Here is a 72,089-nt window from a genome sequence, read left to right as displayed (position 1 = left end):
TGACCAAGTTCGCAGATGACTGCAAACTGTGCGCCATAATCGACTCTCCAGCCGACACAAGCATCCTCCAAAAGGGCCTCATAGAAACAGACAACTGGTGCCAGAGCCATGGCCTCAAGCTAAATGCCAAAAAGTGTATAGTCATCCCCTTTGGCAAAAACAAAGTGCCCACAAATTACCACATAGGTGGTAATCCATTAAGTACAGAAGAAGTAATTAGGGACCTGGGGACCCAAGTTGATAGCAATCTCTCATTTGACAACCACGTGGCCAAAGTGGTTAGAAAAACATTTTATATAGCCCACCTAATCATGAAGGGATTCACATCTAGATCAGTGGACGTCATTGTGCCTCTTTACTCATCCGTCATCAGGCTCATAATTGAGTACAATGCCCCTTTTGGGATGTACCTTACCAGACACCTGCAGCAACTGGAAAGACCCCAAAAGTACCTCACCAAGAAGATCAAAGGGCTCAAACAGATGCCATATGCTGCCCGGTTAAAGAAACTCCAGCTCTACTCAGTGGCATACCGCCTGTTCAGAGGCGATCTGTGCCTGACGTATAAAGCCATGTCCAACCCGGAATTAATGGACATGCTGCACCTCAGAAAATCCAAATCCCATCGAGCTACGTGCTCGAGAGACTTGAACCACAGCACTGAAATAAATAGGACATGCTGGAGGGACAGATTCATAACCCAGAGGCTCCCTTCACTCTGGAATAAAATCCCAGTCCAGGTTAGGCAGAGTCCCTCATTGACTCTCTTCAAGAGGAATCTTGATGTATGGATGGGAGATCGTAGTTTTACCTTGAGTATCACTTCTGTGTCACTGTTAGACAGAGGCACAGTATACTAACCTCGAAAAAGGGCATAGCAAAATAAATTTAAAATGGGTGGTGAAAGCCAAACAAATTCTGGCTAGGCTTATACATGCCCTAGGGCAGATAGCCTAGTATGAACCTATGAACCTATGAACTTACTCAGTATGTCTCACTAGCCATTTGTTGTTTTATTCCAATGTCTGGCTTCTTCTTCTTCCTACTCACACACTCACTGACCTTCAGTGTCAGCCTAGGCTTCCTGATCCCTCCCCATAATATCCTGTATAAGTGATAACTGTGCCGTATCCCTGTATTCTATACTTGGAGTCAGGGATGCAAAAGCTAAGTCTGATGCTCAGGTGCATAGCTAACTTGGTACTTAGTATATGTGCGTTTGTGTTGTTGAACTGGTCATTGTACCTTTGACTTATATTGGCATGTGAAAGTTAGACAGTTGGTAGCATCAGACTTTCACAATGTTATATTGAATGCCTTTGTAAGAGTGTTGATGTCAGAAACTGCAATGTATATTATTATTTTCTAACTTTTCTTTTTAATGATATTCCAGGACAAATGTATGGTGCACATCATAAATCGTGCCATCATATTCACATCTTAGGATTGTGTGACAGTACTGTAGTCAAGTCTCATCAGATCAGTAATATAACATAATGCTGTCTTTTGTATGTACCTCTACAGACACATGCAGTAGCTGGAGAGACTACAGGGATTTTGTAGGAAGATAACACAGGGCCTACAAATCATGCCATGATGTATGTGGATAGATTAAAAGCCATGTCACTGTCATTCTTCTGGTATAGGATGAAGTGACATCTGACTGGCCTCCATGGTAGTATCAGACCATGACCTGGTGGGATGACTGCATATCCCACCAGCATATCCCACCTGCATATCCCGACATCTGATATAGCTGAAAACATCAGCAGTGTCTAGTGAGAATATGGTTCCACATGCTGCAGTAAAAGGATCTCTGTCATGTCAAGTACAAGTGTATGCACACGCACACACACACACACACACACACACACACACACACACACACACACACGCACACACACACACACACACACACACACACACACACACACACACACACACACACACTTGACTGCAGTAACAATAGAACCCCTACCTAACAGAACACAGTACTTTTTGCAAGTGCCACAGCACAAATCTGATTTTTGCAAGACTGCAGCTGAACTTATAATTTATTACATTAGCAGCCCTTGTGTGTGACAAGATGTTGGCAGGCCTGCATAAGTTCATAGCTTCATAGGTTCATGCGAGGCTACTACCATAATGGCCCTAGGTTCATAGGCGGTTACTACACTAATGGCCCTAAGACCTTGTCTAGCCTACCCATGTTGTAACATTGTTCCCTTACAGACCACAATATGTAGTCCATGTTTGTGAAGCCATGATCAGCACTGGTTGACCATGTCTTAGAGTGACATAAATTTACCCTGGGGTACATTTACAATTTCCCATGCAGTTGTCCCAGTTACCCATAAATAAGGTCATTGAAAAGCTCAATTCCACATGAATTAGGAGCTTGTTCCATAGGAGTGGTAATCAGTGGCAGGAATATCTATCTGTCTCTCCAGCATGTCCTGCTGATGTCGCAGGCTAGGTTAAGGTCTCTAGAGTGATTGACTCTTGTCTCATTTGATTTGTGGAGGTGCTATATTTCCTTAAAGGTGGGGTTTGAGACAGCTCTGTAGGCCAGCCACAAGTTGGCTGTCAGCAGCCCGTAGGATACAGAGTACATTCACAGGGTTTCAGTCTTTCCATGTTGGTCATGTTTTGAAGGCCCTGGATTTTCTTGGTGAGAAATCTCTGAGGTCTCTCCAGCTGCTGTAGATGTCTGGTGATCAAGGGCGACCCATGTTATTGGACTGCCGGACTGCAGCCCCCCCCAGCTGTAAAAAAAGAAAGAAAGTAATAGAAAGTAAAATAAAATAAAGAAAATAAAAAAAAACGATTGCAAGTAGCGGACCTTCGCGCATGTGTGCTAGCCACAGTCCGGATTAAGAAGCATTCAAGTGCAGAGATTCCAGAAGTCTGTGCTGTTGTAACTGCATAGACTGTCACTGGAAAGGGATCAGACTCCAACGTCAGCAGGCTAGGAGTCTCATCGGGCAAGGACATCTCACGGGGCTTTCCAGTGCTCCAGCGAATGGACCTGTCCCAGGTTGAGTGTGTGTGTGTGTGTAATGCCCCAGGTGCTACATGGTGGTGGGTAGAGAATAAGGCTTGAATCCTGTACCTTGGGCCCAGGTGGCAAGAAACTGAATTTCCTACCCACCACCATTTGTAAAAATGTTGCAGATTTTTCCCTCATACTTGTTCTGTTCCTCACAAAATCTGTGGTTTCTGTCTTTTTGTGTCCTTGCAACGCCAATAGTGCATTGGTGCAGTGGTAGCATTGTTGCCTGACAGCTACATGCTCTCTGGTTTGATTCTTGGCTGAGGTGCCTTACCTTCTGTGTGGAGTCTGTATGCCCTCCCTGTTTTTGTTTCCTCTAGCGTCCTCCCATCTTACAAAGACATGTGTCTGTCTGGAGTGTTTCTCCCTGGGCCTCTGCTAAAAATTAGCTTTTGTTCCAAGTCAGACATTCCTGGTTAACAAATGTTAAAAATTACATGCATTTGAATATCAGACTTCATATTCTTCAGAAAGTGCATGGTAACACAAAAGCCTTTATTCTAGCAATTTTCTAAGTGTATAAGATGGATATTTGACATTTGTCCCTATTTTTGGGACCATTATTGGCTTCATCCAGGTTTTGTGCTAAGGTTGAGAGCTATGGTAAGAACTGAATTCACTGAATATGTTTGGGGGCTATATTCCCCCATTACTGGTTTTGTCCGGGTGTTTTTTGCTAAGAGGTTGAGAGCTATTGTGAGAACTGAATTCACTGAATGTTTGGGAGCTGTATTCACCCATTATTGGCTTTGTTCAGGTGTTTTGTGCTAAGAGGTTGACAGCTGTGCTATGGTGAGAGCTGAATTCACTAAATGGTAGCCATTTAAGTTTCCGTCTTCCTCCTTCACAAAACAGCTCATTTGGCATAGAGGTATGTTGCTCTGACTGTTTTGCACAGGGTCCTGGGTTTAAGGCTTGACAGTGAAATGTATGGTGGTAACACAGCATTTTATTCTAGCAACTTTCCAACATTATACAAGCAATGTTTAAAATGTATCCCTGGTTTTTGGGCTTTTGGCCCCCCCCCCCCCCCCACAATAAACTTTGGCTTTTTCCAGATTTCTTTGTGCCGCAAAGTTCAGAGATACAACTGAGTGAGTAGATTTTACAAGGAGTTGAGAGCTGCAGGGGAGCAAAAGTTTAGTGCTGCTTATGCTAAGTCTGCTTACATTGTTAATAGCACAACAGGTAGTATACTTGCTTTTGATGCAGAAGGCTGTGGGTTCTACTCCCACAGTAGATAGATGCATTGCTGATACTGTACTGTGTTGCAAAATGGGTGGATGTGAAGATACCTAGTAACTATGAACCTGTTATCAGTTTGCCATCCATTCCCTATTGCAATATTGCTAGCTTATATTTTTTTAGTGTAATATAGGCAATTTATTCCTCAAAGGTAACGGGCACTTTATTTGTAGATGAAACAATGAAATACAAAGTTGTTTGCTAGCAGCAACCTCTTCATTAGTTACAGATCTCTTTAACGTGGAATTATTTAGATGACTTTTACTTCAGAGATTGTGCATATGTACTGATACTGGTGGACTGTAGAAGTTTGAGTAGACTTTTATGATGGAAATGTTCCGAATTGGGCAGTTTTGTCATTACTGGTGCATGCATTTTGTTTCATTGTTTACTGGAAAATTTTCAAAACAATAAATTTAAAACACCCTCTAAAACTGTACTGTATTGTACAAGGAATATAATTTAATACAATCAGGAAGGTGTATGAAAGAGCATGTGCATGTTTCATGTGCAAGGGGCCTGTGATTTGAAAATAGCCCAAACCCAAAGTTAATCTGCCACTGGCAAAATGTATTTTCTTTGAATGTGGGTTTCAATGCTGTTTCAGTGATTGTGAGTTTTCATGGGCAGAGAAGTTTTAATGCTAAGTCTGTTCTCATTGTGAGACTGCATTGCTTTGTTTAGCATATATGATATCTATTAGTGTTTGCGCTGTAAAATGCAAAATAAAACTTTTAAATGAAGTCCAAATCATCGCAGAAGTAAAGCAGTATGCACATTAGTGTTTATGGTAAATGACGTGAAATAGCCAAGTAATGGTTCATTGGAATGGCTGTAGGGGGGAAAGCTCCATTCGACCATGATTTTGTGAGGCGGGGGGAAGGGCAGCAAACTCAAAGACAGCCCCGGCTGAACTATACCTCTCAACTGTCCAGATTTTTGCAGAATGAATAGATTTTTGCTTCTTATTTTTCGTTTGTTCCTCATAAAATTTGTGGTTTTCTGTCAAATCATTTAGGAATGAAGTCACTAAATAATGACAGACACTGAGTTTCAGACTTCATAACCTTCAGAAAAATGCATGCTAAAGCAAGACCTGTTATTCGATCAACTGTCTCAGTTTATACAAGAGCAATTTTTAGTACTGTTTATATGTTCCCCCCATATATTTGGCCTTGTCCAGATTTCCTGCATTAACAGGTTGAGAGGTACATACAAATAAATTGCTTTATAGAATTAGGCATATCCAAACCTCACAACTGTCCCCGATTTTGGCTCAAAATGTTGCTCTTCCCCTAATAATCCTTCTGCAAAATGGCAATTTTAGAAGAAAACATGGAGGGTTTACAATTAATAAATAACTGTAATAATCAGTTATAGATAACTTTTATTTCAGAAATCATGTAGATTCTTTTATTTTGTCAGCTGCTCAAGTTAGCAGTACTAATATTAAAAATTGTCCCTTCTTTGATAGGTTCCCAGCTGTATTGTGTGGCTATTTTATATTTTTGAATCACATTTTTGGTCCATTTTTCATAAAATTGTGGGTTTTTTTTGACAAATTAGTGGCAAATCATTAAAGACTGAAGTTAGAAAATAATGACAGACATTTCAGTTTCAGATTTCATACCCTTCAGAAAATTCATACTAATGCAAGACCTACTATTCTATTATCTTTCTAAGTTTATAAGAGCAATGTTTAAAAATTGCCCTTATTTTTGGGCCTTTGTCCCACTTCTATGTATGGCTTTGTCCAGATTTCTTGCTCTGAGGTTGAGAGGTATGACAAATGTGTCAGGGCCATCACAGTCAGCCAGAGACATTTCAAATTGTGACATACTTGTTGCACCTCACTCCCTATGTAGTGACTCTGGATGTGTCCAAGCAAGGCAAGGAGCAGTTATGCAGGGTAAATGTGCAGACTGTCCCCCCATCCAAGGTAGGCACAAGTAGTATAATGGCTTTTCATCTGTCCTTGACTTTGCAGAATGGTTTCTGTCATATTTTTATACTGTTGATTTATGCTTATTATTATTCAGAAAGTGCCTGTTGCTCTGTGTTTGAGTAGCAGTGCTATAATGACCATCTGGTAAGCTTGCTGAGATTGTAAGATGCAAGTAAGTTTTAATAAGCATACTGTTAAAGAATTGCCAACATTGAAAGCCTTTCTGTTGTTGCCATGCAGAGAATACTTACATAACTAGATAACATATAAGCCTTGGGTATTGAAATGCATATGACAGTATTTGTAATAAAGGACAGGATTACATTATTTTAAGAGCTCATTACAGGCTTTACCTGCAAACTAAACAGAATACCAATCTATCATGTGTGGTCCATATCCTGTGCAGTAATCCTTTAAGTAATGTGTGTTGAGCTTGTTTCCTGTTTGCTTTTCATTTTTTACTTTGATCCTGTTTCCCCATGAAACAAGTAGATAGTTGTCAGGCAGCAGGTCTTTTTTGGATAAGAAACATTTTTACAAGTGGGGGTATCACAGAGATTGCTACTTTCAGCATGTTACTTGGTACTTTAATAAAGCTGAATATAAATTATAAGTAGAACTGGAGTACAAGGAAAAGTGGTTTGAGTTCAGTGCTGTTTGTTTTTCTTATACTTGATTTTGACTAACATTCCAGTAATGTATTTAAAAAGAAATTTATTTTTTCATGCCTCACAACCTTTTTGTTTCCATCTAGATATTAAGTAAGCTGTCATGCAGCCAATGGATTGAAATATGTTTTTCTTCTACACTTCATTTTGTCTTGATTGAACTCTCATAATGATGGTTTGGCACCCAGGGCAGAGTATTTAATTAAAGTTACAGTTTTTGTGGTTTTGAGCATAGCTCTTCCCCCTTTCTAGTTGGCCACACCCATTCCCATTGACCCCCACCCATTCAGCTATCTCCTGCAGCCCCCCTTTGATTTGAAGTCACCAGCCGCCACTGCTGGTGATGTACATACAAAAGGGAGCATTGCACACAATTATTGATCTGATAAGGGGCGAGTACAGTGAAGTGATAATATCCTTAGTTATGTTCTCTCTTATGAGGTGTGCAATGTAAAGGGCATTCATTACCACTGTGGACACTTGATGATCAAAGGTGAGGTTGCCAACAACCTGCATTCCCAAATCTCTCAACAATGGGTTAGAACATGAGGAGGTATTATTAATAGTGTAACTAGCACAGACATCTCCTTTGCCGAAAGGGATAACAGTGCATTAATTTGGGTGAACTTTAAGTCTGTGGCTTTGGCATCAATCATTTATGTATGTAAGCACATTTTGTATTATGTTGACATTGTTTGGGCATTCAGTGATTGCCCCCAGTTTGTCATCATCAGCAAACTTAATGAACCAGGAATCCAGGAATCCAGGACGCCAAAAAGGACCACCAGTATTAGCAAAATAACACCAGTATTAGCCAAAAGTATATGAAACCATTTATTGTGAACAAGAGGTTTTAGCGCTTTCATCTCCTGATAGAGACTTCTTCAGAAACAATGAATAGATTTTAATTACACTTTTAAATAGTACTTAATACATGATGTCACACCTTTAATTGAAGTCTGTTTAAAGAAACATACACTTGTTAATAACACCTTAAATCATAAAATTTGTGTCAATACAAAAAATGTTGTTAGTTCCAAAAATACACAAATAATAATATAAAATAAAATGAATGTTTGAGAAAAAAATGGTACAAAGGATATGAATAGATTTAAAAACTCATAAAAGAACTCATGTGTATACCATAAAATTAATTCCATTAAATGTTTTATAAATTTGGTTGTAAAAATGTATGTTGGTATTAAATATATATGTATGTATGTATTGTATGTTTTAACTGTTAAATAACAATTAAGTATTACCTTTTTTAAAACTTTTATCAATGTTATGAATAATTGTCCCAAATCCGGACTTTGCATATTTCAAATATTGTTTGCCCTTTCAATTAATAGAGGTATCAATGACACTGTTTCATTTAATCCTGGGGGAAACATAGAAGCCAATCTATATTGCCATTGACTCTCCTTCTTTTTTAACAAGTTTTTCCAGTCACCACCTCTGTTGTTTATTTTGACTGTGTCCAAGATACCAAATGTGAATTGCCTAAATTCTGAGCAGGATATACTGTGTTTATATAAAGAATTAGTGTTCTTTTTATTCCTAATATCATTCAGATGTTCGTATATCCTGCTTTTGAATGATCTTTCAGTCTTGCCTACATAGAATTGTTGGCAAGTGCGGCATGTAGCAAGATATACCACTCCCTTTGTGTTACAGTTACCATTCTGTAAATAAACTTTACTTTTCATGACATTATTTAACATGATGGTGGGTTCAACACAAATATAGAACAATAATTACACATTCCACATTTTTTGGTACCCCGTTTGTTTTGGGGTGTATTAGATTTCTTATATTCTAAGAGTTGTTTCATGTTGGACCCTACTCTGTTGACAAAGTTGGGTTGATTTCCCAACTTGTTGTGCACACCGTCATTAGATCTAATAATATTCCAATTCCTTTGGAAAATGTTCTGGATAGCCGGGGTTCTTGTATTGTATGTTAACACACAGGTGGTTTGATAATCTTTACTGTTTGTCCTATCCAACGTGTTGCTATCATCAAAACCTAGTAGTGGAATATATTTATTACCCCATTGTTCATATATGTTGTTAAGAGTAGTGTTAATCAAATCCAAGGGATACCCTCTCTAAAACATTTTTCTTAACACGTCAAATTCCAATTCCAAATCCGCTAACTGTGAGGTCATCCTGGCAATTCTAATAGCTTGCCCTTTTATGATACTAACTTTGTGACATGGGATGACAACTGTCAAAGTGTAAGTAAGCGTTGCAGAATGTTTTTTCTAAATATTTTGGATTTGAACTGCCTTTTAGATGTGTCTTTATATATACAAGTGTCAAGGTAGTTGATGTTCATTCTATTGTACTGGAAAGTGAAGGAGAGAAAAGTGGTGCTGTTATTGATGAAATTAATGAAATGGTCAATGTCCTCTTCACACCCCCCCCATAAAATGAAAATGTCATCCAGGTATCGGAGATATAATTTGATGTGGGGCCAATGTGGCCCTTTAAATACAAACTGTGTTTCCCAACCTAGTAACACTAAATTAGAATATACCGGTGAACAGTTTGCACCCATAGGGACACCAGTAATTTGTTGGTAAAATTCACCCTCAAAGCTTAAAAAGTTATTTTCGAGAACTAAATTCATTAATTCACAAATAAGTAAAATTTTATCATTTTCCAAGTCAGAATGTTGGAAGAGTACTTCTTCAAATAAGTTCATTCCTTCAGTTTTAGGAATACATGTAAAAAGATCTCTTACATCTATGATTAAAAATATCACATCCTCATCAAATAAATCTTGCTTAATATTTTTCAAAAATTCCCAGGAGTCTTTTAACAAATGCGGGGTCTTTTCAACCACATGTTGTATATGAAAATCAATATATACAGAAAGTGAATGTATTTTTGATCCCTTTGCTGCTACAATAGGTCTAAAAGGAGGCCTGCAGATGTCCTTGTGTATCTTTGGGATCCCAAAAAATACAGGAATTTTAGGGAATTTTGTGAAAAGGAAATCATGTTCACTGGGACTAATTCTATCCTCTAATAGATATTCTTCCAAATAACTATTAATTCTCATATATGAAATATTTATTTGGTTAATGGAAGCTTGACAGTATGTGTTTTCATCTGCCAAGAGTATTTTCATTGCATTGGAGTAGTCCTCACTTTTAAAAATGGCAATGCCCCCACCTTTGTCAGGAACCATAATATGAATACTGTTGTCATTTCTGAGGTTCCCTAGAAGAGTGAATTCATTTTTAGTAAGATTGTAATACTCAAACTTTTTGTTCTGTTTGAATTCATCATATAAATCTTCCAGAACCAGTTTTTCGTAAGTTTCTAATAAAGGATGTAGGGGTGGGTTGTAAATACTCCTCTTTTTAATTTTGTCATTATTTTCAACAAAGTTTGTATCGTTGTCTTGTGAAGATTCAAACAGTAGCTTCAGATTTAATTTTCTTACATATAGTTTAAGGGATTCTATGCTTTCAACAAGATCACCTGCATGATTAGGAATAAACTTGATTCCTTTAGAAAAGAGATTAAAATAGTCCTCTGAAATAACTAGATCTGAGTAGTTGTATATGGTATAACCATCTTTTTAAAAATAATGTTCTCTTCAGGTGTAATGTAATTATTGTCATGGTTAGACATTAATATGCATGCATTTGATATGGATGTTGGTTCCTTTTGTGGGGATAATATGTTCTGTTGTATTCCCCCTTGTTGTTGTAATGCTGTGCCAGTCTCTCTGAGCGCCTGAGAGTGGGAAAATCCCTTTCATCTAAATTGTGATTGTCCCTACCCTCTTCCACCCAGTCTTCCATTGGTTCTGTGTAATGAACCCTGGAAGTGGGTGAATATCTGGGTGAGTGTCCCACACTATCATGCCTTTGTTGTTGTTTGTTTATAAATTTATTTCTGTTAGGCAGGAATAAGAAGATTTATGATTCCTGTTTATGTATGCAACATTGTCTTGATAGCTTTTCTGATCCCTGATAATTTTTCTTTTTTCTTTTGAAAATATTAAAACATCTGTTTTCCACCCTATCCAACATTTTGAAATACATGTTACTAAAGTGGGAAAATAAAGGTCATTTCTAATAATGTTGTCCAAACTTTGTACATGTTTTAAAACATTCTCTTTTTGTAGGTCATAATAATGTACTGTTTTGTTAAGAAGACCTAAACCAATCTCATTAAAATAGTCACAGAAATCGTTTGTGATATCCTCTGTATAATCTATCCCAAAGGGAACTTAAATAATCTAAGCCCTTGTGGCACAATCTTTAAATCAATACATTGCTTTAAGTAGCGATATCAATTTCCAAACTTTTTAATTTAAATAGTCTCTTCTCCAACGAAAAAATTAAATCTTTCAAAGAAGCGGTGTCATAATCCTTGTCTACATGTGGAACATTTTGTACATTTAAGCTGGAATTGTCATTGGCAATAAAACAAAATTTCCTAGAAAACACTTTATCAAATCTATGAGTAGCTTCTTGTTGCGAAATTGTAACTGAACGGGAGCCAGTAGTGACAACCCCATTCCTATCATTGCTATCCACCGTATTGTTATTCGGAAGTCTCTCTGTGCTGCCTAAAGGCAAAAAAACAGTACCTGTTTTTGGTCGAACAGAATTGTTCGTGTGAGAGTTGTTTCCCGAATCTATAAGGATCGGTGAAGGACCCAAATCACAGTGACATCCGTTAGTAGCTTCCTTTGTACCAAAAAGACGATTAGAATCCAATTTACTGCCAACAGTCTCTTGAAAACCCTGTTTCTCTTTCATAAATACTGTGAGTCATCCTAGCCTGGTTTCCCAGGTTAGGTTGAAGAAACGGAAGTCCCACACCGTTGGTGTGCTGTATACCGTATCCTGGAGGCACAAACACATTGCGCTCACCAATAAAGGAAGAATTGTTAACTTCGACGTTGTTTGTAGGGGTTAATAAGTCTAAAAGTTTTGTAAGTTCACCTTTGAGTTGGGATATTTCTCCCCGTAGTTCCTTTATTTCAGCCCCATGATCCTCGGCAAGCGTGGTGTTTGAGAGATTAAATTCCCCAGACACGTCCATGGTTCAAAGACACAGTGAACACCAGTAACCAAAGACAAAAGTAAACAGCCAAACTGTTAAAATAAAACAAAATGAACCAGGAATCCAGGAATCCAGGACGCCAAAAAGGACCACCAGTATTAGCAAAATAACACCAGTATTAGCCAAAAGTATATGAAACCATTTATTGTGAACAAGAGGTTTTAGCGCTTTCATCTCCTGATAGAGACTTCTTCAGAAACAATGAATAGATTTTAATTACACTTTTAAATAGTACTTAATACATGATGTCACACCTTTAATTGAAGTCTGTTTAAAGAAACATACACTTGTTAATAACACCTTAAATCATAAAATTTGTGTCAATACAAAAAATGTTGTTAGTTCCAAAAATACACAAATAATAATATAAAATAAAATGAATGTTTGAGAAAAAAATGGTACAAAGGATATGAATAGATTTAAAAACTCATAAAAGAACTCATGTGTATACCATAAAATTAATTCCATTAAATGTTTTATAAATTTGGTTGTAAAAATGTATGTTGGTATTAAATATATATGTATGTATGTATTGTATGTTTTAACTGTTAAATAACAATTAAGTATTACCTTTTTTAAAACTTTTATCAATGTTATGAATAATTGTCCCAAATCCGGACTTTGCATATTTCAAATATTGTTTGCCCTTTCAATTAATAGAGGTATCAATGACACTGTTTCATTTAATCCTGGGGGAAACATAGAAGCCAATCTATATTGCCATTGACTCTCCTTCTTTTTTAACAAGTTTTTCCAGTCACCACCTCTGTTGTTTATTTTGACTGTGTCCAAGATACCAAATGTGAATTGCCTAAATTCTGAGCAGGATATACTGTGTTTATATAAAGAATTAGTGTTCTTTTATTCCTAATATCATTCAGATGTTCGTATATCCTGCTTTTGAATGATCTTTCAGTCTTGCCTACATAGAATTGTTGGCAAGTGCGGCATGTAGCAAGATATACCACTCCCTTTGTGTTACAGTTACCATTCTGTAATAAACTTTACTTTTCATGACATTATTTAACATGATGGTGGGTTCAACACAAATATAGGAGCAATAATTACACATTCCACATTTTTGGTACCCGTTTGTTTTGGGGTGTATTAGATTTCTTATATTCTAAGAGTTGTTTCATGTTGGACCCTACTCTGTTGACAAAGTTGGGTTGATTTCCCAACTTGTTGTGCACACCGTCATTAGATCTAATAATATTCCAATTCCTTTGGAAAATGTTCTGGATAGCCGGGGTTCTTGTATTGTATGTTAACACACAGGTGGTTTGATAATCTTTACTGTTTGTCCTATCCAACGTGTTGCTATCATCAAAACCTAGTAGTGGAATATATTTATTACCCCATTGTTCATATATGTTGTTAAGAGTAGTGTTAATCAAATCCAAGGGATAGGTCCCTTGGATTTGATTAACACTACTCTTAACAACATATATGAACAATGGGGTAATAAATATATTCCACTACTAGGTTTTGATGATAGCAACACGTTGGATAGGACAAACAGTAAAGATTATCAAACCACCTGTGTGTTAACATACAATACAAGAACCCCGGCTATCCAGAACATTTTCCAAAGGAATTGGAATATTATTAGATCTAATGACGGTGTGCACAACAAGTTGGGAAATCAACCCAACTTTGTCAACAGAGTAGGGTCCAACATGAAACAACTCTTAGAATATAAGAAATCTAATACACCCCAAAACAAACGGGTACCAAAAAATGTGGAATGTAATTATTGCTCCTATATTTGTGTTGAACCCACCATCATGTTAAATAATGTCATGAATGGTAACTGTAACACAAAGGGAGTGGTATATCTTGCTACATGCCGCACTTGCCAACAATTCTATGTAGGCAAGACTGAAAGATCATTCAAAAGCAGGATATACGAACATCTGAATGATATTAGGAATAAAAAGAACACTAATTCTTTATATAAACACAGTATATCCTGCTCAGAATTTAGGCAATTCACATTTGGTATCTTGGACACAGTCAAAATAAACAACAGAGGTGGTGACTGGAAAAACTTGTTAAAAAAGAAGGAGAGTCAATGGCAATATAGATTGGCTTCTATGTTTCCCCCAGGATTAAATGAAACAGTGTCATTGATACCTCTATTAATTGAAAGGGCAAACAATATTTGAAATATGCAAAGTCCGGATTTGGGACAATTATTCATAACATTGATAAAAGTTTTAAAAAAGGTAATACTTAATTGTTATTTAACAGTTAAAACATACAATACATACATACATATATATTTAATACCAACATACATTTTTACAACCAAATTTATAAAACATTTAATGGAATTAATTTTATGGTATACACATGAGTTCTTTATGAGTTTTAAATCTATTCATATCCTTTGTACCATTTTTTCTCAAACATTCATTTTATTTTATATTATTATTTGTGTATTTTTGAACTAACAACATTTTTGTATTGACACAAATTTTATGATTTAATGTGTTATTAACAAGTGTATGTTTCTTTAAACAGACTTCAATTAAAGGTGTGACATCATGTATTAAGTACTATTTAAAAGTGTAATTAAAATCTATTCATTGTTTCTGAAGAAGTCTCTATCAGGAGATGAAAGCGCTAAAACCTCTTGTTCACAATAAATGGTTTCATATACTTTGGCTAATACTGGTGTTATTTTGCTAATACTGGTGGTCCTTTTGGCCCTGATTCCTGGATTCCTGGTTCATTTTGTTTTATTTTAACAGTTTGGCTGTTTACTTTTGTCTTTGGTTACTGGTGTTCACTGTGTCTTTGAACCATGGACGTGTCTGGGGAATTTAATCTCTCAAACACCACGCTTGCCGAGGATCATGGGGCTGAAATAAAGGAACTACGGGGAGAAATATCCCAACTCAAAGGTGAACTTACAAAACTTTTTAGACTTATTAACCCCACAAACAACGCCGGTTAACAATTCTTCCTTTATTGGTGAGCTTAATGTGTTTGTGCCTCCAGGATATGGTATACAGCACACCAACGGTGTGGACTTCCGCTTTCTTCAACCTAACCTGGGAAACCAGGCTAGGATGACTCACAGTATTTGGCGTAGAAAGAGAAACAGGGTTTTCAAGAGACTGTTGGCAGTAAATTGATTCTAATCGCCTTTTGGTACAAAGGAAGCTACTAACGGATGTCGCTGTGATTTGGGTCCTTCACCGATCCTTATAGATTCGAAACAACTCTCACACCTAACAATTCTGTTCGACCAAAACAGGTACTGTTTTGCCTTTAGGCAGCACAGAGAGACTAATAACAATACGGTGGATAGCAATGATAGGAATGGGGTGTCACTACTGGCTCCCCGCTCAGTTACAATTTCGCAACAAGAAGCTACTCATAGATTTGATAAAGTGTTTTCTAAGAAATTTTGTTTTATTGCCAATGAAAATTCTAGCTTAAATGTACAAAATGTTTCACATGTAAACAAGGATTATGACACGGCTTCATTGAAAGATTTAATTTTTCTGGAGAAGAGACTATTTAAATTAAAAAGTTTGGAAATTGATATCGCTACTTAAAGCAAATGTATTGATTTAAAGATTGCGCCACAAGGGCTTAGATTATTTAAGTTCCCTTTGGGATAGATTATACAGAGGATATCACAAACGCATTTCTGTGACTATTTTAATGAGATTGGTTTAGGTCTTCTTAACAAAACAGTACATTACTATGACCTACAAAAAGAGAATGTTTTAAAACATGTACAAAGTTTGGACAACATTATTAGAAATGACCTTATTTTCCCACTTTAGTAACATGTATTTCAAAATGTTGGATAGGGTGGAAACAGATGTTTTAATATTTTCAAAGAAAAAAGAAAAATTATCAGGGATCAGAAAAGCTATCAAGACAATGTTGCATACATAAACAGGAATCATAAATCTTCTTATTCCTGCCTAACAGAAATAAATTTATAAAACAAACAACAACAAAGGCATGATAGTGTGGGACACTCACCAGATATTCACCCACTCCAGGGTTCATTACACAGAACCAATGGAAGACTGGGTGGAAGAGGGTAGGACAATCACAATTTAGATGAAAGGGATTTTCCCACTCTCAGGCCAGAGAGACTGGCACAGCATTACAACAAATACAACAGAACATATTATCCCCACAAAAGGAACCAACATCCATATCAAATGCATGCATATTAACATTTTCCAAAGGAATTGGAATATTATTAGATCTAATGACGGTGTGCACAACAAGTTGGGAAATCAACCCAACTTTGTCAACAGAGTAGGGTCCAACATGAAACAACTCTTAGAATATAAGAAATCTAATACACCCCAAAACAAACGGGGTACCAAAAAATGTGGAATGTGTAATTATTGCTCCTATATTTGTGTTGAACCCACCATCATGTTAAATAATGTCATGAATGGTAACTGTAACACAAAGGGAGTGGTATATCTTGCTACATGCCGCACTTGCCAACAATTCTATGTAGGCAAGACTGAAAGATCATTCAAAAGCAGGATATACTTAACATCTGAATGATATTAGGAATAAAAAGAACACTAATTCTTTATATAAACACAGTATATCCTGCTCAGAATTTAGGCAATTCACATTTGGTATCTTGGACACAGTCAAAATAAACAACAGAGGTGGTGACTGGAAAAACTTGTTAAAAAAGAAGGAGAGTCAATGGCAATATAGATTGGCTTCTATGTTTCCCCCAGGATTAAATGAAACAGTGTCATTGATACCTCTATTAATTGAAAGGGCAAACAATATTTGAAATATGCAAAGTCCGGATTTGGGACAATTATTCATAACATTGATAAAAGTTTTAAAAAAGGTAATACTTAATTGTTATTTAACAGTTAAAACATACAATACATACATACATATATATTTAATACCAACATACATTTTTACAACCAAATTTATAAAACATTTAATGGAATTAATTTTATGGTATACACATGAGTTCTTTTATGAGTTTTTAAATCTATTCATATCCTTTGTACCATTTTTTTCTCAAACATTCATTTTATTTTATATTATTATTTGTGTATTTTTGGAACTAACAACATTTTTTTGTATTGACACAAATTTTATGATTTAATGTGTTATTAACAAGTGTATGTTTCTTTAAACAGACTTCAATTAAAGGTGTGACATCATGTATTAAGTACTATTTAAAAGTGTAATTAAAATCTATTCATTGTTTCTGAAGAAGTCTCTATCAGGAGATGAAAGCGCTAAAACCTCTTGTTCACAATAAATGGTTTCATATACTTTTGGCTAATACTGGTGTTATTTTGCTAATACTGGTGTTCCTTTTGGCGTCCTGGATTCCTGGATTCCTGGTTCATTTTGTTTTATTTTAACAGTTTGGCTGTTTACTTTTGTCTTTGGTTACTGGTGTTCACTGTGTCTTTGAACCATGGACGTGTCTGGGGAATTTAATCTCTCAAACACCACGCTTGCCGAGGATCATGGGGCTGAAATAAAGGAACTACGGGGAGAAATATCCCAACTCAAAGGTGAACTTACAAAACTTTTAGACTTATTAACCCCTACAAACAACGTCGAAGTTAACAATTCTTCCTTTATTGGTGAGCGTAATGTGTTTGTGCCTCCAGGATATGGTATACAGCACACCAACGGTGTGGGACTTGCTTTTCAACCTAACCTGGGAAACCAGGCTAGGATGACTCACAGTATTTGAGAAAGAGAAACAGGGTTTTCAAGAGACTGTTGGCAGTAAATTGATTCTAATCGCCTTTTGGTACAAAGGAAGCTACTAACGGATGTCGCTGTGATTTGGGTCCTTCACCGATCCTTATAGATTCGGGAAACAACTCTCACACGAACAATTCTGTTCGACCAAAAACAGGTACTGTTTTTTTGCCTTTAGGCAGCACAGAGAGACTTCCGAATAACAATACGGTGGATAGCAATGATAGGAATGGGGGTGTCACTACTGGCTCCCGTTCAGTTACAATTTCGCAACAAGAAGCTACTCATAGATTTGATAAAGTGTTTTCTAGGAAATTTTGTTTTATTGCCAATGACAATTCCAGCTTAAATGTACAAAATGTTCCACATGTAGACAAGGATTATGACACCGCTTCTTTGAAAGATTTAATTTTTTCGTTGGAGAAGAGACTATTTAAATTAAAAAGTTTGGAAATTGATATCGCTTACTTAAAGCAATGTATTGATTTAAAGATTGTGCCACAAGGGCTTAGATTATTTAAGTTCCCTTTTGGGATAGATTATACAGAGGATATCACAAACGATTTCTGTGACTATTTTAATGAGATTGGTTTAGGTCTTCTTAACAAAACAGTACATTATTATGACCTACAAAAAGAGAATGTTTTAAAACATGTACAAAGTTTGGACAACATTATTAGAAATGACCTTTTATTTTCCCACTTTAGTAACATGTATTTCAAAATGTTGGATAGGGTGGAAAACAGATGTTTTAATATTTTCGAAAAGAAAAAAAGAAAAATTATCAGGGATCAGAAAAGCTATCAAGACAATGTTGCATACATAAACAGGAATCATAAATCTTCTTATTCCCTGCCTAACAGAAATAAATTTATAAACAAACAACAACAAAGGCATGATAGTGTGGGACACTCACCCAGATATTCACCCACTTCCAGGGTTCATTACACAGAACCAATGGAAGACTGGGTGGAAGAGGGTAGGGACAATCACAATTTAGATGAAAGGGATTTTCCCACTCTCAGGCGCTCAGAGAGACTGGCACAGCATTACAACAACAAGGGGGAATACAACAGAACATATTATCCCCACAAAAGGAACCAACATCCATATCAAATGCATGCATATTAATGTCTAACCATGACAATAATTACATTACACCTGAAGAGAACATTATTTTTAAAAAAGATGGTTATACCATATACAACTACTCAGATCTAGTTATTTCAGAGGACTATTTTAATCTCTTTTCTAAAGGAATCAAGTTTATTCCTACTCATGCAGGTGATCTTGTTGAAAGCATAGAATCCCTTAAACTATATGTAAGAAAATTAAATCTGAAGCTACTGTTTGAATCTTCACAAGACAACGATACAAACTTTGTTGAAAATAATGACAAAATTAAAAAGAGGAGTATTTACAACCCACCCCTACATCCTTTATTAGAAACTTACGAAAAACTGGTTCTGGAAGATTTATATGATGAATTCAAACAGAACAAAAAGTTTGAGTATTACAATCTTACTAAAAATGAATTCACTCTTCTAGGGAACCTCAGAAATGACAACAGTATTCGTATTATGGTTCCTGACAAAGGTGGGGGCATTGCCATTTTTAAAAGTGAGGACTACTCCAATGCAATGAAAATACTCTTGGCAGATGAAAACACATACTGTCAAGCTTCCATTAACCAAATAAATATTTCATATATGAGAATTAATAGTTATTTGGAAGAATATCTATTAGAGGATAGAATTAGTCCCAGTGAACATGATTTCCTTTTCACAAAATTCCTAAAATTCCTGTATTTTTGGGATCCCAAAGATACACAAGGACATCTGCAGGCCTCCTTTAGACCTATTGTAGCAGCAAAGGGATCAAAATACATTCACTTTCTGTATATATTGATTTTCATATACAACATGTGGTTGAAAAGACCCCGCATTTGTTAAAAGACTCCTGGGAATTTTTGAAAAATATTAAGCAAGATTTATTTGATGAGGATGTTATATTTTTAACCATAGATGTAAGAGATCTTTTTACATGTATTCCTAAAACTGAAGGAATGAACTTATTTGAAGAAGTACTCTTCCAACATTCTGACTTGGAAAATGATAAAATTTTACTTATTTGTGAATTAATGAATTTAGTTCTCGAAAATAACTTTTTAAGCTTTGAGGGTGAATTTTACCAACAAATTACTGGTGTCCCTATGGGTGCAAACTGTTCACCGGTATATTCTAATTTAGTGTTACTAGGTTGGGAAACACAGTTTGTATTTAATGGGCCACATTGGCCCCACATCAAATTATATCTCCGATACCTGGATGACATTTTCATTTTATGGGGGGGGTGTGAAGAGGACATTGACCATTTCATTAATTTCATCAATAACAGCACCACTTTTCTCTCCTTCACTTTCCAGTACAATAGAATGAACATCAACTACCTTGACACTTGTATATATAAAGACACATCTAAAAGGCAGTTCAAATCCAAAATATTTAGGAAAAAAACATTCTGCAACGCTTACTTACACTTTGACAGTTGTCATCCCATGTCACAAAAAGTTAGTATCATAAAAGGGCAAGCCATTAGAATTGCCAGGATGACCTCACAGTTAGCGGATTTGGAATTGGAATTTGACGTGTTAAGAGAAATGTTTTTAGAGAGAGGGTATCCCTTGGATTTGATTAACACTACTCTTAACAACATATATGAACAATGGGGTAATAAATATATTCCACTACTAGGTTTTGATGATAGCAACACGTTGGATAGGACAAACAGTAAAGATTATCAAACCACCTGTGTGTTAACATACAATACAAGAACCCCGGCTATCCAGAACATTTTCCAAAGGAATTGGAATATTATTAGATCTAATGACGGTGTGCACAACAAGTTGGGAAATCAACCCAACTTTGTCAACAGAGTAGGGTCCAACATGAAACAACTCTTAGAATATAAGAAATCTAATACACCCCAAAACAAACGGGGTACCAAAAAATGTGGAATGTGTAATTATTGCTCCTATATTTGTGTTGAACCCACCATCATGTTAAATAATGTCATGAAAAGTAAAGTTTATTTACAGAATGGTAACTGTAACACAAAGGGAGTGGTATATCTTGCTACATGCCGCACTTGCCAACAATTCTATGTAGGCAAGACTGAAAGATCATTCAAAAGCAGGATATACGAACATCTGAATGATATTAGGAATAAAAAGAACACTAATTCTTTATATAAACAGAGTATATCCTGCTCAGAATTTAGGCAATTCACATTTGGTATCTTGGACACAGTCAAAATAAACAACAGAGGTGGTGACTGGAAAAACTTGTTAAAAAAGAAGGAGAGTCAATGGCAATATAGATTGGCTTCTATGTTTCCCCCAGGATTAAATGAAACAGTGTCATTGATACCTCTATTAATTGAAAGGGCAAACAATATTTGAAATATGCAAAGTCCGGATTTGGGACAATTATTCATAACATTGATAAAAGTTTTAAAAAAGGTAATACTTAATTGTTATTTAACAGTTAAAACATACAATACATACATACATATATATTTAATACCAACATACATTTTTACAACCAAATTTATAAAACATTTAATGGAATTAATTTTATGGTATACACATGAGTTCTTTTATGAGTTTTTAAATCTATTCATATCCTTTGTACCATTTTTTCTCAAACATTCATTTTATTTTATATTATTATTTGTGTATTTTTGGAACTAACAACATTTTTTGTATTGACACAAATTTTATGATTTAAGGTGTTATTAACAAGTGTATGTTTCTTTAAACAGACTTCAATTAAAGGTGTGACATCATGTATTAAGTACTATTTAAAAGTGTAATTAAAATCTATTCATTGTTTCTGAAGAAGTCTCTATCAGGAGATGAAAGCGCTAAAACCTCTTGTTCACAATAAATGGTTTCATATACTTTTGGCTAATACTGGTGTTATTTTGCTAATACTGGTGGTCCTTTTTGGCGTCCTGGATTCCTGGATTCCTGGTTCATTTTGTTTTATTTTAACAGTTTGGCTGTTTACTTTTGTCTTTGATCATCAGCAAACTTGTTGAGCCACAGGCCATCTTTATTTCCCTGATTTTCTGAGGAATACATTCCAAACAGTAGGGGGCCGGCACAGACCCTCCTGGGACACCACTGGTAGCAGGTCTGTTGGTAGAGGTGGAATCCCCACCTATGACTGTATGCATTCTGTTGGTGAGCCAGTTGGCTACCCATATAATGACGTATGTGTTGATCCCCAGGTGGGTGATATCGGCAATGCCAAAGTGGAAGATTGTGTCAAAGCCTTTGGACAGGTCGAGATAGGCAATATGTAATCTTCTCCTTCTTTCAGCTTTTCCCGGTTAGGGGTCACCACAGTGTATCACCTGTCCGCTCATGATTGGCAGTAGAGCTTTTATGGTGTCAAGTTTCCAGCCCGGCGCCCAACCTTCCACAGAAGGCACACACATGCACACACTCATACTTAAAGCCAATTTAGAGTGTCCAATCCACCTACAGCATGTCTTTGGGATGTGGGAGGAAACCGGAGCACCCGGAGGAAACTCATGCAACCACAGGGAGGACATGCAGACTCCACACAGAAGGCACCCCAGCCGAGGATTGAAGCGGAAAACCTCTCGCTGTGAGGCGACAATGCTAACTGTTGCACCACCGTGGCCGCCCATAGGCAATATGTAATGATTGCCTTAATCCAGGGCTTTAGTGACACTATCAAAGAATTCCACTAGGTTTAACAGGCATGATCTTCCCTTTTCAAACCCAAAGTGGGTCAGGTAAAGAGTTTGAAGGTCGCCAGTGTCCTTGTTGATAAGGTCCAAGACAATTTCCTCCATGGCCTTACAGACAAGTGTGGTCAGACTTATGGGTGTATAGTATCCTTGGTTGGTTGAGGGACCCCTTTTGTACAAGGGTATTATGGTTGCTGTTTTCCCCTCTGCCAGGAAAAATCCAGTACTTAGATGATAGCTGAAGAGAGTACCTACTGGTTTTGCTACCTTTTGCTTTATACTGTTTAGTAAGCAGCATGGAATGTTATCTAGTCCCATAGAAGCTATGTTTTTGACATTGACAAGTGTGGTTAGGACCATTTATTTGGAGATAATACATAGAGAACTGTTAACAGGTATGCGGCAGGGTATGATCGGTGGAAACAAGGGGTGTGAAATTGTTGCCAAGCCTGTGTGCTAACAGGTTGGCTATGTCCTCCAGTTCAGTAGGAGTGGTACTCTCCACTCTGAATTTGGTGCAATGCTGGGCATTTCAATTTACATTAGAGCCATAGCTAAGTAGTACCTTGTGATTATCCTTAGCTATAGATGCTAATTTCGTATCATAATTAACTTTAGAACTCTTTACAAGATGTCTACTTCACTTTTTCAAGCCATGGAGGGTGTTGTTCTGCTGAGAATGTTACCTGTTCTTTCTGGATATCTGTTTTTTCTCATGTTGTACAACCTATTTATGCTATAGATATCCACCATGGTAGCTTTTTCCTGTGAGTAAGTTTTGATACGTTCTGGTACAGCTAAGGCTATACACTTGTAAAGCTGTTTATACAGTCCATCTGTGTACACCTCCATATAGGAGTTTTTACTATCAGTAGTGGCAATAGGTCTGAAACTAGATATGCCATTGCTTAGGAGGCTGTAGTTTGCTTTACAGAGAATTTTCCACCTTTTGGATCCCAAGGGGGATCAGGTGCAATTGTTACATTGACCGTGAATGATTTTTGGTCAGACATTACCAGTGAGATTCTCACAAATTGAGTAATGCAGTGATCTTCCATGTTGGTGAGTTCTAGACCAAGAGCATTCAAGGCCTTTGTGGGTGCGCAGACTAACTGTTCCAGAGCCTATGTATTTACAAAGTGCAGGAACCTTATGATGAATGTGGTTAAGCACATATATGTCTCTCAATTTGATGGAAGGATAGTTACAATGATGCATGCCTAGGATGTTGGGCTGTATTATGACTGACTCAAGTAAGTCCATGAAGGGACTGTTTGGTTTTCATTGTTCATGTTGGTGGACCAGCATCTAACAATGACATGGAGGGGGGTTTCTACCTACAGTTATTTGTACTTGTAGTAACTCTAGAGAGTCTTACTGCTGAACCATTATTGAGGTGTATTTGTGTTTTATGAAATGTATACACCTCCTCCTTTGGTTCTTTCACATTTCTTTTGCTGTCCGAATGTGCGAAAGGCATTATAGTCTGTAATGGCCAGAGTACTCTCTGTGGTCCTAAACCATGTCTTTGTAACTGCACAAGTATCATCAGATGTAATGGGATCCTATCTCGCCTACATTCATGACAGATGGGTTCGGAGCCGATCCATCGGCTCCGACTCGGCAACTAATACACTAGCACGAAGTCTCTCATTGGCTGGGCTACTCCCTATCCCAGGATGCACTACACCTGCTTCCCAGATCTCGTTTGCCGCTTTACAAGTTGGACGTGGTCTCGACTTGGCTGGAGCTAAGTGGTTTCCTTTTACCTTTTACTGGTCTTTGACCTTAGGGTTTTCTTCTGAATTTGATAAAAAACACCTGTTTTAACAGCTATTCTCTGTATTTTGTGTGTTTGATAACTTTTTGGGTGTGAAGTGATTTACTGATACTTCTATTTCATTGTCGGGCAAGGCCCGTTTAAGTTAGAGGGCCTTTGCCCTACCTTTGAAAGTCTGTGTCATTATTTTTCTCCGGGCAAAGCCCGTTTAAGTTAGAGGGCCTTTGCCCGTTGTTGTTGTTGTTGTGCGTGCTTACTGTGTTTCTCTTGTGAGGTAAATCTCCCTCTCAAGAGCTCGTGCCTTGTTTTCTCGCGCTCTATAGTTGGCGCTAACTTTTTGATATTAGACACTGCTTTTCTTATTGTACAATATGTCCAAAGAGCAAAAGTCAGGATTTAAAAAATGCACTCGGTGCAATTACAAAATGTCTATTACAGACAGTCACTCGATTTGCGTGTATTGTTTAGGGCCTAAACATCTACAGGAGACATGTAGTGTATGTCATGCCTTCTCCTCTAGGGTTCTTCAAGAGCGCAAAAATAAACTGATCTTGAAGGGTCTTATTAAGCCCTCTTTCGAGGAAGCTTTGGATCCTCCTATTACCTCCAAAAAGAAAAGATCGTCGGGTCCGACAAGTCCGTCGGAGCCGACTTCTAAAGACAAACTTGACCTCTTCTTCCTCGGGTCCACTGACTTGGGGCCGAGGGCGAGGTCTGCCTCGATACCTCTTACTTCGGCTCCATTGCCTTCGGAGCCGCAAGTGGGAGTATCGAGAGGTGAATCACCTCCATCGGTTCCAATGGCTTCGGAGCCGGTGGAAGTGTGCAGCTCAGACTCTTCCCCCTCGGCTCCGAAGAAGGCTCCTTCGGTGCCGATGGTGGTCCATGCTGTGGTGGAGTCGGCGCCGATAGCATTGGAGCCGTTTCGGAGCCGGTCCCCTTCTCCCTCGGAGCCGAGAGGAAAGTCTTCTCGATTGTCTACCTCCTCTAAATCCTCGAGACTTTCAGATTCGGACCTGGATAGGGTTTTACAGAGGCTATTCCAATCTCCAGTGTTTACTAAAATGGTCTCGGCTCCAGCACAGTTTGCTTCGGAGCCGATCCCTCCTCCAATACATTTGATTCCTCCTCCAACCTCTTCGGAGCCGTTGGAGCCAGTGGTGGTGGAGCAATGTGGAGCCATACGGTCGGAGCAGAGACCCCTTTCAGGCCTCTCGGTTCCGACTGTGCTTCCTACCCTGTCCTCCGGTTCAGGGTTTGGCAATGCGACTTCTTCAGCCGGAGCCGAAGGGAACACTTTAGGTTTGGGTGCTTCGGTACCTAGTCTTCCTCTTGGAGCATCGGCTGCTGGAATTCCTGGTGCCATCGTGGCCTCTAGACCAGCGACCTTCTTGGATTCTGGAGGTCCGGCCTTTGAGGTCATGAGGAGCGCGCTAGCCATGTCTTTGCCGGTTCAACAAGATTCTACCTCACCGTCCCTAGAATTGGAGACTGGTGCCTCTGTTGTGTTGCAGCCCCCCGGCAGCGGGGCCCCAGGGCCTGAGGATACTCCCATCGGCGGTTCCCTTCTTCCGGGTGGTCCGTCCGAATCTGCTTCGGACGAACCACCAAGGAAGAAATTGTGTAAGAGGAAGCACGTAGACTCCCAAGATGAGTCTGTTACATCGGATACTGACCTCGATGACGCAGGTCTCCCAAATTATCTTCGGATGATATCTCCTTCTCAGACATCTTGGAGATTCTGAGACAGAGAGGTGACTGGCAAGCCAAAACCCCTTCAGCTGAGGAGTCAGTCTTCCTCAAGGCCTTTGGGGCCCAGCCTTCAGCCTCCTGGGTGTCTCCGCCCTTTGATGAACTCCTTGATTTGGTTTCTCGAAGGGCGTGGGAACATCCTGATTCTGTGGAACCAGTGCCTGCGAGGCCCAATAAATTTTTGTCAGCCCCCCCCCCCAGAAGGAGTTTCTCAAAAAGGGTGTGCCTGTAGATGCTTTGGTGGTGGCTTCTGCCACACAGCAGGACGTGGCAGAGGCTTCGACGTCTATTCATCCTCCTAATAAGGATTCTAGGAGCATGGATAGGTACGGGAAGCGTACCCTCTCTTCAGCGGCCTTTGCCTTACGGTCGCTGAACTACTTATGTCATTTTACGAGGCTCCAAAGGGATCTTCTCAAAGAGCTAAATGACTCTCTTGTTGGTAACCTACCTGAGGCGCTGGCTCCGACTGTTGGCGCACAGATGACTACCCTCTTTTCTATTGTTAACTCGTCCATGAGGCTCATTTCATATGCAGCCGAAGGGGCGAGTAGAGCAGCGGGAACAGGCGTTGCCCTCAGGAGACAAGCCTGGTTACGCTTGTGTTCGTTCGCGGAGGCCTTCAAGTCTTCCTTCACGACGCCCCTTTGATGGGTCATCTTTGTTTGGACCCAAGGTGAAGGACACACTAACTCGGTGCGAGCAGGAGGGCAAGACTTTGACTGCCGTTGGGACCCGATTTTCCACTCCTTCTAGGCCTTACCCCAAGGCTGGGAGAGGAGGAAAAATGTGGTTTAGAAAATCTCAGAAGTCTTTCCCTACTCCACCCAGTGATTCCCCCTCCAGAGGCGGGGGGGGGGGATTTTGGAAGACGCCGCCCCAGAGGTGGCAGAGGCCCCCGTAACTCTGGAGACCGCGATTCCTTTCGTGGTTCTTCATACAACCAGCGTTCCTGAGTTGTTGCCCGACTGTGCAACTCCGGAGCCAGTCAGGGGTCGCTTTGCGGCGCACCCACAAGCTTGGGAATCCATAACAAGCGATCAGTGGGTGCTTCGCATTATTACCGGAGGATATATCATCCCCTTCAACAAACCCCCCCTTTCTTTAAGGGAAATCCCGGACGTACCACCCAGTCAGTGGGATCAGGCAGCATTAGAAGTTTCAAAGCTGCTAGAAAAAAGGGCCATCCAGCCTGTCCCCATCGACCAGATCGGATCAGGAACTTACTCAAAATTATTTTTGGTACCAAAAAAGACAGGGGACTTCAGGCCCATTTTGGACCTCAGTTCATTGAATCGTTTCGTAAAGAAGTCCAAATTCCGAATGGTCACTCTTCAATCTATTCTTCCTTTGCTGGAAAAAGATGCATGGATGTGCTCCATAGATCTCCAGGACGCTTACTATCACATTCCCATAGTTCAAGAGTCCAGGAGACATTTACGCTTCCGCCTCGGAGTCAGTCATTTCCAATTCCGAGCACTGCCCTTTGGTCTCACCACAGCCCCCAGGGTGTTCACCAAGTGTCTGGCAGTGGTAACTGCTCACCTGAGAAGTCTGGGATTCCAGGTGTTTCCTTATCTAGACGACTGGCTCCTTACTGCCACCTCCGAGCATCTACTACTCCAAGCGCTCAGAGCCACGTTCACCTTGGGCCGTTTCTTGGGGATCACATTCAATTTGCAAAAATCTGTACTACAGCCTTCTCAGCATATTACTTTTATAGGTGCAGACTTAGACACAAAAAGAATGCGCGCCTTTTTACCGGCAGCAAGAATTCAGATCTTACAAGATCAAGTCAAATCCTGTCTCCACCTACAAAGAGCCCCGGCCCATCGGATCCTACAACTGTTGGGCTCGATGGCGTCGACCATACTTCTAGTTCCCTTGGCCAGACTTCACATGCGAATTCTACAATGGCTACTGTCGGTTCAATGGTCTTATCAGGAACTTCCCTTGAACCACTTAATCATAATCACGGAAAGTTGCCGTCGAGATCTGCATTGGTGGCTTCTCCAATCAAATCTCGACCAGGGGCGACCCTTTATACCTCAACGTCCCGTTGCCACTGTGACTACGGACGCCTCCCAGGTAGGGTGGGGGGGTCATTACCTGGACAGGTCGGTCCAAGGCACATGGCAGATCCAGGAAACGCATTTGCATATCAATGTCCTGGAGATGAGAGCGGTACTATTGGTACTCCAAGCTCTCCATCACGCTCTCCCACAGGGCCCGATTTCTATCCTATCCGACAACATGTCGGTGGTGTGGTACATAAACAAGCAAGGTGGAACCAGGTCTTACCCACTATGCAGAGAAGCCATGAGACTTTGGCACTGGGCGGTAGCTACCAACCGCTTTCTAATGGCAACGCACATACCAGGGAAGTCCAATGTGATTGCGGACAGATTAAGCAGGACCATTCTTTTACCCCACGAGTGGTCCCTCAACCAGGGTATAGCTGCGAAAATCTTCGACAGATGGGGTCTTCCTTGCTGCGACCTGTTTGCCAGCCCTCACAATGCGAAATGCAGAGAGTTCTTCACACTGTTCCCTTCTCAGGGACAGATTCCCAGGACGCTCTGACTCACATTTGGCCCCGGTCTTCTACGCCTTCCTCCGTTCCCCTCTTACCGAGGGTGATACAGAAGGCCATTTACATGGAGAGCGAGATGATTTTGATTGCCCGCACTGGCCTCGTCAAGTTTGGTTTCCTTTCCTACAGAGGCATGCGATAGAAGGTCCATGGTTTCTGGATCCGGTGCCAGACCTGTTGACTCATCAGTCAGGACGGCTTCATCCGTCTCTCAGGTCCCTGAAGTTGGCAGCATGGTTACTCCACTTCCATCCTTAGTCCGAGACGATGCTCTCTCGCCGGACGTGGTCCACATACTGTCTTCTTCTCATAAACCTTCTACCATCAAACTTTATTCCAGTAAATGGAAAAGGTTTGCCTTCTGGGCTCAAGAACGGGGTATAGATCCTCTCACTGCACCAGTATCGGAGGTTCTGAATTTTCTGGCCTCCCTTTTTCAGTCGGGCTCTTCAGTTTCTACCATTAAGGTTCAGCTAGCGGCCATCTCTAATTTTCATGCTTCATTTGAACCTTCATTGATGTCTCACAAACTTTGTAAGGCTTTCCTTAAAGGGGCTTGGCTCCTTAGGCCTCCTTTATCTCATCCTGTTCCCCCTTGGGATTTGAATATGGTTCTTGCTGCCCTAACTGCCCGTCCTTTCGAACCAGCTGCTACCTGTGATTTAAAATTTCTGTCTTGGAAAACGGCCTTTTAGTAGCCATAACATCTGCCAGGCTTAATTTCAGAACTTCAAGCTCTTTGTTCTGATCCTCCCTATTTGATTTTTCACAAGCATAGAGTTTCATTGAAATTAAACCCTGCATTTATACCAAAAGTGGCCTCCTCTTTCTGTATTCAACAAACTATAGAACTCCCTGTCTTTTTTCCAGAATTCTCTAATAACGCAGAATATACTTTGCATCAATTGGACGTACATAGACAACTGCGTTTTTATTTGAATAGAACCGCTCCAACGCGGAAATCTAATCAATTGTTTGTTTCCTTTGCAGTGAACAAATTGGGTCAACCAGTAACAAAAACCTCCATATCTAAATGGATTAAAGATTGTATCATTTTTATTTATTCACAGGCTAACAAAGACCTCCCCTTTCCAGTCAAGGCTCATTCTACCAGGGCAATGGCTACTTCCGTAGCTTTTCACTCCAAGTTATCAATAGATGATATTTGTGCTGCAGCAACCTGGACTTCTCCGCACACTTTCATTTCTCATTACAAATTGGATGTGGTTTCTCGAGGCAGAGCTTCCTTTGGTTCCACAGTTCTCAGGAGTGTTTTCCAATGAGCCACCCGGGATGTAGGTGCTAGGACGCTGTCCCATCTGTCATGAATGTAGGCGAGATAGGATCCCATTACATCTTTTAGTTATGTACTTACCATAACTTCGGATGTATGGGATCCATCTCGCCTACATTCATAAGTACCCACCCTCCTTCCCCCTTCCATTTGGATTTAGAGGAGCTGTAGCCCCTTTTTTCTTGGCGTTCTTTCTTGAAGAACTTTAGTTGGTTATAGTGACTACTAGTTTTTCTGTGTTTGCATGGATGTATGAAAGCGAACAAACAAGATCTGGGGAAGCAGGTGTAGTGCATCCTGGGATAGGGAGTAGCCCAGCCAATGAGAGACTTCGTGCTAGTGTATTAGTTGCCGAGTCGGAGCCGATGGATCGGCTCCGAACCCATCTGTCATGAATGTAGGCGAGATGGATCCCATACATCCGAAGTTATGGTAAGTACATAACTAAAAGTTTTCCAAGCAAGAAGTGCCTCCATTGAGTGTAGTTGTTGGTTTAAACTCCTAGCATTAAGCAGCATAACGCTGAGTTTGTCTTTTGAGGATATTTTCATGTCAGGAAGCTTGTTCTTATGGCGTTTTCTAAACAATTCACTATGGCTGAGGCAAGTACTTTGCCCAGTAACCGAAAGGGAAAAGGTGACATATGAAGACCATCCCTGGCAAAGCAGCATAGTCTATTGACCATATCATCCCAGCCTGACAACTACTGGTTCCCGCTGGAATTACACCAGTAGCTAAACCAACTGCTGAAGTCAAAAATTCTTTTGTTTGTGCTGAGACATCATCCTGGATGAAGGTAGAATGCTGCTTAGGACTATGGACATACCTGTCTGTGACACATAATCTGAGAGGTTAGTCATATCTCTCTTCATATAGTCCAGTGAGGTACAGCCCATGTAAGATATTTGAACATGGAGTATGACAGAAGTGTATCTGTGGATGTCCTTACATTCACTGCTGCACTATTCTATTTTTTTTTTTATTTAACATTTGTTTACCAGGAAAGTCTGACTTGAACAGAGACAATTTTTAGCAGAGGCCTGGGGCGAAGTGCTCCAAATGCACGTCTTTGGAATGTGGGAGGAAAACAGGGCCCCCAGAGGAAACCCACATGAATGCAGGGAGAACATGCAGAGTCAACACAGAAGGCACCCCAGCTGAGAACCGAACCAGAGAACCTCTAGCTGTGAGGCAACAATGCAAACCGCTGTACCACTGGGACACCCTAATATATGGGATTCCCTGCTGTGGAACCCCAACATTTGGCCAGTCTACCAAAGACTCCTGTTGCTTTATAGGTACAACAAATCACATCCAAATGCTGCTTGCATAGTGTGGGGTATAAAGGTGGCTTTCAAGCCTACCAAAACATAACTTATTTGCCACAAATCCAACTGTATATTTTCACCATTGGTCTGTTTACCTGCATCCATTTCCTTCCAGTTGAACTCATTTTCATTCTACAGTGACTACCTATACCTGTTTGCTGACATCTTTGCTGTTGCAGTTAAGTGCCCTGTTGAGGATTTATTTTTTCTTGCTTTTTTTGTGCTCCTTGGACTTAATGTCATCCAAGAAGTGTAAATGGTAGTGTGAGAGACAGCTTCCCAATAAAGACTGCCATGATAAGTGTCTTTTGTGCCTTGGAGCTTCTCATGACCATATGTCTTGCTCTATTTGTCAGGCATTTGCCTAGAAAACCTTTCACAGTACAGATTCCCCCTTTCATTGTATCTTGAGAACCAGCATCTTAAGCTTCTAGCTAATGATGCAATGGATGGAATTTCCTGCCCCGAGGGTCAGACGTTAGGGAAGAAGGGGGTGAAAAAGGTACAACCGGAATTTTCTGCTGTCCAGCCTCTGCCAGGTGTTTCCACAAGGTCATTACAAATCCGGAAGCTTGCCCAGCTGTGTTTTCTATACTGCAACCATGTTGGAGGCCAGTGAGAATCTAGTTGGCAGCACATATCAGAGCCTTTAAGGATGTCTATCTTGCATGTTCAGGGAAACCATGGTAGTTTTTTTTCCGAGGGACCTAGGGGAATTCCTCAGTTTTTAGTTGGGGAAGAAGTTCTTACTACCATCCTCAACTGTTTTCCTGAGCCTTCTCAGTTTTTTTGGTGGGGACTTCTCCTTAAAAACAAAACAGCAAATTAAACATATTTCTTCTGCTCATGTGTGACAGGCCTTCAGTCAGTGGCTATTTACTGCTTTAATGTCCTTAGAGCATCCTCAAGGGGTTTCAGTTCCTGAGTTATTCTTCTCGAAGTCCTTCTCCTTTGGACTATGGGTCAGAGGAGGAGGATTATATTAGTCTTGATGTTCCTTTTGAGGAAATTTCCTTTGAGGACATACTCACTAGGATGATGGATTATTTTTTATGTGTGATTGTGCATGGGTCTCTGATATACAAAAGAGGTAGTAGGAATTGATGCAGTTGGAATCTCTTAAAATTATGGCTCTCCCTCCTGTTTTGCCTACTTTGCCGGATGCTTTTTCCAAGGTGTCTCGTGTACCTAATTCTCTGCCCCCTGCTCCCAATAAGCCTGGCAGGTTTTAGAGGGTGCCTGAGGATTGTTACTTTTTAAATAAATGTCCTGCTGCTGACTCCTCTATAGTGTCTGTAGCCTCTGATAAACCATCTCAATTGCTTCCTTCACCCAAGTTATTGCCTTCTGACAAGGACAGCAGAACTAGGGAAAGGCTGGGTAAGAAGGCTTACACTTCTGCTACCCTAGCATTTAGGGCTATTAATTAGCAGACACATATGTCTAGGTATGTGCTGGCTCTTCTTTCTTAGGCCTGTCAACTTATTTCTGATTTCCAGACTCTGAGGGTAAAATATCTGTTGTTTCCTTGCTAGGGACTTTCTCTCAATTCATTTATCATTATTTTATATGTAGTTATGATGCTGTAGATGCCTCTTCTAGGGCTGCTGTTTTTGGTTCAGTGATGAGGAGGTATTCTTAGCTTAGCCTTCAACCTCTACCTGATGATATTACAGCTAAGTTGATGGATGCTCCTCTGGATTCTAGACGTTTTGTTGCGGAAGCTGTTGGTTTGTTTTAGTCCCTTCAGAATAAGGGTATGTCCTTACAGAAGCTTAAGCATGTGTTTGTTTCTCCTGTGCCTACATTTCAGAGAACTACCCTGCTAAACCTGCCTTTGTTCATAGGCAATAACGTCCTTCTTCTAAAGGTAAGAAGAGTTGCAAATAGGCTCCCCCTGCCAAGCATGATCAGTTTTCAGGGACTCCAAAGACTCATTGTCCAGACAAACCAGGTGTTGTATAACTGTCCGTCTCTTCCCAGCAACATTCCTCTTTGTTCATAGGTTCATAGGTTTATACTAGGCTAACTGCCCTAGGGCATTTATAAGCCTAGCCCAAAGTTATGTGGCTTACGCCGCCCCTTATGTTAGAAATACTGTGCCCATTAGTTTGTTGTGCCTCTGTCCAGTATAGGTTCATAGGTTTATACTAGGCTAACTGCCCTAGGGCATTTATAAGCCTAGCCCAAAGTTATGTGGCTTACGCCGCCCGTTATGTTAGAAGTTGTCTTTGCTTTGCATTTTCTCTTCCTGTTTGGCTCCAGATTGCTCAGGATGCTTGAGTTCTGTCAATTATTCATTAGGGGTACCTCATGGTGGGGAAATCCTGTCCTCCTTTTATGGGGCATTTTTCAGCCTGCTCAGGAACAACTTCCCTTTTTCCCAGAGGATTTTCAAAATTTCCTGACTCAGGGTACTATTCAAGAGGTGCTTGTGTCCTAAAGGAGGACAAGGTTCTACTCCAGACTGTGTCAAGTGCCCAGAAAAGTGGGCACTTGGAGACATAATCTAGTCTTCTCTCATCTAAACACTTTTTAAAAGTGCCTTCCTTTTGGATGTTGTCCTTTCAGATTGCATTTCCTCTCTTGCTTCCTCAGGCCTATATTGTGTCTCTGGATCTCAAGGATGCTTATCTCCATATTCCAAACCATTCTGTTTTCATGAAGTTTTTGTGTTTCTCTGTTTCCTCCTAGCATTTTCAGTTCTCTCTGCTTTGCCCTTTGGCCAAGTGTGTTCGCCAAATGCCTTGCTCCCATGATTGCTCCTTACTGGCTTCAAGGGATACAAATATTTCCGTACTTAGATGACCTATTGATTCAGGTGTCCTCTCCAGAGATCCTTTTGCCAAATCTTCAATTTGCCATTTCCTTTCTTTAGAGCCTGGCGTTCACTATAACCTTAAAAAAAAAATCTGCTCTAACTCCTCTCAGGATCATGTTTCCCTGGATCGCAGAATTCAGACAATGCAAATGTTTGCATCCCTGCCACATCCAAAGGCCTTAACTCTCATTTCTTTCTTTCACACTCTTCTTTCTCTAGCTTCCATTATCACCAGGGAGTTTCTGAGAGCTCTGTATTTCATGGCATCAACTATTCTGATGCTCCATCTGTCCAAACTTCACATGAGAAAGTTTCAGTGGTTTCGGAATTCATTATGGCTCCAACATGCACATCCTTTAGACTTTGTAGTTCCTCTTCTTCCTTGTTTCAGACAAGAACTTCAGTGGTGGATTCAGCAGTTGTATTTGAATCCAGGGATCCCTTTTCATCCCCCTCTTCCCACTCAGGAATTGTTCAGAGATGCTTCAGACATGGGATGTAGGGGTGGGCTGTTTGCCCCCCTAAAGGTACAGATGTTTTTTGCATCATCACAGAAGTAGCACATCAGTGTCAAAGAGACAGCAGCGGCCTTAGGTCAGCTGGTGCCCTAGGCAAAAGGGCTCCACGGTGCCCCCCCACACCACCCAGGTGCCCCCATCCTGGTCTACCTACACCAAATAAATACTGGAAAAGCGCCCCTTCTACAGTGGCGCCCTAGGCTACCGCCTAGTTGGCCTATGCCTAAGGCCGGCTATGCAAAGAGATGAGAGCTCTTTTTATCATAGGATCATAGGAGGTTACTAGGGTAATGGCACTGAGGCCCTTACAAGCCTAGCCAAGTTTTTCCCTCTTGTAATAGTGCTATAAATAGGCCTGGCTCAACACCTGCTGCCACTGTCAAGAAGGGAGGCAGGTGATACACCAGGGATGAATTTGCGATCCCCCAGCCAATCATCCAGAAGTTGCATAAAAAGGGTCAGGAAAGGGCTATGCTTTATTTGGATTGGAAGCTTATTCCAAAGTAAGGGTATCCTCTGGGAGATAAACCTGTCTGTCCATCAGGTTCTGCTGATATTTGTTCTTTCGTTGAGGTTGCTGGTGCAGGTACAGTGGGTACCATTTGTCTTACTGATGTGTAGCATTTCCATCATGGTGGGATCAATAGTTGCCTATATGTTAGGCAGAGATCACCTCTGTTCAGTCTGTACAATACAGAGTTTAGTGACAGGGATTTCAGTCTGTTAGCACAGGACAGGTGTTGGACACCTTGAATTGTCTTTTTTTAATTTTTCCAAGTCTTTTGGATTTCTAATACCATGACGGGAATGGACTCCATTCCTAAGTCAAAGTACGATTAAAGTTCATGAAATTAGTATTGTTTCACTCTTTGATGTTAGCCAAAAGTGCTCTTCGCAGCACCTGCAATGTGCCCAGTAATGACTCCTTCTGCAACTCGTATGGTGTTACATGAATTGGTAACATATCTAAATACGATTGTAAATTATTTTTTTATAACCAGTTGCTCCTTCTACTATTGGAACTGTCTGGGTATCTTTCTTCCACATCGCTCTCGTTTCTGCCTGCAAATCAAGGTATTTTATGACTTTGTGTTTCTCTGTACGCAAGACACTGTAGTCACTAGGTGTGGCGATTTCAATGATCAATGCTACTTTTGTCTTCTTTTCTTGGACCACTATATTCGGTTTTCTAGCATCTATCTTTTGGACTGTTGGTATTGGGTGATCCCATGTAATGTAAGCTTCATCATTTTCTATGATTTTCTGTGGCTCATGTTTCCAGTATTTTTCAGCCACTTAGATATCATAATGTTTGCACACTCTCCAGTGTAACAATCTCGCCACATTATTATGCCTGTCAGTATACAGTCCCTCTGCCATTAGAGAGTCGCAACCAGCAATAAGGGGTGTGACTGTTTCCAATTTGGTTCCACAAAACCTACATATGTCTGTTTCTCCCACGTGTTCAATGGACTTAGTAAACCAGCGTGTACGTAGTACACTGTCTTGGGCTGCCAATATTAACCTTTCATTTCTTGATGTAAATTCACCTCTCCTTAACCATTCCTGCATTTGTTCTTGATCAACATGAGGGTCTTCCAGAAGTTTTCTATACTTGCAACTATATTTATGTTTTTTCTACATTTCTTGCCTTCTCATCTGGTCCTTCACCTTATATTCTTTCTTTTGTTTTTTAGCACATTCAGTTGCTGTCTGGTTTTTATCCACGTCTGTCTTGATTTCCATTCCTGCTTGACATCGATATGCTTCTGCTAAATTAAGCAGAGATGTCATCTTAGATTTATTCTCCTCATGTTTCAAAACATTTACCACATTTGAATCTTGTGAGGTCAGTACATATGTGTGGAATCCCACGATTGCAGATCTATACATGTAATCAATTTGAGGGAGGTCCATCCCTCCTTCAGAACCGGGAATATATAATCTTGGTATGCACTGATTTTTATAAATCATTTGGTGAGCATGAAGCATCCTTCTTGTTCTAATATCCAATCTATCCAACATGTTTTGGGGCCAGTCAGTCACTCCAAAACTATAAGTTAGGACAGGAAGAGCAAATTGATTTATAGCTTGGATCTTATTCCTAGGTGTCAATGTACTCCTTACTAAGCTTTATTCGCATTTGTCCATGTTTTATTGCAGATCCTTCATCAATTCCCAATTATTTACACACCCCCTCTTGCTCAAGTTCTTTTATATCACATTCTTGTCCCAAACTGATGTTTTCCTGGTGCTGCAATTTTTCTTTTTTAAAGGTTGCTTTTGCACATTTATCAAGACCAAATGACATTCCAATATCATCTGAAAAAGTTTTGACAACCTGCAGCTGTGCTTTCAGTTCCTCATCTGATGAGCTATACAATTTTAAATCGCCGACAAAGAGAAGATGAGAAGTCATTAGACTTTTTTGTTTTCTAGAAGCCAAATTATAGCCATGACCTATGCTGTTAAGTAAACAGCTTAATGGATTAATGGCAAGGCAAAATAGCAACGGTGACAGGGAGTCACCCTGGAATATCCCCCTTTGGATTTTTATCCCTGGGATAATCTGTCCTTTATTATGGCTTAATTGCAAAGTAGTCTGCCACTGTTTCATGGTTACTGTAATGTAATCAATCAATGTAGGATGTACCTTATACATTTTTAAGCACTCTTTTATCCATGAATGGTGGATATTATCAAATGCTTTTTATAGTCAATCCATGCCATACTTAGATTCTTCCCTTTCTTACAGTTCTCCACTATAACTTTATTTAACAACAGATGATCCTTTGTTCCATATGACTTTCTTTTAGTGCCCTTTTGTTTTACTGCCATAATTGAGTTTTCTTCTAAATGACTATAAACTCTGTCAGAGTCAATCCCCATGTATAGTTTTTACTTTACTTCTGATGTCTCTTCATTTGCTGCAGGTGCCTAGTGAGGAACATAACAAAGGGTGCACTGTACTCTATAATATGTCTGATTAGGGAGGAGTACAGGGGAATTATAACCTCTTTTTCTCTGGCGGCAATGCCCTTATTGATGAGATGAGCAACATAGAACGCTTTCCTTACCACTGTGGAGACATGGTGGCTAAAGGAGAAGTTGCTGTCAATCTGTGTGCCCAGATCTCTTACCACAGATTAGGTACTCAAGGTGGTGTTGTTAATGTTGTACTTTGCAAGGTTGTCTCCCTTGCCAAAGGGGATGATGATGTATTCTTTAGCATTTACCTTGAGCCCATGGCTTTGGCACCAGTGGTTGGTTTGAGTAAGACATTTTTGGAGGGTGTCTATGTTGCTAGGGGATTCAATGATTGGCCCAGTTTGCAGTCATATGCAAACCTTGTTAACCATACACCCTTTGTACTGGCTTGTATTTCTGAGACATTGATTCCAAATAATAGAGCCTCTAGCACCAAGCCCTGTGGTACACCACTGGTTACTGGTCTGAAGGTTGATGAATAGTCCCTATTTTAACTGTGTGTGGTCTATTGGTTAGCCAGTTTGCTAACCACCTGACTACATACTGGTTTACTTGCAACTGGATAAGTGTAACTATGATTCCTGAGTGGGGAATGGTGTCAATGGCCTTCGCTAGGTCTAAGTAGGTGTTATGCACAGATTTACCTTCATCCAGGGCTTCGGTGACTGTCTCAAAGTGGTCCACCAAGTTTAGTAAGCACAACCTTCCTTTGAGGAAGCCAATTTGGGATGGGTTTACTGTATGGAGGTCACCTATATCCTAGTTGATAAAGTCTATGAGATCTCTCACCATTGCCTTGCATATGAGGCTGGCAGACCTATGGGTCTGTAGTTCCTGGTGTCAGCAGAGGAACCTTCTTTGTGGAGGGGGATGGCTGTGGCAGTTTTCCAGTCATCAGGAATAAGCTCTTTATGGTTAAAGAGGGTACTTAGAGGTGCTGCTAATTCTTGCTTTAAGCAATTTTGATTGCAGCCAGGGATGTTGTCTGGTCCTGTAGAGGCCATATCTTTAGCCCTAGAAAGGGCATTAAGGAGCTGTTAGCAATATCCAGGAAACATGAAACAGCACAGGTGTCCACATGACACCTCACACCAGTAGTACTTGAAAAACGTTTTAATTTCCAATAAAACCAATGAGCTAAGCACTTCTGTTCCCTCAGAAACTTCTTCAGAACTCAATTAACAACAATAAAAGCATTATATTAATAATAGTCAAATAAATCACATGATCTTCTAAAACCAGTAAAAATCATTTATACTCTTAATCGCTTCAGTTTTAGTACAGAATGAATGGATAAGGTTTCATTTAACCCTAGATAATGTGCAGCATTCAGTTTAATCTGCCACTTTAGCTCACACATATCCAAGTGCTCATCAACAATTCTACCTTGCATATCTTTTACAACTTTTTGCACTACCAAAAAACAAAGGAATGCTTAAGGAAATTCATTAAATGTCTGTATAGTGCATTATTAGTCTTGCAATTCTTAATATCCAAACAGCGTTCATATACACTGTCATATGGAGTTTTTCACAGTGAACTGATCGAAGGAAGGACACTGACGAAACTCGGAGCTATAATATATAACATTAAGTATCCTGTTTTTTGTTTATTTTGTTCTTTATTTCTTTGTTATTTATAGCACTTTGTGTACTGTGTATTTTCCTAGCTAGTTTCACTGTGTGTGAGGTATTAACTGGAAATTGTCCACCTTTATTAAGCATCTGTTGGGTTGTTTATTTCTGATAACTGGTTACAGTAAATTCTCTTTTTCTAGAGGCTCCTTTAGCTGTTTAAAACTTTCATTTAAAGGCTCACTGCTGCTTTTCAGCTGTGAAACATTTCTGTAGTTTGTTCTAAGTAGTGAGGATATTTGTAGCATTTCTGTATTCAGGCTTGTATTTGGGCCTAGTGTTTGTGGAGGCTGCGTGTCTGAGCACATATTCAGAGACATTGGTTTGGCCAAAGCCATCAGGCATTTCTGTGAGAGAGAATTGTTTGAGGTCATTGGCTGACTGAGGTCACCTGGACTACAGCTTAGACTAAGCACCTCATTGGTTCTTTTGAGATTTCTTTCTTAAAAGCTGTCTCAGGTTTCAACTTTCTGTTACCTAAGAAGTTCAGTTGTGAATGCTCTGCCATTTCACAGTGAACTGATCGAAGGAAGGACACTGAGGAAACTCGGAGCTATAATATATATAACATTAAGTATCCTGTTTTTTGTTTATTTTGTCCTTTATTTCTTTGTTATTTATAGCACTTTGTGTACTGTGTATTTTTCTAGCTAGTTTCACTGTGTGTGAGGTATTAACTGGAAATTGTCCACCTTTATTAAGCATCTGTTGGGTTGTTTGTTTCTGATAACTGGTTACAGTAAGCTCTTTTTTTCTAGAGGCTCCTTTAGCTGTTTAAAACTTTCATTTAAAGGCTCACTGCTGCTTTTCAGCTGTGAAACATTTCTGCAGTTTGTTTACCACCCTCCCTCCCTGCTGGTATAGTGTTTTTATAGTTGGTGGCTTTGCAGTTGCCCGCCCCTAGTGTAAATTTGATCTGGGACCCTCCTCCCAGTCTAGTGTCATTACCTCATTCTACCCAGTACAGGGAGAACATTTGAGAAGGCCAATCAGCTTAGTTTCGGCTACTCCTTTCTCTCTTTCCTTTCTCTCTTTCCACTAAAAAAAAAAAAAAAAAAAAAAAAAAATTATCTGCTTTTACTGTATTTGTGTTTTTTCCTACTTTATTTTGCTTTTGCGTCATCTTAAAAGTACTCAGTTGTATTTATTACTGCTTGGTGTAACTTATTCTAAGCCTTTTAGTTTAAGCACTTGGGCTTTAGACCAGTTGTTTTACATTAGGAAGGTCTTTGGGCTGCACTGTGGTGGCAGGACAGGTAGCTTACATCCTTCTAAGTTTGGAACTGCTGATTGAGGGCTCAGTGTTTGTTATTCTAAAAGTGTATTAGTTCTAGTTTAAGCACCAGGGCTTCAGGCCAGTTATTTTACATTAAGAAGGTTCATGGTCTGCACTCTTGTGGGAGAAGAGGCTGGACTCTGCCCTTCTGAGCTGGGAATTTCTGGTTAAAGGCTTATAGTGCCTGCATATTTGAACTATTTCTTACTGTAATTGGTACACCTTGTTTGTTGTAGCATAGACTAGATCCAGGCCTGCTGAATCTAGTTTTGTTTGTATGCTTGTTATTTCCCTGGAAAGCTAATTCCACCTAAAATGCAGCTTTTCAGCGCTTCTGTGGATCCCTAGTGATATCTGCATTGCTTACTGTACTTATTTCCTTGTTTCACTTGAAAGAAAGTTACTGTTTGTCATTTTTGCATTTAAGTTACCTGGCACTTGCTCACTAAAGCAATTATATAAGTCAGCACTAAAAAATTAAAAGCACTACACCCTCACAAACTCCCCCGGAGTACCTTGCTCCCCATTGGCCATTTTTTCAATTATAAAGAAATTCCCAATACTATTCTAGCATGTCCAAAGGTCAGTTGTCAATCTCCTCTCCAGTCCAGCTGGTGAATCTGGGAATCTTGAGGCAATGTTACAACTGCCTCATGTACACAGACAACCCTCTCCTCCTCCCAACAAATTCCAGCACATGTGAGAGATGCAACCATATAGCCAAACTGGAGGCTAAGCTCTCTCAACTCAGTACTGGCGTAACCAGTCAGAAGGAGAAGGAAACCACACTCACTACAATTCCAGTCTCACATAGCCCTACCACGACAGCAAACCAAACACATAAACACACAAAAACATACTTGGAGGCTATAAATAAAAATCTGCCTAAGCAGCAGAGACCTCCAAAGCAGACACCCAAGCAACCGCTACCCCCAAAACAAAACACGTGCAACACATAGCTCACAAAGCCAGTGTGCCGAACAGTCACAGCCCTTAAGGCTAAACAACACACCTGATACACTTGTAATAGGTGACTATCATCAGGCACACTGACGTCCCACTCACCAGGCTGAACAAGGAGAAGGTCATGGTGAGCTGCCTGTCGGGCGCTAGGATCCGCCACATAACACAAGCACTCAAGTCACTCCAAGGCAAGTACAAATATGACTCAGTCATTGTCCATGCTGGTGTGAATGACCTGAGACGTACCTCCCTGGACTACATGAAAAGAGACATAGAGGAGCTCTCTGAGCATATAGCCCAGGCTGGTATGACCCTGACCTTGAGTAGCATCTTACCCTCACCAAGAATGATGCCACAGTATGAAGACAAGATTATCAATTTCAACAATTGGCTTAAGTATTGGTGTCATTCAAAGGGGATCCAATGCCTGTCAGCCTGGGATGACATGCTCGAGAAGCCACAATGCTTCGCTAGGGACGGCTTGCACCTGTCACCCCTGGGCTTTCGGATATTGGCAAAGGCTCTTGCTACCCCCATAGTTCCTTTTTTAGGCAAGGCTCAAAAGACAAACCCACCTCCATAGGTATCACAAGGGATAAGAAACTAAGAGTAATGCTACTCAACGCCAGAAGTCTAAACCTCAAGATGCATGCACTTGAAACTCTCCTTAGCATGGAGAACATCGATATCTGTGCAGTAACAGAAACCTGGTTCAAGGCTCTCGAGAGCACCCCAGCACTACCAGGTTATACCTCATACCATGCTTTCGGCCCCAAAACTTGGACCGAACCACAAAAGGAGGGGGAGTATCAATATTCGTCAAAGATACCCACACCTCCAGGTTGGTGTCACAGCACGAAGCATCAGAGACTATCCATGTGCAACTAACAGTGGGTAAAACTGCCTTCCAGTTTATAGCCTGCTACAGACCACCCTCCCAAACCCAGGAACCCCACTCGGCCTTCCTGAGAACACTGGAAGATATGAAGGTCTCTCCAAACACCATTATATTGGGTGACTTCAACTACCCAACCATAGACTGGGAGCATTACTCTAGCTCCAACACCTTAGCCCAAAGGTTCCTAGAATTTATAAACTCAAATGCTATGTAACAACTTGTTACCACTCCCACAAGAGGGGAAAACATACTGGACCTGATCATCACCAACATGGGGACTCTATGCTCCAGACCAGAAGTGTATCCCTCACTGGTAAGATCAGACCATAAACTAATCTCACTGGATATTCACATCCCGACCCCACCCCATGCCTAGAAAACCACAGTGAAAAACTTCTAAAGCAAATTTCACACTCCTCAAAACCAAGGTGGAATCCTTCAAAGCCCCCGGGCCTGTGGATAATACGGCCCAGACCGCAAAATCCTTTATAAACGCATTCTATGAACACCTTCAGGAATGCATGGATCATGCAATCCCAAATAAAACCAAGACCCAATCCTCCAAAGGCAGATGTCCTGTCTGGTGGACCCCAGCCATAAACAAACTATACAATAAAAGGAGGAAGCTACTACATGATAGAGCAAAATCCCAAAAAGGGAAGGCATCTCTGATCAATATTAGCAAAAAACTACGGGCACTCATAAAATTGTCTAAGGCCAGCTTCAAGAGAAAAATTGCACAGGACACTAAGGATAATCACAAGGCTTTCTTTAGTTATGTTAGGAACCTGGGTGGGAATTCCCAGATATGCTCAGAATTAGTCCAAAATGACAAAAAATACACCGAACCCACAGACATTGCCAACATCCTAGCTGGCAGGTTCAGCGCAAACTTCTCCCCACCAAAAGGGCTAATATCTATCCCAGCAGAGTGCTGCCCCCCTGACATCTCAGATGCCCTCTCCAAAGCAAGAAACACAGCATCAATGGGACCAGACGGTGTCCCGGGCTGCGTCCTACATGAACTCCAAGAAGAGCTAAACCCAAACCTAAAACTACTGTTCAATCTCAGCCTTACTACAGGATATGTACCCAAAGAGTGGCGTACAGCAACAGTGGTCCCTCTCCACAAAGGTGGTGCCTCAATGGATCCTGGAAACTATCGCCCCATAAGTCTCACTAGCTTGGTCTGCAAAGCTATGGAAAGGATCATCATGGACCTTATAAATAAAGATATTGGGGACCTGCAGACACTGGATCCTACCCAGTTCAGCTTTGTTAAGGGCAGATCCTGCCTCTTGAACCTGGTCGATTTCTTTGAAACAGTCACCAAGGCCATTGACAAGGGAAAGGTGATCCACACAGCCTACCTGGACCTCGCAAAAGCCTTTGATACAATACCCCACTCGGGCATTATAGATAAGCTCACCAGCTTAAATATAAACCCCTATGTCACTAGATGGGTTGCAAACTGGCTCAAGGACAGAACCCACATGGTTAGAATAGCTGGAGCCATGTCAGACTCCAAACCAGTTACAAGTGGCGCCCCACAAGGCTCAGTCCTGGGACCTCTCTTGTTCGGTATATATTTCTCGGAGGTACAGGCCAACATGGAAGGACTGTGGCTGACCAAGTTCGCAGATGACTGCAAACTGGGCGCCATAATAGACTCTCCAGCCAACACAAACATCCTCCAAAAGGGCCTCATAGAAACAGACAACTGGTGCCAGAGCCATGGCCTCAAGCTAAATGCCAAAAAGTGTATAGTCATCCCTTTGGCAAAAACAGTGCCCACAAATTACCACATAGGTGGTAATCCATTAAGTACAGAAGAAGTAATTAGGGACCTGGGGACCCAAGCTGATAGCAATCTCTCATTTGACAACCACGTGGCCAAAGTGGTTAGAAAAACATTTTATATAGCCCACCTAATCATGAAGGGATTCACATCTAGATCAGGGGAGGTCATCGTGCCTCTTTACTCATCCCTCATCAGGCCCATAATTGAGTACAGTGCCCCTTTTGGGATGTACCTTACCAGACACCTGCAGCAACTGGAAAGACCCCAAAAGTACCTCACCAAGAGGATCAAGGGGCTCAAACAGATGCCATATGCTGCCCGGTTAAAGAAACTCCAGCTCTACTCAGTGGCATACCGCCAACCCAGAATTAATGGACATGCTGCACCTCAGAAAATCCAAATCCCATCGAGCTACGCGCTCGAGGGACTTGAACCTCAGCACTGAAATAAATAGGACATGCTGGAGGGACAGATTCATAACCCAGAGGCTCCCTTCGCTCTGGAATAAAATCCCAGTCCAGGTTAGGCAGAGTCCCTCATTGACTCTCTTCAAGAGGAATCTTGATGAGTGGATGGGAGATCGTAGGTTTACCCCGGGTATCACTTCTGTGTTATTGTTAGACAGAGGCACAGTATACTAACCTTGAAAAAGGGCATAGCAAAATTAATTTAATATGGGTGGCGAAAGCCATACACACTCTGGGTAGGCTTATAAATGCCCTAGGGCAGATAGCCTAGTATGAACCTATGAACCTATGAACCTATACTCGATCCCTTAACCTTCTCAAGGTTTTCCCAACATAAAATACTGAACACTGATTGCACTGAGCAAGATACACCATATTTGTACTGTTACAGTACTGTCACAGTTGTGACGTCCCTGAACTTTGTATGTCACATTTCTAACAACAAATTTATAACAACAAATTGTTACAGTCAATTATCTTTTGCTTCTGTTGCAGCATCATCCTAGGTGAGGGTAGTATGCTACTTAAGGCTAGGGACATACCTGCCTGGGACACATAATTGGAAAGAGCAATCACGTCTCTCTTCATATAGTCCAGATAGGTATATCTAAAGTCGTTCACAGCAACATGTACTATGACATAGTCATAACAGTACCTGCTGCTGAGAGAAATGACTATACATTTGATGTTGCAGATCCTGGCACCAGACAGACAGCTGACTATGCCCTTCTCCTTATCCAACCTGGTGAGTGGCACATCAGTGTGTCCCACGATAGAGTCACCTATGATTAGTGTATTTGGTTTAGTGTTATGCCTTAGGGGCTTACTTTGTGAGACATTGTAATGTGAGTTTTGATATGCCCTGTGTTTATCTGTAAGTGAGATATGTGTGATGTGCTTGTGTTTGTGAGGTCTCTATGCTTTGGGTTGGTCTTTAGAGAGGACTTCCACATATGTGAGTTTATGTGTTGGTTGCATAGTAGGTGGCTGTTCGGGCCTTTCATCTTCTCTTCTCTCAAGTGCCTCTCAAGGTATTCACATACAATAACATAGTGATGTATATAAACAAACAGGGAGGAACAGGATCTTACCATATTTGCAGTTGGAACTTCTGGTATGGGATATTGGTATCACGTATCAAGTGACTCTTCAGGCAATTTATATCCCTTCCAGTCAGAACATTGTGGCAGACACTCTGAGTAGGTCCTTAACTCTGTCCCATGAAAAGATGCTTTACAGGGATGTGTTTCTGGACATTATACACCATTGGGGTACTCCTAAAGTTGATCTTGTTGCCTTCACTCTGAACAGATAACTTCCTCCTTTTTATGCCGGAGTCCCAGGGCCTCTGGTATGGAAGGTGGATGCCCTTTCATTTTCTTGGAAGGGGATGTTTCTTTATGCATTCCCTCCCCTTCCTTTCATTCCAAAAGTCCTGGTCAAAATTCAACAGGATGCTCCCAAAATCTTGCTGCTGACTCCCTTTTGGCTGTGACAGCACTGGTTCCCTCTACTTCTGCATCTAGCCAAGGTCAATCATCACAAGTTACGTTACAGGGTGGATCTAATTACACAAGACAAGGGGTCTCTCATCCATCCCTCACCTGTCCACACTTCATCTGACACTGGGGGGGGGGGGTGATAGGATTTTGATTCCTCATAGACACCTTTTGTCTGAGGACCTGCAAATCCTGCAGGAGGCCAGGAAACTTATTAATAGGAGATCCCACTTATCAAAATGGAAGAGGTTTTCCATTTGTTGTCTGTCTCATAACCTGGATCCACTTACTTTGGATGTTTCTTTAGCTCTCTCTTACTTGTGTGAGTTCCTCAATGCTGGTTTGGCCTATTCTTCTATTAAAGCCCACTTATCAGCTATTGCAGCATGTCTGCCTTTTCTCCTCCTTTAGTTCTAGATTTGAGGTGAAATAATTTCTTAAACGAGTCCTTAATATTATACCTCCCAGAAAGCCTTTTTCTCCACCCTGGGATCTTAATTTTGTTTTGGAGAAGTTGATTGAGGCTCCATTTGAGCCTGCTGCTTCAGCTTCCTTGCAACATTGTTCTTGGACGACTGTTCTTTTGTTAGCAATCCCTTATGCCAGACAGGTGTCTGATCTGCAGGCCCTTATAGCCTCACCTCCTTTTTTTGATTTTTCATGAGGACAGTGTCCTTGCACACTAACCCTTCTTTTATGCCTAAAGTGCTTAATGACTATCACTTAACCAGAAGGAGAAGTTGATTGAGGCTCCATTTGTGCCTGCTGCTTCAGCTTCCTTGCAACATTGTTCTTGGACGACTGTTCTTTTGTTAGCAATCCTTTATGCCAGACAGGTGTCTGATCTGCAGGCCCTTATAGCCTCACCTCCTTTTTTTGATTTTTCATGAGGACAGTGTCCTTGCACACTAACCCTTCTTTTATGCCTAAAGTGCTTAATGACTATCACTTAACCAGTCTATTAATCTGCCTACATTTTTCCCCCTCTCAGCAAGCTGGCAGTGAGAGGGGGCTGCATACTTTAGACATGCATATGCAACTCAGGGTTTAAGGCCAATAGAAAATCTGATCATTTAATGTTTTCTTTTCATACAAGATCTTTGGGTCTTTTGCTGTACCTAAGCAAACTATTTGTTCTTGGATTTCTAAGGCTGTTTCTGTTTGTCACACTTTTCCTTCTTTACTTAATGGTCATTCTACTAGCTGTGGCTTCTTCTGGTGCTTTTTTCAAGATCTTAGATACTAATTCAATTCTTGAAACAGCTACCCAGACTTGTGTGCATACCTTTACCAAGCACTACAAGTTGGGTGTTATCTATAAATCTAGGGCTGGTTTGGCTACTGCCAATCTTCAGGGCTTTTTAGGGAACTCTTCTGCTCCTTCCCCCTCCCAAGTTTCCTCTTGAGATTTGGCAATCTCCAGTATGTTAGAATACTGTAGCAGTGAATGTAAGGACATAGTACAGTTGTGTAAAATCTTACCATAACAGTAGATGTCCTTGCCTTCACCACTGCAGTATTCGCTCCCTACCACCATCCCCCTAGTCCTTTGCCTTCCTGGATATACAGATTACCTCCTGGGTTTATTGGACTGGTGTTCCTACTTGGGCAATCAGTTCTGTTTTTGGTAGGCCTGAACATCGCCTTTATGCCCTGTACTACGCAAGGAGTATTTGGGTGAGGCTCTCTATACCTTTAAAGAAACAGGAATCTTTGGTACACTGGCCAGACATCGGACTTCCATGGCAGGGAATCCCATAAATTAGAATACTGCAGCAACTAAGGCAAGGAAATCTACTGTTATGGTAAGATTTTGCACAACTGTAGTTTCTTGTTGAGAAACTCTCCCCCACATTTACTAATCTTCTGTGCAGGACTAGTGCAGTCCTGCATGGAGGCAACCGCTTAGGAGGAGGACAGCATCGCACCATGCATATTAATGAAGGCATGCTGCCCGACCTCCTAGGCATACACAGAGCATGTATGAGTGCAGGGTGTGTGTCTGAGAGCAGAGTTCTCAGTATAAACACGCCCCTGCAAAGTAGAACAGCAGACAGTGGAAATAAATGAGCGAGGCCGCTCATAGGTGTCCACATATCCCCACCAACAGTCCCCCATGAGTACATATAAATAAACTGAAGAAAACCCGTTATATTGTTCTTAAATCCGAGTACAGCTAACTGTAGGTGCGCGGGTGTGCCAATCGCTTAGCTACGGTTAAAGCAGCATAAAAGGCTGAAGAGGATAACAAGGAAGATATATGCAAATGAAGCAGCACAGCAATAGTGTAGTGGGCAGGGCATCCACCTAACGAGCAGGCATTCCTGGTTCGTGTCCCACTACAGCACATACCATTCTCCATGTGAAATCTGTATATGAACACCTTTTATTCAGTTATTTGCTGTATAACCTACTAAATAACATTTAAATGTGAACTGGAGTACTGCATTAAATACACATGTGAAGTGTCAGTGTCATAATGAATAAGGCACTGGTAAGCAGGTTTAAGCTCAAATAGGCAGTAGTAAGCATATATAAGCACTAGTAAGCATGATTACCTACACAGATTAAGCAAAGTAGAAGCTAACTGAGTGTTAGAAACTGTAACTGGAGGTTAGCAGTGTTTAACTTCAGGCAAACCCGCACATACCCGCGTACAGCTGCTTTAAAGTGCCTTAATCACTCTGTACCCAACGGCCCATGTTCTACCCAGCAACAAAATAAACAGCTTCCACCAGGCTCAAACTCAGGACCCTGTACACTATAGTCATAGTAATTAACCACTAAGCCATCATAGTAATACATATGCATGAGGTATCAGCAAGCTAATCCTCACCACAGGAAAATCAAACCAAACGTTAACTGAATCTAGGTATAATGTGATGTTGTATAACCTGCTACATAACATAAATATGTGAAATAGAGTATTCCAGTAAGCATAGATGTGAGGTGTTACTGTAATAAAGTGTAGAAGTCCAAAAACCAAAACAAACCATAAACAACCAGTCCTGCAACACAAATCCAAAGACCACACTAGGACAGTGCATTTTTTAGCGCTTTCATCCACTTTTTATTACGTGAACTTCTTCGGAAAAAACAATTTGCCCTACCCAAACTTCCTTTTATATCTTGTCTCTGATAACATACAGGAAATAACATCAAATACATTTAAACTAAAAGTTTGCATAAATAAATAAATACATATGTATATCTTTGATTTTATAAAATACATTTTTTTCTGTTTTTCTTTGTAGTTAAGAAGTTATTTTGTATAAATGAATGTGTAAAATGTATACATATGAGTTTACCTGTATAATAAAAAACATTTCAAATTTATCGATTCATTTAATCTGGGTGCACTGTATGCACCTATATACAACTGCCAAAATGCTTCTTTGCACTCTAAAATGTTGTTGAGATCACCTTCAAACAAAACTTTGTCCATCTTCTCTAAGACAAAGAATACAAATTTTTTAAAATCAGGACAAATGAGCGCATGTCTAGCAAGAGAATTTGTTTTATCTTTCTTTTTGATAGCCAAATTATGCTTGTATATCCTGCGTTTTAAACTTCTTACAGTTCTTCCGATGTAATAACATTCGCAGGACATGCATGTAGCAGTGTATACAACATATTCACTATTGCAACTGTAATAGTTTTTCGGCCAAAAAGTTTTGTTTGGGTGACTGAGTCACAAAGGAAGAGTTGCTAATAAACCTGCATTGTTTGCAGTTTCTACAAGCATAAGTACCCTTTTTGTTACATCCTACTCTAGTGATACTAGAGGTTCTGTTGTTTCCAAATTCTACCATGTTCTTAATATTAGTTGCCTTCTTATATGTGAATATGGGTGCTAATCCTAATGTCGTCACTAACTCTTTATTCCCAAGTATAACTTTCCAATTGTTCTCTGTGATGTTTTTAATGTGCCTCATTTCATTAACTATAGGTATAGGAAAAGCACTCATGTACTTCAGTGATCTATTTTCCAGTTCACCTAATGTGTTGTCCTTCACCGGACCTACCATTATGTTAGTGGAGTGCAAAATAGGAGACGCCACCTCCCTTCTTAATACCATAACTTAATTTTCTATATTTTTTAACCACTCCTGAGTGTAACCTCTAGATATGAAAAGTGTTGAAGTCCCCAGGACCCCATACAGTGTATGTACACATGAATAATGGATACCAGACACATATATAACCTGGAATGAATAATAAATCACTGCCAAAAGTCAAATATAATGCTAATTAACTATTAAGGAATGCTAACTGCTGCACAGCTCAACATAGTAAGTGTAAGCAATGTGTAGGGCAGCCAATTTAATCTGCCTAGTGGTATACCTCTTTAAGCAGTGCCATCCTTAGGTAAGCAAGTGTGCCCATAGCTTAGCCTATTCAAAACCGACCAATCACGGTAAAGTGTGGGAAACTGACCGTATTTAAACCTCACAGGTGGTAATACTACCCATAACTGGTTGTAGCTTCCTATTGCAGGCAGAATGGCTGGAGTGGGTGAAGGCACTCAATTTAGAGCACAGCGCTGGGTCATCCAGGAGTCAAAAATCATGGTATGGCTCCTGGTAAAACAACATGAGGCGAGACTACTGCAGGGCCAGTACCAGGGCTCGCAGTATAAAACGGAGGCCTGGGACAGTCTTGCCCGTGACCTCACCAGTGCCACAGGTATCTCCCGGACTGGTGAGCAGGTCAGGCACCATCATGCTGACCTGAAGCGGCGGAGGGGGGATGTACTGGAACAGTGGATCCAGGAATCTCGGCAGATGCCTAATGCCCCAGTACTAAGTACTCATTCCACTAAGTAAGTAGGTAATAATTGCCTAGCTTGTGTATACTATAGATAGGTTTGGCTAAATATCACTGTATTTCTCTGACAACTGCAGATGAGTGGGCTGTGAACCAGCAAACCCATGATGCTAGGTTGCAAAGGCAGGTTAGTAATTATTCTGCATGTACTGTCATAACAAATAAATATAAGAACCTGAGAAAGTGTCATACCAGTAGAAATAAAGGTGTAATATTCTGTGAATAAAGGTGTAACCACTGGAGTGCTTCTGTATACTCTTCTTTCATATGTTATTGAACTGTTGAATACTATAAATAGTACTGTTGTATTAAGCAGTGATGTGAGAGTGTTCAATCTCGCCTTTGTTCTTACACATGGGTTCGGAGCCGATCCTCGGCTCCGTGTCGGCCGACTGCAAGCTCTGCATCGAGAAGAAGCTCGAGGACATCTAATACCCACAATCCCCCTCTGCTCTTACCTCAGATCTAGTTTGCCGCTGCTGCATTCGCATCGCTGGGAGCTAGCTTGAGCATCTTCAGATAAGATTTAACTTCTTTTTGTTAAATTTTAGGAAAATCTTGTTCATTAACTACTTATTAGTGATATTTAGTGTATGGTGTGTGTGTAGAGAAAAATTTCTCGGTACCGTTAATTTAGTTTAACTTCTCTTAACTGGTATAGAGTTTTTTTCGGGGCCTACCACCCCTACTTGGATTAGACAACCGGACTGACATAATTACCGGATTTGACCTTTTTTCTACTGGATTTGACTGTTTTCTGGACTTGACTTGTTTTTCTCTTACTAAAATGTCTGAGAAAATAAAATCTGGGTTTAAACGTTGCCAGTGTGGCCAAAAAATGTCAGTCACTGACAACCACAGTTCCTGTGTCTACTGCCTTGGCCCTCTCCACTTACAAGAGGACTGTTCAATTTGTCACTCTTTTAGTGGGAGGGTCATGACAGATAGGCGCAGGAAACTGATGGACAGAGGTTTATTGAAACCCTCTTTCCAGGAGGCTCTGGATGCTTCAGACCAGGCATCCAAATCCTCGAAGGAATCGAAGACGTCGGAGCCCAAGTCATCGGCTCCGAGCTCTTCGGGTCAAGTTAGATCACCGGTTCCACAGACTTCGGGGCCGAGTGTTCAACTGTTGGCAGTTTCCGAGCCTCGAGTCTTGGAACCGGTGACGGAGCTTCCTCCACCGACTCTGTTGAGGTCGGCTCCGTCTTCGATCCCTTTGACTCGTTCTTCCAGGCCCCTCTCCGACACCGATGTGGACCGTGTGGTGCAGAAATTGATGGAGAATACGGCCTTATCCAAGCTTATCTCGGTCTCCTCTCAGTTGGTGTCGAGACTTGAAGGCCTTCCACTATCTCCATCTGTTCCTCCTCCGAGACCTGTCCAGTCTTCGGAGCCGGAAGAAGCTGAACTGATGATTGTGGAGCCCTCGGTGCCAGAACCGTCCTTTTCTCGGTCGGCACCGTTCACCTCGACTCCATCCGATCGGGTACTGGAGTCTCGGAGCCGAAGATCCATCCTTGGTTCCGGGACCGAGAGTCGGACTGATGTTTCTGTTCCGACACTCCCTCTCGGGGCCTCGGCGCGGATCGACTCAGTTCCGTCCTCGGGGTCAGTGCCTTCGGTTCCTGTCTCGGGGATTCTTCCCATTTCTTCGGAACCGGGAGATACCTCGACTTGGGACCCGGGGGCCTTCGACCTCATGAGGAAGGTGTTGTCTACCCAGACAACCACATCAGCAGGATCAGCTTCTCCTCCCCATAAAGGACCGTTATCCTCCTCTGCACTCACGGCTACATCCAAGCGTCGAGCACCGGTGTCTCAGCCACCCCTGGAGGGTGCCCCCTCTTCCTCGGAGGCTTCTTCGGATGTTCCCCCCGAAGAAGTCCCTAGGAAAAGAGTGTGTAAGAGGAGACACTTAGATTCTCCACAAGAATCTTTGACATCCGATACTGACTTGGATGAGTCAGAAGGGTCCCCTAAGTCACCTTCGGAAGATGTCTCCTTTTCTGACATCTTGGAGATTCTAAAGCAGAGAGGTGACTGGCAATCCCTCCCCCCTTCTGAGGATGAGTCAGTCTTGCTGAAGGCATTTGGTGCTCGCCCTTCCTCCTCCTGGGTCACTCCGCCCTTCGATGAGTTAATGGAGTTGATTGCTTGAAGGGCGTGGGAGACACCTGACACGGTGGAACCAGTCCCTAGGAAGCCTAATAAGTACATCACGGCACCACAGGACAAGGCTTACCTCACCAAAGGAGTTCCAGTAGACGCCATGGTGGTGGCAGCGGCCACGAAAAAGGAGATGTCGGAGTCTTCCTCATCTGTCCATCCGCCTAACAGAGATTCTAGGACCATGGACAGATACGGGAAGCACATTTTCAGTTCCGCGGCTTTCTATGCGTTCCCTGAACTATTTGACTCATTTTACACGCTTGCAGAGGGATCTAGTCAAAGAGTTGGGAGATACCCTCCAGGGTACTACAGATGCTGCTGTTTCAGAGAAAGTTACAGCACATCTCAACACCCTTACATCCATTGTAAACTCGTCCATGAGGCTGATATCATACGCAGCCGAGGGATCGAGTAGGGCAGCGGCTTCAGCGATTGCTCTTCGTAGGCAATCCTGGATGCGCTTATGTTCGCTTATGGAAGCCTTCAAGTCTTCCTTTACTAACGCCCCATTTGATGGAGCCACACTCTTTGGCCCTAAAGTAAAGGAGACCCTTACCCGGTGTGAACAGGAGGGAAAGACTCTGTCTGCTGTCGGAGTCCGTTTTTCCACCCCTTCCAGACCGTACCCCAAAGGGCAACGTGGTGGGAAAATGTGGTTTCGAAAACCCCAAGGATCTTTCCCAAACACACAGGGTGATGCCCCCTCTAGAGGCAGAGGGGGGGGCAGAGGTGGAAGACGCCGCCCTGGCGGCAGAGGGGGTCCGCAAAACCAAGGTGACAGGGATAACCTCCCTGGCAAACCTTTTCAGCACTCCTGAGAGGAGGCCCGACTGTCCTGCTCTGGAGGCAGTCGGGGGTCGCTTAGCTTTATACCCTCAGGCCTGGCAAAACCTTTCTTCTGACAATTGGGTAAAAAGCGTTGTTACCAGAGGTTACAAAATCCCTTTTCTTTCCACCCCCATTCCAAAGAGAAAACTCCCAGATGTACCACCCCATCTGCGAGAGCCAGCAGCTACAGAAATTTCAAAGCTGCTAGAAAAAGAGTCATCCAACCAGTCCCAGCGGACCAAATAGGATTCGGAACTTACTCAAGGTTCTTTTTAGTTCCAAAGAAAACAGGGGACTGGAGGCCGATTCTGGACCTAAGCCATCTCAACACCTTTGTCAAGAAGGAAAAGTTCCGAATGGTCACGCTTCAATCGATCCTTCCATTCTTACAGAAGGACGACTGGATGTGCTCCATAGATCTGAAGGACGCATACTACCACATCAAAATGGCCAGGGCGTCCAGGGATCATTTGCGCTTCCGGCTGGGAGCCAGTCACTATCAGTTTCGAGCCCTGCCCTTTGGTCTGACCACAGCCCCCAGGGTCTTCACCAAATGCATGGCAGTGGTAGCGTCTCATCTGAGACGCCTAGGATTCCAGGTGTTTCCGTATCTGGACGACTGGCTCCTGTCTGCCACCACCAGGCGTCAACTGATACAGGCCAGGGATTACACCCTCCAACTTTGTACACACCTCGGAATTTCAATAAATTTCGAAAAATCTTTACTACAGCCATCACAGCATATCTTATTCATAGGAGCGGAATTAGATACGCACCATTTAGTTCTAAGACTTCCTACAGAAAGGATAGTAGCACTTCAAAACAACATTTCTCTTCTGCTGTCGTCCAGAAAGTCCCCGGCAAAACTTGTTCTGAAAGTCTTGGGTCTCATGGCAGCTTCTCTCATTGCGATACCATTGGGAAGACTGCACATGAGAGTGCTACAATGGCTTCTGTTTGCACAATGGTCATTCCAACAACTTCCACTGACTTACGAAATATTGATAACAAAAACATGCAAATCACACCTAACGTGGTGGTTACAGACTTGCAACTTGTCCAGCGGAAGACCATTTGTGCTACCCGCACCGTCAGCGACGATAACCACGGACGCTTCCCTGATAGGGTGGGGGGGCATCTTTCAGGGACAGACAGTCCAAGGCGAATGGACCAATCTGGAGTACAATCTGCACATCAATGTTCTGGAGTTGAGGGCAGTGTTTTTGGCGTTGCAACACTTTGCTCCCCTTCTTCCTCCAGGGACCATTGCAGTTCAGACAGACAACATGTCTGTAGTCTGGTACATAATCAAGCAAGGGGGAACCAGGTCTTACCAATTATGCAGAGAGGCCATGAGAATTTGGCAATGAGCGGAGTCCACCGGTCACTTTCTGATTGCAACGGACATCCCGGGGTCATCCAACGTCATAGCCGACAGGCTGAGCAGGGCAATACTGTTGCCTCACGAGTGGTCCCTCAAACGGTCAGTTGCGAAAATGATTTTTCGCAAATGGGGCCAGCCTACCTGCGATCTGTTTGCATCTCCAATGAACGCCAAATGCAGGAGCTATTTTGCCCTATTACCCCCTCCAGGGGAAGTCCCCAGGGACGCGCTGGTTCACGATTGGCCCCCGGGTCTCCTATATGCTTTTCCTCCATTTCCCCTGATTGCAAAGTTTCTACAGAAAGCCAACAACCTTCAGAGGACTATTATCCTCATTGCTCCGTTCTGGCCTCGTCAAATTTGGTTCCCCTTTCTATTGCATCACCGCATTCGGGGACCTTGGATGCTGGACCCAGAGCCAGATCTACTGACCCACTCGTCAGGAGTTCCTCACCCATCTCTAGAATCCCTCCATCTAGCAGCTTGGCTGCTCCGCTTCCCTTTTTAGCCAGGTCGGTTCCCCTTACATCGGCAGTTCAAGATATTTTAGTGGCTTCTCATAAAGTTTCCACTACAAAGACTTACACCAGTAAGTGGAAACGTTTTGTCTTCTGGGCGGAGTCTCATCATTTGGACCCTGTTATAGCTCCGTTAAACAAGATTTTAGAGTTCTTGACTGAACTATTTCATGAAGGAGCTTCCCCGGCTACTTTAAGAGTACAGTTAGCTGCCATTTCTAACTTTCATGTAGAAGAATGTGGTGCGCCTATTATGGCTCACAGACTTTGTAAAGCCTTTTTAAAAGGATCTTTTCATATCAGACCACCAGTCAGAAGTCCGACATCACCGTGGAATTTGAACCTGTTACTCTCTAAATTGATGTTGCCACCCTTTGAACCAGCCTCAAGTTGCACATTGAAATTTTTGTCATGGAAAACTTTATTTCTAGTGGCCATTACATCTGCTAGACGAGTGTCTGAGCTTCAGGCCCTTTCTGTCAAACATCCTTATTTAATTTTTCATTCTGACAGAGTATCCCTACGTACTAATCCATCCTTTCTCCCTAAAGTTTGCTCTTCTAGTAATATTAACCAGTCCATTGAATTACCCACCTTCTTTAAGAACCACTCTAATAAATTGGAGTATATGTTGCACAAATTGGATGTCCATAGACAACTCAGATTTTATTTGGATAGAACAAAAGATCACAGGAAATCTGATCAACTATTTGTAGCTTTTGCTGACAGCAGAAAGGGTCTTGCAGTTACGAAACGAACTCTTTCTAAATGGCTAACTGACTGTATCACATATGTTTATGAGGCCTCTGATCAAACATTATCAGTCAAACCCAAAGGACATTCCACCAGATCAGTTTCTACATCCTTGGCTCACGCAGCTCGTTTACCACTAGACACTATTTGTGCGGCTGCTACTTGGGCTAAACCACATACATTTATCTCTCATTACAAAGTGGACAGGGTTTCTAGGGATAGGGCAACCTTTGGTTCCACTGTGCTCAAGAACGTTCTCCCTTGAGTTCCTCAGGAGCTTGGAGCTAGGGACGCTACCCATGTGTAAGAACAAAGGCGAGATTGAACACTCACATAAAGAAGTTATGTCCTTACCATAACGTTCCATGTGGAGTGTTCATCTCGCCTTGGTTATTACACTCCCACCCCTCCCACCCTTAGGAAGAACGTTCAATTTGGTGCCTGGTCTGGAATATTCTCCTTCTGCTGTTGCATTGCTGGTGTTACTATCATACCTTGGTATGTTGTATATATGTACATCTGTGTATATAGTTTGGCATGTGTGTGTGCTTTTATGTCTGGTTTGCTTGCAAACTAGATCTGAGGTAAGAGCAGAGGGGGATTGTGGGTATTAGATGTCCTCGAGCTTCTTCTCGATGCAGAGCTTGCAGTCGGCCGACACGGAGCCGAGGATCGGCTCCGAACCCATGTGTAATAACCAAGGCGAGATGAACACTCCACATGGAACGTTATGGTAAGGACATAACTTCTATTTACCCACACTGTGGTATGCAGATAAAATGTATATGAAGGTCTGTATAACAATGTTGGAAGTGCCAAGAGGTCAGTCATATTGTACAACTGAGGGAGACTTAGACAGAAAACATTAGAAAGCTTCACATCAGTTCCCTGATAGCACAGTGTACTGTGATGTTAACTGTTAAGTTTTTTTGTCACACACAGCAGGGGTTTGAATCCTGGGAGTTCTAGTAAGTTGTATGCATAATCATACACCACAACTGTACAGATTTTGTTACAATGTACAGATAGAAAGCTGTATGCATAATTACACCCAACTGTACAGAATTTGCTAGAATGTTCAAATAGAAAGTTGTATGCCTATTTAAACCCCTCAACTGTTCCAATCTGTCCAGATAAATGGCCCACATCATCAGCCTGGTACCCTGTTTCCCTGTAAAATCAGTGTGATGATGTAAGAAATGTAGACAGCCTCATACATAGCTGTCTATTTCGCACACGTGTCCACTGGACACATGTAATCTGGTCTAATTGGCATCACAACAAATTTATGTTGTCCTCACCCCTCTCCCAGGGGTTTGAGTGTCCAAATCTATCTCCAAATTCAGTGTATATGCAAAGCTGTTGTTGTAGAAAAAATGGGCAGCTATGGACCTTCCCTACACCCTTCCTGCACATGCCTAGCTATTTTCCCTACTGTCTTTCCCTCTTTTGTGCCCCTTTTTCACCATTTTCCTATCGACCTTTTTTTTCGTTTTTTTTTTTTAGAAATTAGCACGGGGCTAAGTGGCAGTATGCACTTTTAAGCAGCAGTAAGCGGGTTTAAGCCTGTTTGCGCAAGGGTAAGCACTGTCTACACAGGTTAAACAATATAGCAGCTAACTGAGTGTAAGACACTGTAACCGGATGTTAGCAGTGCTTACCTCAGCACAAACCTGCTTACAACTGCTTTAAAGTGCCTTAATCACTCAGTATCCAGACACCGGTGTTCTGCCCAGCAATAAAATAAACAGCTCCTGCAAGGCTCAAACCAAGGACCGTGCACACCATAGACAAAGTGATTTCCCACTAAGCCATGAGAGATACAAAGAAATTTGATATTTTCAGAACATATCATCCACTCCAGTCATGCAACAGTACAGAGAATGTATACCAACATCTAGATGTATGTGTGTGTGTGTGTAGATATATTAATATCTAAACAGATACAACATATCTATGTATGTATATGTATATATATATATATATATATATATATATATATATATATATATATATATATATATATATACCTACAACTATATACATATATATATCAATATATATATATATATATGCACATATATACATGCAAATGCCTACATCGACACATATATGTGTCTACACCTATATGCCTACATATACACAGCACGTTACATATGTGTATGCTGATATATATCTATGTAGGTCTATACGGACATAGTTATATATATGTTAGCAGATATATATATCTATATAGGTATATATGGCCATACATCTGTAGATAGCAATGGCAGATTAACAAACACACATATGTCCACATGCACCGTTAATGGGGTTGTGATGCCCCACACACTATACGTCTGGTATGAATAGGCACCCCCCCACAGCCAAAGACATCCGCCCTGCAGTACACTGCCAAGTGTTGCAGATCCCTTAACCAGGACCTAACACGACATGGCCACAAGATGTTAACAGTAAGCCATCCCACCTGTATGATGTCAGGCAACATATCATGCAGTACAGTCTGCCTCCGATAGGAAATGTAATATGTGGAAGCCATCAACATCCCCAGGATACAGATACACAGACACAGATATGCAGATACACACATATATATATATATACATATATATATATATATATATATATATATATATGCGTATATAGATATATATTGTATATATATCTATATATATATATATATATATATATATATATATATATATATATATATATATATATATATATATATATATATATATATATAAATATATATATATATATATCCATGTGACTACACATACACACGCAGATATATGTACAGTAAGAAACATATGTAGAAGGTGCACACAATATGGAACAGCCACTATGCCTACAGTTAACATCTAAACAATTGGACACTGTATGGGCCACCCGTACATATGCCAATCGTTGCCTGCAACATATACCCATAGAGAGGTCATAGGAAAGACACCACACACAGGTTTGCAGGAATGGAAAACATTTAATTGTGTACTATTACAGTTCTGTATGCCATGTCATATAGCTGTTCAGACACTGACAACCATATAAACAGAGTACTGCAACCATGAAACAGTTACACTAATACAGCAGTCTGTAAAGGTTCACAACTGTTGCTGTCCAGGCCTAGCCCTTCAAATTGTACAATAGTGAAGACAGACTGGGCCACAGGATACCAAATAATCAACAGTATGTAATGCAGGTCTATAGTTCAGCAGCCTCTATCTACACTCTGTACAAATTCGGTAGGTGGTTAAGATGTTATGTGATCAAATGGGTTGTAACTGTTACATAACAAGGCATAATTGACACCATCATGAGCACACCAACAAAGAGAACAGTCTGTATGGCAGGAGGCAGTAGGATTGCATCACCCCAATCCATGTAAGTAATGTAAATATAGGTGAAGTATACAGTACTGTACATCCAGATACCTTATGGCAGCTCACCCCTGATAGCCCACATTTTGTAACAGCCTAGGTCATTTATGGTGCTCCCCCTAGACTCAATAATACAGGGCCATATACCACTGTTACACACACTGGCCTCTGAAATACATAAGGGCACACATGTATTGTGTAGGTAACGCCCACACATATATGGCCCCAGCCCCACTGTAATATGTGGGGGATACAACAGCAGTGGACTGATGGTAGCAATAGCAATGTGATATACTCACAGCCCACTACAGAACAACCCCCGACAGCATGACATATGTGCAAAGGTTGGTATGTAGGTAGAGGACAGAGGCTGGAATACAGGCTCATATGTGGAGAACTGTTGCCATACACTAAGCAAGTTGTTGGTGTTACAGGATAGTCTGCAACATACCCATAGTCAGAGAATTGAGGTTAGAAACAGAAATGGATGTAGCCATGTACTGATAGCACTCAACACACACTGCCAGTGTAATATCTGACACAGGACCTGTGTGGTGGACAGACAAAACATGATAGGCATACCTCTGTCCAGCAAGAGGCTAGGCCCACAGTTGTGAGCTATGCAGACAGACTGCATTCCAAGGTGAACTAGTATGTACACACACACACACACACACACACACACACACACACACACACACACACACACATACACACACCATGTAACACCAATACTATACAAAGCATAACACAACTCTACTCACAGTCTGTCTGTTGTTCCTGATCCTCCTACAAATATGTGGCTGCCCTGAGTGTGCCGGTTCTCCTGTAAGAGGTATTGCTACCTGCTGTCTATAACACTGATGCCCACACACAGGAAGGATGTCCATCACACAGGAAATGTAAAGGGACTACGCCCACATGATGTAGGGATTTATAGTGGGTGGTTGCCTTGATAGTAGTAATTCGAAGTACTACACATGTGTAATCATATATATATGGCTATCTGGATAAGTATGTGTACATATATTTCCACCATTTGTCCTGGACATGGAGTGTAGCCCTACCCCAGCCCCTATAGTCCCAACATCGTAGTGCAAGGGGATGTCAGGTATGTATAGCAGGCGTATTAGTAGACTATTGCTACTGTCATTGGGATTGTCTTCACAGACATGGTGTGTGTGGGAGGTCACATCTGCTTATAACATGTGTGCCATTGACTACTGACATTCATCCTAAGGATATCATTGTAAAGTACCGCTGCTAGCATGTAATGCCCCTGTGGACTGCAGAAGAGCTACTGGCCAGTATATGTGGAAATCCTGACACACTCTATGCAGTCCAGAGGTATACACATAAGCCCTTAGTGCACATATGCACCATGCCTGACAATATGGATGTAGACAGCCATGTAAATGGCTATAACACATAATGACTGGTATACATTTGCCATCATAGGTTATGCATTCACAAACTCCTGTCTGGCCTGACACATAATGACCACTGGTACAGGTGTGCCATGGCCACATACTACCCACTAGATATTGATATACATCTGTACAGCATCCCACTGCTCTGTCTGACATACATGACTTGTAAGGGAGGCCCGGCAGCAGTACATCTGACAAGTATCTGCACATGACATCTCACTGGGTAAGTACACTAAGCTGCTAGGCATGTAACAATGCACTGTGCAGACTACAGGCAGACTGACTCAACACTGGCCTACATCTCCTATTGAGGAATGCACATGTACCTGCATATATAGCAGGCTCAACAGGCATGTCACAGCACAGGGTAAGATACACCTGTGTGAAAGTGCATAACCACAACCAATGTGAACACAGCCATAGCCACATATGTTAAGCTAGCATAATATTACAGTATATGGCCTATCCGTTCTACACCATCCTCATATGTGCCACTCACAGACTGACCCTACATACACTGGGCTGCTACACAGTTTGGTCTGATGGCTGTCTGTGGTATGGGACATGTGTGCTTATGGCCCTGCAAACATGTACGCCAATACGGTACCATACAGTGGGGCAGCATGTAACATCAGATAGGAGGGGAACTAGAACAATGACATCTACCACAGTCTGTACACATAGGCTAAAGTACATATTAACAATACACACACTGTCAACATTCACCATACGTACACAGACCTCAGTACTGTACAAATATCCACAGAATGTCCAGGTTATGTCATGAAATATAACCCCTACTGTAGCAGTCTGACATATCACTGGCTTGTTATCAGATATGATGACACTAATTATGGTGTACAGCACATATGCACCACTTCCTGTACAAAGATTCAAACACAAATGGCAATACCAGAACTGTTGAAACAAGACGGCTAACTCACCGTCCCAGCTAGGTTTAAAAAGTAGCGTGCAAGCTTACTCGAATAAGGCAAAAATGGTGTTTATTCAAAGATATATTTATTGAAGACACTCCACAGTATCCACAGTATAGGAAACTAAAATCCACATGAACAACTGTTAAGCGCTTTCATCCGCTTATCGCAGACTTCTTCAGAACAGCTGATTGACTCACAATACAATCCTTTTAAAATCTTTTTGGCGCCATTCTAGAGGCAAAATGTTGAAGTGCCAGTGCTTAATATAGTTTGTACATATTTTAAAAACATAATTATAAAAACAACCAATACATCAATATATCCTAAGACTTACTAAAACCTTAAATAATAAATAGTATGCCACTTACTGTTAGAAGGAGGAATTGTAACAGTAAGAACATCATTTATTTAGCTAGTTGTTCATCATGCCCTACGTACTATATTGGCAAAACAGAGAGACTATTTAAGAAAAGAATTTATGATCATGTTTACAGAATTAGGGTACATGACACCAAGAACACATTATATAGACATATAGAGAAGAAAGGTGAACATCATAGTTTCAGTTTTTCCATAATAGATCAAGTTTTTACATCAGAGGGGGCAATTTTAAATCAATACTAAGCAAGAAAGAAAGCATCTGGCAGGTGTTGACCGATGCCACAAAGGAACCAGGTATAAATTATTTTATTTCTATCAAACCCTTTCTAATGTTGATCAGTTTTACCATCAGGTGCAATATGTTATCATAGAATTATGTATGTGCTTGTTAGTTACATCAATGGGGTATGAAGTTTGGTATTGCAATTTTATTATTTAGTATTTGTTTGAAATAGTATTCATATTATTCATTATTTAAGGTTTTAGTAAGTCCTAGGATATATTGATGGTATTGGTTGTTTTTATAATTATGTTTTTAAAATATGTATAAATTATATTAAGCACTGGCACTTTAAATTTTTGCCTCTAGAATGGCGCCAAAAAGATTTTAAAAGGATTGTATTGTGAGTCAATCAGCTGTTCTGAAGAAGTCTGCGATAAGTGGATGAAAGCGCTTAACAGTTGTTCATGTGGATTTTAGTTTCCTATACTGTGGATACTGTGGATTGTCTTCAATAAATATATCTTTGGATAAACATCATTTCTGCCTTATTCGAGTAAGCCTGCACGCAACTTTTTAAACCTAGCTGGGACGATATGTACAAAGGTTGACAGAGGTGTGGCCTGGATCACATACACAGGGCCAACATTGACATGTTGCTGTGATAACCTCATACATTTACTGTTGTAACCGGGTTTGTTGCAACATATGTCCTATGAGGGATATGAAGTCAGTAACTGTCATGGCCTTCACCATCTACAGACTGCAATCCTCACACTACCTTCTGCAGTCCACAGATAGATGCCCCGTGAGTAACATATGAAACCAAAGGGACAACACTTCCCAGTCTGCAGATGACTCTGCAGATAGAGATTCCTCATAAACATGGAACTGACATGGCAGGTATTGAGACATGTACGACAGCCATATCCAGACAAACACTGTGAAACCAACATTACTCCAAATGCAGTATAGCAGCACTTACAGTCTGTAGTCAGGTCCTGCATTTCCCCTTCCTGTTTGTTGTCCTCTTGCCACAGTGTATGCTGTCAGAAGTAAATCCTCAATCCATCTGAGATGCTGTTTGCCAGACAACAGATCTAGTTCGTGCTCACAGTGAATGAAAAGAGCCAACACCACCATGATGTTCCTAGATGTTGGAGTGTGTTTCCATGCAATTGGCTATGGGAATGTTACCACAGCTGTTCCACGTGCAATCAGCAAGGGGAGGGCTGCAATTCATGCAGAGGCCATCAGCTGATCATGAGCATCACTTAAAATACACATGCTGCTGCCTAAGCAAAGAAGGTGTGGGTCTCCACATTCACCAGAGAGGGAGTGGGAGAGGCAGACAGAGGCAAATACATGTCAGGGAGTGGTGGGAGATTAAAACTGAAGCATATTTGTGTCACACACCTACCAGCACAGGGTATCAAACCCAGACAACTATGTAGTGCTATCACAGTTCAATGCAGTTATTGGATGCGCAACATGAATTACCTACTGTGGAGCACTCAGAACATATATGTGATGGTGAGTGAGATCTGCAACAGGGATACAGTAGCTATATGGTAGGTGATGTACACATGCCTGTCCACATGAACAGGTGCCAGCGTCAACACAGCCACATTCTCACTGGGATGCACACACATTTACACACTTGGCAGGGCCAGGAATACAACTCATCAGTAGTGGGATTGCCACAACACATCACTGTGCAGGTATCACATGCACCACATGGGTCATACGGAGGTTGTATGGGCAAAGATTATGAGGATGTATCAGACAGCATGCTTCAGTATGCCCATGGGGGTTGTAGTGAATGTGGATGTGGACATACGCACCATACAACACACACACAAACACACAGGATGCCAGTACTGACATGCATGGGTGCATGTCTGCACGGGTGTGTGGTGGTCAACTGTGCCAGCAGGCTATACAAGGGTAGGCAATGGGTATACCTTGGCATCAGGCCATATGAAAATGGTCTGCATTGTGGCTCAGGGCTGTAGTTTCTGCATTTTCCCACACAGGTGGGTATTATATCCCCCATCCAGTCACCTGGGTGACTATTGTGTGTGGCCAATGCTGTGCATCACTTGCCATGTATGTGTTCCTTAGTCCATGACATAGACGGTGTCTAGGATGTGCACACCTCCCACATGCATGTAAAGTGACATGTGGAACTGTACCTGGGGTGTCTGGCCCATGTTGTGAACACAGATTATCATCAGATGTGCCAGTTTTGCCCACCTGTGACAGGGACTGGTAATGGGCAGCAGGTTTACCCTGCACCTACATTGATAGCATGCTAACAGCATTCCCTGGTGTCAGTGGCATCTGTCCGTACAGGGCATGTTGTCAGGCATGGTATGTCTGTTGTGGGTCACATGTGAAGGCACCACAGGTGGTGCAGGTGTCCATTGGGGAACATGGGGGAGGTGAACTGTCTGCATGAACGTGCATATTGGACAGATGGGGAGGGTGACATGCCCTCTGTAGCCCACTGATATCACTCCATAGTTACTATCAGTGGCCAATATGCAGTGTACTACCCACATATTGGCTGTTGCCTAGGCATGTGTGTGTGTGTGTGTGTGTGCGCGTGTGTGTGTGTGTGTGTGTGTGTGTGTGTGTGTGTGTGTGTGTGTGTGTGTGTGTGTTTGTGTGTGTATGAGACATGGGTGAGAGTGTCCTCTGGGTAATACTGGGGTTACTAATTGTGATTGCCTAGCCTTGATGTCACATGTATGGGTATGGATATGCACCCCAGCCTCTCGGCTATTTCACAGCCAGTATCCCTGTACAGTGGACATTGTGATATGTACTAGGGCCACCATATAAGAATTTTGCAAAACCCACCACACCACACACACACCTGTCATGTCTGGGAGTAGAACCCCTACCTAACTAGTTTATTACACCACACAGTTATTGTACACACCACGGACATTACTGGAGCACGCTTTCCCCAAAGGTGTATTTCACACTGAATGACATCAGCAGGATTGCCAAAGTAGGCCATTTGAAATGCACTGTGAGTGACTAGCCTAAAAAGGATTGCTCCCTACACAGACAGTGAGACACACACAAAACATCCACAACTGACATATGTGGGTAGAGAACCCCTGATAGAAATAATTATCACACTACAACATGGGGCTGTTATAGGATGCATCACAGGGATTACTAGAGAGCTCCTTCCCCAAAGGTGTATTTCACAATGAATGACATCAGCAGGATTACCAAAGTAAGGCATTTGAAATGCACTGAGAGTGACTAGCCTAAAATGCATTGCTCCCTACACAGACAGTGAGACACGCATAAAACATCCACAACTGACATGTGTGGGTATAGAACCCCTGACAGAGATCTATAGCACACTACAGCATGGAGCTATTACAGGACACACCACAGGGATCACTGGAATACTCCTTTCCCAAAGGTGTATTTCACAATGAATGACATCAGCAGGATTACCAAAGTAGGGTATTTGAAATGTACTGTGAGTGACTAGCCTATGAGGCATTGCTCTGTACACAGACATTGAAACACGCACAAAACATCCAGAGCTGCCATGGGTGGAAATGGAAACCTACAACAGTTCTAAATCACACTCCAGCAGTATGCAGTTTCCGGATGCGCTACAGAGATTTCACCTGACAGTTATTACATTACTGTGTAGGATGGGGGGGGACACCTGACTATTTCTACACAGGAGTGGACGGGCACCTGACTGCTATTACATTACTATGTAGGATGAGGGGGCACACTTGACTATTTCTACACGGGGTTGGGTGGCACACCTGACTGTTATTACATTACTATGTAGGATGTGGGGGGCACATGTGAAACATGTACACATTCACTAATACTGGTATGTCAGGTACTCCATTTAATTCTGTATTGCTAACTATCATGCTGACTAGAGGCATACCAGTGTACTACAAATCATGGCTTTGGTTGCCCTACATATTATTGTCTGTCTTCCTACCCTTCAGAACTAACATCCCACTGCCTGCCATGCTGTGGTCTCTGTGTAGACCTGGGGGGGGTCAACCATAGCCATCATTCTGCGGCCATGCCACAGGCTCTGCTTGGGTTTGTCTACACCTGTCCTGCTGGCTGAGACAGTTGTTGGGTATGTGAACCATGCTGACTGGCATGTGTGGGTCATATGGACACACATGTTGCACTGCACATTTCCTGCAGTGGGTTTTGTCACCCTGTGTAGAACTGGCTAATATGGTGACTCCAGTATGTGTTGCAGATGTCATGGTGCTACTTTGTGTGTCTACTGTCTGCTGCCATAACATTCAGCCACCCAATTCGCTTGCATGCTCACATCCATACCATAACTACAGTTAACAACACATTCTACTCCATTTGGCAATTGGTAGGTTAAGTGACTTACCTTCAGGGTCTGCCAGACTTGTGGATGGTGCTAGAGGGCTGCCTATGTCGGATGCACATAGTACACTCCCTATACATGGTTGAGCACAGGTAGTGTCATATTTGGCATCCCGTTTACTGTATGTGTGACTCACAGAGAGGTGTCATTCCCTGGGTCCCTACTGTGTCAGTGCATGTGCTATGCATTGCCTCTTTGCTAAGGCCAGAGCATACTGGGCATGCCTCCTTCTGCCTACTGGGGCAGGGTCAGGCTGCTCCTCCTCTGGGTTGCTCTGTGCCTGTGCAGGCCTTGGCATTGGTGTGGGGCTATGTGGGACTGACCCATGCTGTTCGTGCTGCAGCTGTTTCCGCAGGATCATATTGTGTAGCATAGCACATACCATAACAATTTGGGTACATGTAGCTCCATTGGATGTGTCCAGACACCAGAACCGTGACCTGAGCATCCCAAATACACACTCTATTATATGTCTGGCCTTTGCATGTGCCTCATTATGACGTTGTTGTTCAGGTGTGTGTGCATTTCTGATGGGTGTCATCAGCCACGGCTCCAGTGGGCACCCAACATCCCCCATTAGGTGATCATAGGGGATGTCCACATTGGCAAATCTCTGGTACAGCTGTATCTGATGTCATATGTGGGAATCGTCATAGCTTCCAGGGCAGCCAGCACACACATTCATTATAATGCCCTGGGCATCACAAACAACCTGACAGTTGATGGAGGGGATAACCCTGCAGTTGATGTAGGCCCTACCCTGCTCACCGGGTGGTGCTTTGATGCACATGTGCGTGCAGTCTATAGCACCCACTACCCCAGGGTATTCTGCTATTTGGTGGAAGAGATGAATATTGCTGGTCAACACCTCATGGGTGTTGAGGAAATATACATGCTCACTGACATGTGCTGACATGGCATCCAGGAACTGGTGGGAATACTCTGGATGCTGATGCCTGTGATATCTCCATGATATCCCCAGTTGTGCTTTGGGAGGTACCTGTGGCTAGTATACCTAGGCCTACACATACCTTGGTGTCCACTGGGATGGGTTTCCCTCGGTCAGTTTGGTGTGTCAGGTGTGGCTGGCACAGCTCAAGAGTTTGCTGTAGGAGGTCTCTGTCCACCCTATAGCGCTCCACTATCTCCAGCTCATGTAGCCCCGGTAGGTTACCCTGGGTCTGTACTCTCTTCTCCGTCTCCTCACTGTGGGTTGTTCGGCAGCATTCACATTCTCGCCACCTTCAGCCTCTTGCACATGTTGTTCTATGTTGCCTGCTGTAGCCCTTCTCATTTTGTAGGTTTGTTTGTTAAAATTTCCCTGCTTGTATACACTGGTGGTGTAGAGTGTGGGAAAAACAGAGGGGAAGGTGTTTGCTTAGTTTATAGTAGTGTTCTGGGCTGGGCTGGTCTGCTGCCTGTGTAATTGTCTGATTCTGATACATTTCACCTGCCAGCTAAGCTAGTTCTCCTTGAATACCTTCCTACTGCTGTTTTCCCTTCCCATTGCCTTCCTGTTTAAGCTCGTGTGCGTATCGTGCAGAGTGCTCATATGTGCACACTGCTGCTATTTCTTGGTTTAACTTCTTTTTTCTTCCTGTAAAACCTGGTGTGTGGCACGCACACCCACTTACACTTTGTAAAGAGTGCTGGGCAGGTTTAGACACACCCCCTAGCTTAGCTGTGCTACGCTAGGTGCAAACCCAAGCCACAGGGCTCCAATCCATTTACAGTATGCCTGACACACCCACCCATGATGTCACCTACCTCCTAGTCTTGCACTCAGCTATTCATACTCTTAAACTGTTGGGACCTGCCTCACATGCTGGGGAAAACTGGGATTCATTATCCTCCCCCTCATTTGCATAGGATTACCTGCTAATGCATAGTTACATCTCTCACACTGAGCCTCCCCACTTAGCAACCACTATTCACTGGCCAGGTTGTCTTCTGCCTGCCATTGACTTGCATGGCAGAATACTGATTTTAGTTAGAATGCATATTTTAGGCTTATTTTATTATTCCCCCCAATCCCCTTTGCGCACCGCTGCCCTATGCTTAAACAGCCGAGATCGGCTTAAAATAAAATAAAGGTTGTTTTTTTTTATTTTTTGTATTATTTGCAATGCCAATGGCCTTCTACTTGGCCATTGGCATGCTTCCTCAATGATATGCAGCCTTTATTTGGAGCTGTCATAAGTCCATTTTGGATTTTGCAGTACCATACTCAGTTACTAACTGAGTATATTTCTGCATATTATGCTAGTCCTGCACGCCCTGATTCCTGCTTCCTGGATGGCAGATTTACCTCATTTGCATGGTTTTCACCTGCAAATGGGGTCATTTGCATATGGTGGCTGAGAACGTGCAGCTCTAGTGCTAGAGCGCTCGCGCACGTCAAAAGAGCACGTACATGGATTGCTCGGCTGCCATATTGGCAAAATTTCCTCTTACACTAATCATCATGCAAGCTTTTGAGAATCCTGGGGTTTATTTATTTATTTTACATTTGTTTACCGGGTAGTGTCCAACTGGGCTAGTAGGCCATTTTCAGTGGAGACCCAGGGAGAAAAGCTCCACAAAATAGATTACAAATAACAAACAGCAAGTAGCAAATACAGAGTACATAGATGATAATAAAAATTATTGCAGGAGAATAAAAGCTCCACAAAACAATTACCAATAAATAGAAGTAACAGATATAGAGTACATAGACGATAGTAATAGAGTGCATAGATGATAATAAAAATTATTAAAGTACATTATAAACATTATAAAAAAAGAAAAAAAATTAGAAAGAGAAAAATGCTACATTGTAGTAATAAAAATTGAAACATGTATACCACAGAACTCATTATTAAATGTGTGAAAATTTGAGACAGAAACAATGGGCATTATGAAAAGAAGAGATTTAAGCATTTGTAGAGTTTAAGAGAGATGTAGACAAGAGAAATTAAGAAGTACTGAAAGTAATATTGAATCAGAAAAAAAAAATGGGAGATCAACTATAGCACTGAAGAAAAAATAGAAATACAACCAGCTGTAAAGAAAAAAATAGATGGGTGTTGCAGGAGAGAAATTACCCAGGGGCATTACAGTGGCAGAGCCACTTGCTTTTTAAAATATTATTTTAATTTTGTTTTAAAGGAAGAACAGCAGATAGTGTTTTGTAAGCTAAAGGGTAGGTTGTTCCAGGACTTTGCTATTTTGTTAGAGTAGAGGGAGTCACCGTGGTTATGTGATTGCATTGTTTTTAGCAGAGATCTATCAGAAGATCTAAGGTATCTGCTGTTTACTTGTAGTTGGACTAGGTCAGCTATTACAGGGCAGCTATCTGGGTAGTATGTGATTTTATGGGTGAGGGTAAGTTGGTTTAGTGTTAACAGGTTTGGGAGTTCTAACCAGATGAGTTGAAGAAGAGCAGAACAATGGTGGGCTTTATGGGGTAGATTGGTGGCAAACTTAGCAATTTTGTTATAGAGAGAGTTTCTAGATTGTGAAGATCAGTCTTGTGTAAGTTGGTGAAGATGTGAGAGCAATAGAGAAGTGAAGAGAGAAGCTGCGATCTAGCTGTGGCTAGCCTGGCTTGGGGTGTTAGGTAAGGTTTGGCTCTGTGGAGTGTTTTGAGTTTTGTGTAGACTTTTTTATGGTAAGTGAAATATGAGTATTGAAATTGAGATGGTCATCTATTGTAATGCCTAGGAGCTTGGTCTGGTTTGTTGGATCAATTTTGGTACCATTTGCAGAATGAATGGAGAAGGACAGGGAGCTCTGCTTGGTAGTTCTATTGGTAAATATTATTAGTTTGGTCTTATTTGGATTTAGGATGATTTGGTGGTTTGATAGAAAAGTTAACATTTCCAGGAATGCTGTTTGCATCTTTTCTTGTAGTTATTATGGGAAGGTGGCTGAGCAGATGAGAGAAGTATAATCTGCATATTGTATGATTGAGCCAAGTTGGGTTGCTGTATTAAGGTTGTTAGTAAGTATGATAAATAGCAGGGGGCCAAGTATAGAACCTTGGGGTACACCTATGGGTACTGGGAGTAGTGGGGAGAGGTTGTTCTCTCATTTTGTAGCCTCTTGGCAGTTTGATAGATAACTGTGAAACCATGTCAGGGATTCTGGACTGAGATTGAGGGCAGCAAGTTTGTCAAGTAGAAGTTGGTGGAAAATGGTGTCAAAAGGTTTTGACATGTCTAGGAAAATTGCAAAGACTAGTTGCCTGTTCATAAGGTGATGTATAGTGCTGGTGAAGGATAGGGCTGTGTTTATGCTATACTGGGGTCTAAAACCATGCTGGGTATTGGATAGGAGGTTGTTTGTGGCAAGATGTTTGAGGAGTTGAAGTTGAATACATTTCTTTAGGATTTTGGCAATAGGTGGGAAGATAGCTATGGGGTGGTAGTTTGAGATGTCTCTAGAGGGGCCATCTTTGTGGAGGGAGATTATGTGAATGACTTTCCACAGCTGAGGTATATATTGTTCGGAGATGAAATGATTGATTAGTATAGAGATAGGACAGGTGATGGATGGAGCTGCTGTTTTTAGGAATTCATTTGGTAGTTGATTGACTGCTGGGCAATAGGGTTTCAGTTTGCTTAGTAGTTTTTTTAATGTAAGAAGTTTGAATAGGTTTAAAGGAGAAAGAGTTTGTAGTACTTGAGGTGCTGGAGGGGAGCGTGAGTGGCAGTTGTTTATG

The sequence above is a fragment of the Protopterus annectens genome, chromosome 1.part0 (genome assembly GCF_019279795.1).
Source record: "Protopterus annectens isolate FY-2018-M chromosome 1.part0, PAN1.0, whole genome shotgun sequence".
Classification (NCBI taxonomy): Eukaryota; Metazoa; Chordata; order Ceratodontiformes; family Protopteridae; genus Protopterus; species Protopterus annectens.
This window is presented reverse-complemented; position numbering follows the sequence as displayed.